The 72,089-nt window shown below is 32.4% G+C and overlaps 6 protein-coding genes and 3 long non-coding RNA genes across 21 annotated transcripts; 2 read left to right on the forward strand and 7 right to left on the reverse strand.

The window, feature by feature from the left end:
• Window positions 1-11,151: 11,151 nt before the first annotated feature.
• On the reverse strand, window positions 11,152-12,977 carry LOC121215910 (uncharacterized). The gene is made up of 2 exons (XR_005911898.1): window positions 11,975-12,977; window positions 11,152-11,875 (listed from the first exon to the last, which is right to left on the reverse strand). It is a non-coding gene; the product is annotated as an uncharacterized lncRNA (long non-coding RNA).
• Window positions 12,978-18,891: 5,914 nt separating this feature from the next.
• LOC107899605 (uncharacterized) lies at window positions 18,892-25,240 on the forward strand. Of its 4 annotated transcripts, XM_016825371.2 has the most exons (10): window positions 18,907-19,486; window positions 21,828-21,905; window positions 22,019-22,144; window positions 22,304-22,495; window positions 22,732-22,867; window positions 23,062-23,224; window positions 23,532-23,660; window positions 23,991-24,185; window positions 24,538-24,660; window positions 24,732-25,240. In XM_016825371.2, the coding sequence occupies exons 1-10, from the start codon at window positions 19,273-19,275 to the stop codon at window positions 24,855-24,857; spliced, it is 1,482 nt and encodes a 493-aa protein (XP_016680860.1). In that variant the 5' UTR covers window positions 18,907-19,272; the 3' UTR covers window positions 24,858-25,240. The 4 variants fall into 4 exon arrangements, with proteins under 4 accessions (XP_016680859.1, XP_016680860.1, XP_040946708.1 ...); XM_016825370.2 differs by having other exon boundaries at window positions 18,892-19,486; window positions 22,019-22,495; XM_041090774.1 differs by having other exon boundaries at window positions 18,929-19,486; window positions 22,019-22,495; window positions 24,576-24,660; window positions 24,732-24,970.
• An 817-nt stretch (window positions 25,241-26,057) lies between these two features.
• LOC121203005 (pentatricopeptide repeat-containing protein At2g16880) lies at window positions 26,058-31,308 on the forward strand. 7 transcript variants are annotated; one of them, XR_005911902.1, is made up of 5 exons: window positions 26,058-26,297; window positions 27,546-30,193; window positions 30,334-30,511; window positions 30,967-31,007; window positions 31,207-31,308. XR_005911902.1 is itself a non-coding variant. In XM_041090776.1 (2 exons), the coding sequence occupies exon 2, from the start codon at window positions 27,642-27,644 to the stop codon at window positions 29,931-29,933; it is 2,292 nt and encodes a 763-aa protein (XP_040946710.1). In that variant the 5' UTR covers window positions 26,058-26,703; window positions 27,546-27,641; the 3' UTR covers window positions 29,934-31,308. The 7 variants fall into 7 exon arrangements, 2 of the variants coding, with proteins under 2 accessions (XP_040946710.1, XP_040946709.1); XR_005911901.1 differs by having other exon boundaries at window positions 26,058-26,703; window positions 30,967-31,308; XR_005911900.1 differs by having other exon boundaries at window positions 30,967-31,308.
• Window positions 31,045-34,067, reverse strand: LOC121215911 (uncharacterized). Its single transcript, XR_005911905.1, has 3 exons — window positions 33,715-34,067; window positions 32,985-33,629; window positions 31,045-32,891 (listed from the first exon to the last, which is right to left on the reverse strand). It is a non-coding gene; the product is annotated as an uncharacterized lncRNA (long non-coding RNA).
• A 5,597-nt stretch (window positions 34,068-39,664) lies between these two features.
• On the reverse strand, window positions 39,665-41,915 carry LOC121216125 (uncharacterized). Its single transcript, XM_041091431.1, has 4 exons — window positions 41,801-41,915; window positions 41,239-41,680; window positions 40,815-41,121; window positions 39,665-40,477 (listed from the first exon to the last, which is right to left on the reverse strand). The coding sequence occupies exons 1-4, from the start codon at window positions 41,913-41,915 to the stop codon at window positions 39,665-39,667; spliced, it is 1,677 nt and encodes a 558-aa protein (XP_040947365.1).
• A 48-nt stretch (window positions 41,916-41,963) lies between these two features.
• LOC121216126 (uncharacterized) lies at window positions 41,964-43,793 on the reverse strand. Its single transcript, XM_041091432.1, has one exon. It carries the CDS (start codon window positions 43,791-43,793, stop codon window positions 41,964-41,966), a length of 1,830 nt encoding a protein of 609 aa, XP_040947366.1.
• Window positions 43,794-53,167: 9,374 nt separating this feature from the next.
• Window positions 53,168-54,313, reverse strand: LOC107899633 (glutathione S-transferase U17). Its single transcript, XM_016825399.2, has 2 exons — window positions 53,762-54,313; window positions 53,168-53,664 (listed from the first exon to the last, which is right to left on the reverse strand). Exons 1-2 carry the CDS (start codon window positions 54,083-54,085, stop codon window positions 53,284-53,286), a joined length of 705 nt encoding a protein of 234 aa, XP_016680888.1. The 5' UTR covers window positions 54,086-54,313; the 3' UTR covers window positions 53,168-53,283.
• Window positions 54,314-57,605: 3,292 nt separating this feature from the next.
• LOC107899632 (glutathione S-transferase U16) lies at window positions 57,606-58,775 on the reverse strand. The gene is made up of 2 exons (XM_016825398.2): window positions 58,235-58,775; window positions 57,606-58,147 (listed from the first exon to the last, which is right to left on the reverse strand). The coding sequence occupies exons 1-2, from the start codon at window positions 58,556-58,558 to the stop codon at window positions 57,767-57,769; spliced, it is 705 nt and encodes a 234-aa protein (XP_016680887.1). The 5' UTR covers window positions 58,559-58,775; the 3' UTR covers window positions 57,606-57,766.
• A 2,047-nt stretch (window positions 58,776-60,822) lies between these two features.
• On the reverse strand, window positions 60,823-62,759 carry LOC107899631 (uncharacterized). 4 transcript variants are annotated; one of them, XR_005911908.1, is made up of 4 exons: window positions 62,668-62,759; window positions 62,107-62,193; window positions 61,858-61,981; window positions 60,823-61,107 (listed from the first exon to the last, which is right to left on the reverse strand). It is a non-coding gene; the product is annotated as an uncharacterized lncRNA (long non-coding RNA). The 4 variants fall into 4 exon arrangements; XR_005911906.1 differs by having other exon boundaries at window positions 61,814-61,981; XR_005911909.1 differs by lacking the exon at window positions 61,858-61,981.
• Window positions 62,760-72,089: the final 9,330 nt, after the last annotated feature.

Raw genomic sequence — 72,089 nt, forward strand, 5'->3', positions numbered from 1 at the left:
AAAAATTTTAAAACATAATACATCAAAAAAACTAACAAAAATTAAAATAAATATTTTCCAACAAATTTAAAATAAATTTTTTAAAAAAAATCTTTATACTTAAATAAAACTAAGATAAGTGTAATTTAACAAGTAAATATTTTTAAAATAATAACAAAATTAAGTGGCAACATCATAGTGAAATGTTAGCAAAACAGTGGGAAAACAACAACAAAATAGTGGAAAAACAACAGTTTTTTTTTTACAAATTTAAACCGGGCCCTAACCAAAAAACCCTTACTTGAGGCCCGACTCTTTTTTTAAACGGGCCTCATTTTTTTTGCCCAAGTCTATTTTTTGAACTTATATTTTTTGTCCAAACTCTTTCTCTTTTCGAGTGGGCCATCAAACAAGTGACCCAGCCCATAGATAAATCTAGTCTAAATGAATTTAAATTCTTTTATCTTATCCTTGTTTTACAAAATTAGCCGGTAAAATATAAAGCACTGAAATATTTATTGGGTCATCAAGGTTCAAGAATTTATTGAAATTGAAATGATTGTTTAAATTGTTATGACTTGAATAAGAATGACATTATAACGTGTAACATGTAGTCTTGACCAAATTCTTAGTTCCAAGAAACCAAAATCTGCCAACCAGGTTAAGGGTAGGAAGTGGTCCTTCTCCTACTTTTGGGCTATCAAATATTGAAGTAGACAGTCCAATGATAAAAGCAATGTAGAATCCCATGTGTCTAAAAAGAATGTGATAAAACTTATGATTCTCATCTCTATCTTGCCATACTTTTGTCTCTCCTCATCAGGATATTATTGACCACAAAACCAAAAAAAACTTTCCATAATTGCTTACTTTCACCATTTTTACTTTCCTCGATAAAGTATATAACTCAAACAAAATCCATAAGCAAATCCCGTATTGATTAAGAAAAAGTAGGTATGGGGATGAAGTTGAACTTAAATATCTATAATTAGAATTTGATTGAGTTGATGTTACCTATTAATTAATATTATTTTGAAGTTACTTATAATTTTTTGTATATAATATTGGAGAAAGAAGATGGGGTCACACAGTTTGAACCATTGTCAAACACACTTTAACCATTATTCCATACAAATCAAGATATTTATACATTTTTTTTATATTTTGATAAATTTAAAGAAATATGTACATAATATGGAATTATATTACAAAGGAAGCTAGACTAAAGCCTAGCCATATAAACAACCAGGGGCCATGAGCTGCTTAAAATCATATCGCATCAATCGCGGAATTTGCGCCTCACACCACATATTGCACGTCCATCCGCCATTGTCGAGACAACAAGCCTCAAATATCATCAACTACAACGATTGAATCTCACCTAGTTGAAGACTTAAAAAGGTGAACAGTAACTCAGCTATCGCTCTCCACCACTAACCTACGAACGTTGACTTCCCAAGCTACTCTCAACCCAACATACATAGCCCACAACTCATCCATTAAAACCAAACAACAACCAATGTTATGGCTAAAGCTAGTAACTCGCCTCCAACCGCAACATCAGTTGTTTGGTTAACCCATCCATCCGTGTTTAGTTTGAACCACCTCTCCAACGGCTGACACCACTGCACACGCACAGTGGTCTAATTAGCAGTCAAATTTTTTGAAATTATTTTAGCCCAAGCAAAACTACTAAACACAATATTAGTAGGTTATGACTGGCTTTACAAAAAAAAATGATTACGAGATGTCCAAATCCTTCATACTTGAACACTAACATAATCTCCTCTCGAACCCCTCTAAACATATCATCCTTCAAGTTTTGAAGGTTCCTCGCTAACCAAGAATCAATAGGAACCAAATATAAAATATCCTACAAGCATACTAAGATTACCAATTGCCATATCATTCGTATAGATGGACAGTCCCTTAGAACATGAGCTATCGTTTCCGTATTGTGACCAAAATCGGCCAACAACTATCTTCGAACATATAATGCTTGCAACATTCTAAGTTAATCATCAGCCAATCATGTTGTTGGATCTAATGTCCTAAGTGTAATATTTTCGTTTATGTACACTTGTATTTTTTCAAACAAATTGGTTTAATAAAATTATTCATGAATTACATTAATACCCTTTGTATATTATCTTCAATGTTTTTTGCATGCAAAGAAAAATATAAGTAAATATTAGCTCACTGGTTATCTAATATTTAACTAATACTAAGTGGTATTACGTGGTCCAATCATAATACAGAAAGATAACTTATATTAGTAGATGAAGCTAAGCATGTCCTTAGTCTAATCAGAAATGAGTAAACTGATTGAAAAACTAATACGTCGTCTATCAAGTCCAATTGGAGAAATACTTTATCTTGAGCATCGGAGCGGATGACTTCCAGAAGATAAAGACATAGATGTGACCGATTGAACTGACAATACATCAAACAAGACCCGAGTAGAATAGATCCTGAATTCGTTTATGGATTTATTCACTTATGACGTTCATAGTGTGACATATCTCAATATTGAGTGGATGATGGATTATGTATGCGTGATTCATATACTTTGATGCAAGTAAAAGCTTGAGTTCAAATAGATAAAGAATTGAAAGCTGGTGCGTTGTGTATACGACTTTTGCAATATGCAGAACCATTCACAATAATGGAATTCATAGCCTAAGAAATAGGTAAATGATATCCTCTCATTGGTATTACATGACAGATGAAAAGCAAACATGGTCATGAGTCGTTTGTCTTTGTGATAAATGAATTAATTACTATTTGATAGTAATTGACTTTTTCATGAAAGAAGTTATAATGGTTACTATAAGATAAAATAGGATCATATTAGGAGAACGGATTTATCCTAAAGAGATTAAAGATATCTTATTAAGGTAACACACTTATGACAATGTCATTGGATAAGCACTAATCGAGTAGCTTTCGTAAAGTATGTAATTAGAGAGAGCTTAGCCATTATACTATAGTAGAATACCTTTGTGACTAAATAAGTTTATAATTAATAGGCGAAAAGCTAGAACTTAATTATAAATCATTTGAGCCCTAATCACGTATGTTTAATCAGTCCATCCGCTAGCTCATTGAAACCAAAAATGAATTGCATGTTGAATCAAATGAAAAGAAATAGATAAAATGATAAAGTTAGAGAAATGAGTTACATTCAGAAATGAATGTGGTTTCTTACTAAGTATGGAAATTACCTAAGAATTAATTTAAGTTTTTCGAATTATTATTTAAGTAAATAATTGAAGTTTGTAAATGGAATTAAATTAATTGGTCATTGAGAATCCGTTGAATGTAAAAATTAAATATATTTTCTCATAGATTCTTTTACAATAAAGCTGTCATGACTTTAATGATATTAGAATTGGGTTAAGAAAATTATTTAATTAGAAAATTAATTTATTTATATCAATTTAATAATATTTATTTTGGGAAATAGAAAAACATGTATCGAGTTAGATTAAGTTATAAAGTGCTAGGTTAAAAGTCCAGTAAGCACGTATAATTGGACCCAATACAAGAGAGACCCAAAACCCCTCATAATATTCTCTCCTAATTCAACTAGGGGATTGATTTTTCTATTAAATAAGTATTATTTGTATTCTACTAATTAAACTAGGATTCTTCTATTAAATAGATGGCACTGGTAGCGCTAAAGGCACACAACTTTGAGATATTGTTATTCTACCCAAAAATAGTGAAAATTTATTTTTAAGTATAAATTCTATTTTTTGAGAATAACAATTCTACCGATTTCTATAAGAGAGATTTACTTTCTTACTGAAAGTAAGAAAATTATTTATAGTTCTATGTTTGATTCGTGATTGTTCGAGCCCACACTTGAAGCGATTCGTGGTACGAGAATAACGGAGAATGTCGTTCAGCTGAAAGCTTGGAACGTCAAGGATCCGTCTCGCACAAAGCACATGTACTTTTTGGAAATAGTCCATTGCTATAAATATCACAAATCAACTCGGTTTTCAAATTTTTATTTTTTCTCTATGCAAGAAAACTGTTTTCGAACCGATTTTTTTCCAACAACTGGTATCATAGCTAGGTTGTGCTCTATTTATAGTATAAACAAATACCAAAAATTTCTCTCTTTATTATGTTTGGTTAATTTTTTATAAGATATTATCATGTTTTGAATTATGTATGTGAATTAATGTATTTTTATTATTTTATTATTTTTATGATAAATTAATTTTGCCAAAGTCGTGATTCCTAGAAACTATAATGGTTGTAATTATTATTTTATTAATTCTTCGAGATATGTAATTAGATCTTGAACTATCATCTCCACATAAGAACTATTTTATTTATTTTTAGAATAATTCATATGAGCTAGAAACAGACATAAGTGTTATGTAACCAAATTACTCGGCGAATCTCGAAGAATCATTCCTTATCTATTTGAACTCAGGCTTTTGCTTACATTAAAGTATACAAGACACACATACATAGTCCATCATCCAATCAAGATTAAGGTATGTCACATTATGAACGTCACAAGTAAATAAATTCATAAATGGATCTAGGATCTATTCTACTTGGATCTTGTCTGATGTACTGTTTGTCGCAACTATGTCTCTATCTTTTAGAAGTTATTTGCTCTGATGCCCAAGACAAAACATCTTTCTAATTGGTTTTGATAAGCAACATATTAGTCTTTCAATGGGTTTGCTCATTTTTTTTATTAGACTAAGGACATGTTTAGATTAATCTACTAATACAAGTTGTCCTTTCGTATAAAGATCTCACCACATAATATCACTTAGTATTAGTTAAAATTAGATAAGCAGTGAGTTAATATTTGCTTTCATTTTTTTTACGTGTAAAAACCATTGAGGACAATATACAAAAGGTATTAATGTAATTAAATGATATTATTAAACCAATTTGTTTGAAAAGAAAAAGTGTACATAGACGAAAATATTACACTTAGGGCACCAGATCCAACCCTATAATCAAGGAATGAAGATTAACTAGAAATCCCACTAAACCAAGAATTTCAACAAGGAAATCCTAATGAATACAATTATAAGCCTTTTCTAGGTATACCTTTAAAGTCGTCCATCTGTTTCAACCCTGATTGGTTCGCATGGTGTGAATCACCTCTTGAGCAATCATCACTTTTTTTGTGATCAAACGACTTGCAATAAAACTCATTTGATTTGGATAAATTATGCAAGACATTATAGATAATAGAACACATACTAATCAGTTTATATTGGGACAAAGTTTTAGGGTAAGGCTATAACAGCTCATTTTTAGTAAAATTGAAACAGTGGTTTTGAGACTACAAATTTGAGCCCGTAAGAAAAATTATTTTATGGTCTACCGTATGATAAGAATATCATATAAAAATTTCGTTAAGAAAATTTTACCGATTACATGTTTAATTGATAAAATGACCAAATTGTATGAAATGCAAAAGTTGAGATCTAATAGCTATAAGTACCAAATAGCTATGAAATTCAAAATTTGAGGCCCTTATATAGAAAATAGACCATTAAGAGGATTTAGTAGATAAGTATGATGATTCATCCATGAAAAATTAAATAAAGAAAAGGACTCAATTGGAAAGATGAAATAATAAAAGATGATATTTTAATTAAATAAAAAATATCATCATTTTATATCATCTTTCCCAAATTAAAGACGTGGAAACCCTAGTTATGGGTGCTAAACTCAAGCAAGCTATTTTGGCTTAATTAGGTATGTTTTCTTGTCCCGTTTTAATAATTTTCATATTTCCGATATCATAATAGCGTAATTTAGCTATCTCAGGGATTAATTTGTAAAGGTATCAAAGTGTTAGGATTTTTTCATGAATGAATATAGTTGAATTATGAAATTTTATAGTGGAAAATGAAAGGTTTTTGATAGATAAACAACTTTTGTAAAGTGAATTTTGATGAAATAGTAATTTAGGGACTAAATTGTAAAGATGTAAAATTCATGGAAAAATTCTAAATTTTATGAAATACATGGGCTGTTAATGTTACATGCAAAAATTGGCTAAGCTTGGAATAAGGATTAAATTACATGAATTTCATTTTCCGAGCCTAGGGATGAAATCGTAATTAAATAAAAGTATAGGGGCAAAATAGTAAATTTTGCCTAAGATGTGAATTGGATTGAATTGAATATGAATTGTATTGAATTGAGCTAAATTTACTTGTATAGATCCGGATAGACCAAATACAGAATTGGATCGAGGAAAATAAAAAGCACCGGATTAGTATATTACAATTCGCGAACACTTGTCAAGGTAAGTTCGTGTAACTAAATTGTGTATATTTATATGTTTGAATTGGATGTTGTATATGTAACACCCCCTACTCGTATCCGTCGCCGGAATAGGATACGAGGTATTACCAGATTTTACTGAATACAATTTTTTTAACTCAATATAACCCGTTTATAAATATCTACTCTTTCCTAAAATTTTAAAACCGAGACCAATCCAACACAACCAATCCATTTCAAAATATTTTCAAGATAGATTTACCGTATTCATAAGATAATCTTATCACATACCAAAACCAAAATTTGTTAGCCATATTAATGGCTAACCATACATTCATTCCACATTAACATCTACTTTACTAGCTTATACATGCTATTGATTTCCAAAATAAAGTTTCTTTATGTACCGAGATCTTGAGGTTGATAGTGTGATGTGTCTCTGACCAAATCCGACCTCCGAGCTCTTAACTCTACAAACAGGGGAAAAAGAAACAGGGTAAGCACTTTCTGCTTAGTAAGCTCATGTAACAGGAATTATACTTACCTAATATTTTTTTTATACAATGCAATAAACATTCATACATCCATTCAATACATTATTCCCCTATCATGCACAAACTCAACATTCAAATTAGTCCAATAATTTCCACGTATCCATAATATATATCATGATTGATGAGCTCATCAATTCCATGATTTCCATTTCCTTGTTATTTTTCCATATTTATCCCGTTGAACTACTTGGAATTTCGATGGATTTTCAGAGGTACACTTTAGTGTACAATTTCGGGTCCGTCAATTCATATTCATGTGCGCACATTTCCATTTCAGAGAGCACACTCCCGCGAACCTCATCCTTATAGCGAGATTACCAGTCCAGGCTAAATCCCCTGTAATATAAACTCATAGAGTATTGTCGGGATTACCAGTCCAGGCTAAATCCACTGCAATGGCAATTACTCTAATGAGCTTGGATCTGAATTACCAGTCCAGGCTAAATTCAGACCCTAATTCGGATTACACGTCCGAGCTAAATCCATTTTCCACATATTCTTCGGGAGGGCTATATCAGGATAGGATCACCCGTCCGGGCTAGATCCTTTTTACCGTCAATTCCTTTTCAGAGATCCATCGAATTTTCCTTCCATTCAACCGAGATTTATTTTCTCTTTTCATCAAGAATATCAATACTTCATCAATTATCATACAATAAACATCCAACTCATTTTCACATCAATAACAAACATTTCAAGCATTTAAGAATATAATTCAAGTTACACGAACTTACCTCGATACTTGTTCATAAACAAAAAATCTACTAATCCCGAACTTTTTCTTTTCCTTGATCTAGCTTCGTATTTGAACTTTCTGGATCTAAATAAATAAATTTAATCATTAATCTAATACATTTCATGTTCATGTGTAAGATTCTCTATAATTCCAGTATTATTTATAGTGCATTCAAATCTATCTCACTGAGTCACAGTCACTAAATTATTTATATCTTGAGATACGGAACTCCAAATCAAGATCCGTTAATTTTCCCTGAAACTAGACTCACATATCTTCTTATCATAAAATTTTAAAAATTTTTGATGTAGCCAATAAGTACAGTTTATTCTTTAAAGTTTCCCCTATTTCATTGTTTGACAGTTCCCACCCTCTTCACTAAAAATTAATTATCTCATTGTACAGAATTCGGATGATATTTCCACTTGTTTTTTTATGAAAATAGACTCATTAATGATTCTAACCATATAAATTATAACTCATAATCATTTTTTTACAATTTTTAATGATTTTCCAAAGTCAAAACAGGGGAACCCAAATTCATTCTGACCTTGTATCACAAAATCTATTATATCTCATGATTTACAATTCCATTGATTAAACCATTTCTTCTATAAGAAACTAGACTCAATAAGATTTAATGTCATATTTTATTCATCCTCTAATTCGATCTATACAATTTTTGGTGATTTTTTTAAAGTTGGACTACTGCTGCTGTCCAAAACTGTTTTAGTGTATGATGCTAATTACCATTTTTCCCTAAACTTTCAATAAATGATAATTTCATCCCTGCTCAATTAACCTCTCAATTGAGCTGATTTTTCTCAATAAACACTTTATCCCATCACTTTAAACTACTTTATAACCTTTGGAAATCATAATTTTAGCACTAGACTTTAATTCCAAACATTTTCACAATTAGGTCCTATAAATCAATTTCTATTGAAATTACCTAATAAAATCATTTCATAAACAAATTAAAGCTTCACTTTCATGATATTTCATCATGAAATTACAGCACTCAACCATAGTGACTTTCAATTTCATCCATGAAATCAAAAACTAATGAATTTAGTAATAGGACCTAGTTGTAAAAGTCTTAGAAACACAAAAATTATAAGAAAAAGGCAAGGATTAACTCACTTGGTGCAAAAATTATGAAAAACCAGCTTGAAGAAACCCTTAGGACGTTTTTGGCTGATGAGAGTGCAGAAAATATGAAGAGAATTCTAGATATTCCACTTTAGTCCTAACTTTTAAAGCAAATTTTTGCAATATTCCAATTTTACCCTTAATTCTTCAATTCTCCTGATTTTTCTCAAGCTATTGCCGCCCAAAATATCTCATTTTGGGGTTATTTTCAATTTATGTCCCTCCTCTTTTAACAATTGAGCTATTTAATCATTCTAGTAACTTTTACACCTTTTCAATTTAGTCCTTTTTACGTAATTGACTATCCAAACATTTAAATTTTCTAACGAAATTTTTATACCATATTACTAATATTTCATAATTATTTATAAAATTATTTTTGACTCGGTTTTACGAGATCAAAGTCTCAATCCTTATTTTTACCCAATTTCTTCAATAATTTCTTTTTCTAACTAACCATTAAATCGGTAAAATTTTTCTATCAATATTTTCATACGATTTTCCTATCATACCAATATTCATGCAAAAATATTAAAATAAATTTATCTTTAAATCAGATTTGTGGTTACGAAACCACTATTCCGATAACTTTGAATTTGGGCCATTACAGTATATGTGAATTATATAAATGCCATATATATGAAATTGATTACATATCCGACAAAGTCTGATAAATTTTAAGTCCCGTTTGAATAAATGAAATTCGATGGATACAGAATTTCCCGTATTGGCTGTGGTCTTGCATATGTTGCAGACGCACCACGGCTCGAAAGAGCGCCCCGTTATTAGCTCTCTCAAGCTTCCCGTTATATGGTTATTGCGAGTTTTTCGTTAATATCTTTTCGGAGCATCCCGATTGGTTGTGATTGTGCATGTGTTGTAGACACACCACAACTCTTATGAGTGTCCCGATATATGGCTTTTCATGAGCTTTCCGATTAAAGGCTCTTTGTGAACTTCCTAATTAATGGCTCTCCGGAGCTTCCCGATATGGCTCGCTTGAACTTTTCGATATATGGTTGTCTGAAGCTTCTCGATTAATGGCTTTTCGGAGCTACCCGTTATTGGCTCGTATGAGCTTCCTGATTATGGCTCTTATAAGCATCTCGTTATACAGCCCGAATAAGCTTTCCATTAAATGGCTTATATAAGCTTCTCATTATATGGCTCGAGAGATAGCTTCCGGTTTATGTGCTCACATGAACACTCCCGAATATGAATTGACGGATTACAGATTTGTACACTTTATTTGTACTACTCATGTATCCATCGATATTATAAATGATTCATCGGGTAAAGTTCTGACATGAGAAATTATGAAATTGAAACGAATTGTTACGAATATATATACTTGAAATACAAGATATGATATGTGCATGTTCATGGACATTTGATGTGAAAAGTATAAGTATATGGAAATTGATTATTGATGAGCTCACATACGTTTATTGATATTCATTTAAATTACATGACTAACGTACTTGATGAGGATATGTGTTTAGACAATTGGCCAAATTGCTTTGAGATGTATTTTATTTGCTTATCTTAAATGTGAATTAATTGGTAAGTTAAATTCCTGTTATATGAATTTACTAAGCTTTAAAGCTTACTCTGTTTATTTCTTCTATTTTATAGTCATTCGGAAGCTCAATTTTGTTGGAAGCTGGTCGGAGCAACATCACACTATCCATCGGTTCATTTTGGTGTAATTAGTAAATTACTTTCGGATATAATGACATGTATAGGTTGAATTGGGTCATTGTTGGCAAGTATGTATTTTGGTTGTAACTAACCATTGGAATGGCTTGTGATGGACATGTTTTGATGTGAATATAAGAGGTTATATCATGTTTGATATGTGTTTGTAATGGTTGATTGATAGAATCATATTGGTATAGTAATGATTAAAATTGAGTTAGCATATTTGGTAAAATATGCATATATGTGAATTTGGTAAGTTAGGTAAGTTTGTATACTTGGTTATAAGAAGTATTAAATCATGTATAAGACTTGATTTTGAATGGATTTGAACGTCTTGAATTGGCTTAAGAATATGTTTAAGTGTTTATATAGGTGGAAGGCAAATTTGGGTGAGAAATATGGCTTAGAAATGGCCTTATTTCGTCCACACGGGCAAGATGTGTGCTCTATTCTGAGTGCCCACACGGCCTGACCACACGGGCGTGTATCCCCTGAATCTTGGAAAATTTTTGAAGTTTCGCAAAAAATTCTCTGAGTTTCTAGTTTAGTCCTGACTTGTTTCTAAGGTATGTTTTAAGCCTCGTGAGCTTATATAAGGGACTTTATGAATAATTTTTGACATGAATGTTAAATAATATGAAATGTCTGTATTTAATCTGTATATTTTGGTAATGCTCTGTAACCCTGTTCCAACGACGGACACAGGTTAGGGGTGTTATAAAGGCACCTTTGGGATAAGCACAAGAAGAGTTTTGGAAATAACCAGGTCAATCGATTTACCACCAAAAGCATCCTTAACCAATTTACAAATAGACTCTCCAACTATATTCTATTAACTTTGAAAAAACTTAGTGTGAAGACTATCTATGCCAAGCACCTTCAAATGAGATATAGTATCTAAAGCTACCTTAATCTCCATGCTTGTCATATTAGTAGATAATTGATCTAAGTCTCCAAAAAAAGCCTAAATCTGGAAAACAAACAAGGGCTACTTCATCAATAGAGTAAATACACAAGAAGTAATTGATCGCAGCCCATTTAAGGGTGAGCTCATAACACCATCACATCCCAGTCTTCAATTTAAGCCCATTGATATAGGTAAGGCGGTACCTGTTCATGACTTTGTGATGGTAAAACTTAGTATTCTTATCACCATTCACCAACTAATCGATCATCTACTGTTTCTGCCACATGAGCTCATTCAAGTCCATAATCTTCTCCAACTCTACACCAAGCTTTCATTCAAGTTTTCTCGAATTCTTAGTTAACCTATTATCAATAACATGCTGCACACCTCAAATTATTGCAATCACCCTCCTCTTACAAACTCTCAAGTTACCAAAGACATCTTGATTCCAGACTTGAGCCGCCCTAGCAAAATTATCAATGGTAGTAGAAATATCCTTCGTTGATTGCCAATTAGCCTTGACCATATCCTTAAACGTTCCCATCACTGAACCAAGCCACACGAAATCTGAACGACAAAGCAAAAAAATTCATTGCTGCATTATCCAACCTTATTAACATAAGTCGATAATCATATTTAAGTCAATGAAAATTTTGAACCTTATACCTTAGGAAACATTGCACCGTTGAAGATTACAAATAGCCATATCTAGATGCTAAAAAACATCACCCCTATTCCACGTAAACCTTGGTCTTGTAAAGCCCATATCCATCAGATTATTTCGAAATAAAAATTCATCAAAGAAAGAGCACCATCTCGAATAAGACACCCGAGACCCCTTATACTCATTAACAAATAGATCACATTCCAGTCACCAACCAACAAGGCTTATCAGCACAATCCGCAAGCTTGTATAACTGTTATAGAGCTTTAGTTGTGGGCTATCATACACAACAACGAGCAAAAAAAAACCAATGGACTTAACTCAGACTCCTAAGTGAACATATTGAAAGTGATTAACCAGAACCTCAATGACCACCGCATTTGTCCATAGAACCCAAATACCACCAGTAAAACCTCTCGATTCAACCCTATGCGAAAACTGAAAACCAAGACGAGAGATAGATAAATCTACCACCATACCACTAACTCGTGTTTTAAGTAAAGCGAAAATGTCAAAATCAAACTCCTAGTTATACTCATTTATGAACCGATGAAACCGATGAAATCGATGGCTCCTATAGCCCTACAATTCTAAACAAAGAGACACCCATTCAAAAATAACAAAGCAATATGAGAAAAACTAACCAATCCATAAATAGGCTATTGGTTGCTTCTAACAGGCAAGTCACCCATCTTCATGCCATCTGTAACTTGAACATCTGCACCATCCATAGTCGATTCAATCACAACCATAATAGAATGAGCCACATCTACAACTCGCACCATAGGTTCCCCAAAATTATAGTCATGATTTTCTGGTGGTGGATAATCCCTCCGACCATCATCCAACCGCGTCTCAAATTTATCTAACAGAATTGACTTAGATGAGCCACCCTCAACAAGACCAAAATCATAAACAACAATAGAATCATCGTCATCTCCCAACATATTGGGATTACAGTTTTCATCGATAATGGCCATTGAGTGGAATTTTGGATCAAGTCGAACGGGCCTGTGAGCCTCAACAAAGTTCTACTTCTTAGTAGTTTTAGTTATAAGGTTAGCAACCTGCTGTGACAGTTCTCTAATAACTATCCCTTTCGAAACTCGCCCACTTTGGTTACCAATCCCTTTAGAGGCTAGTCAAATACCATTAACCTTTTTACCTTTGGATTTGGAAGCCATTAGCTTCAACCCATTAGAGGATCCTTCAACTATCGCTTGAACATTTTTCCCTGTTTCCTTTGTGGAGCCCAACCCAAGACCAGGCTGAAAAGAAATTTGATCATTTAAGTCAACAATTAAGTCAAATCTTGATCATGTATTCTTTAAGATTGAACCCTGATTCTTTCCAATTAGCTTCTGAGATGGTCGACGTGAATTTCGAGAAACAGCCGAAGCCGACTGTCAATTCTCATTCGTTTCTTTCATTGTCTGGCCAGTTAGATCATCACTATCCGACCTTTTGCCACCACCCGTTTTTGAGCAAATATCTCTCATGTGACCATATAAATCACACTCAAAACATACATTTAGTTTTTATAATTTTAATAAATAAATCTTTTTCAGCTAGATCAAAAGTGTGTAATAATCTAATATATTCAAATCCAATTCCTTCTAAAATGTAAGAAAATATTTTTCAACAAGCAATAAAGTCCTTCTTTTAACAAATAAAATATTAAAAAGCTTAAGATGTTGACTTTTGACCAAATCCGATCTCAATTTTAGCGTTAAAATTCTGGAAAAATAAATTAAAAAAAAAATCAATTAAGACAAGTGAATGGTGTATGTCTTGACATGAGAAGACAACTCTCCATCGCTCTCCGTCTTCCCTCTCAAGTTAATATTATTTTATTAAATTAAAATTTATAGCAAATGAGCGCACGAAAAATAAGGGCGGCGGTGAGACTCACTCACACCCGCATCAACATTACCAACTCTTACATGCTGTAAATCTGTAATTTTTGGTTTCATTTATTTTGGCAATATTTTGACCCATGCCTAAAGGTGATGTTGGGATTTTTTTTAGATTTTTTGAATTATTTTTATAATTTTTATATATTTATCTAAATAATTTAGTTTTTAATAATTAATTCATTGAATAAATATTCTAAAACATATTATGATTGTGTAAGAATACCTATCAACTATAAATGAAAGGAATACTTTCTTTTAAGATTATATATTAATAATTAAATTTTAATTTTGGTCTTTATATTACATTCAAATTTGATGTTATTTGGTACTTCAATTTTTATAATGACATTAGTTAGTGTAAATATTAGGTAAACTACACTAGTAATCATTAAACTATTAGGAAGTTTCTTTTTTGATCACCTAACTATGAGAAATTATAAAATGATCACACAACTATTTGACTTTTTTCTTTTTTGGTCACCCAACTATTTGAATTTTTCTTTTTTAGTTATCAGTCGTTGAATTATTAACGAAAAGATAACTTGGCAACTTTTGAAATTGGCATAACAATAACTTTGACGCTCAACATTTATAAATTATGTCAATTTAGCTTTTATTTAAAAAATTTAACCCTAAACATTTACACATTCTATAATTTGATCTCTTTTTTTTTCCCAGTTGTACTTTTACTTGTGACATTTTGGATTAAATTAAATATAATGAGAAAAAGATGAAAATCATTATCTTGGATTTTTGGGTGTTTCCATTTTGATATATTTCTAACCAAATTTAGTTATTATATTTTTAGGTGAAATGGTCAAAAAAGAAAGCAAAATTGAAAAAAAAGGGATCAAATTACACAATGTGTAAACGTTGAGGGTTAATTTTTTTTAGAATCAATACTAAATTGACATAATGTATAATGTTTAGGGTTAAATTTACTATTATGCAAATTTTAAAAGTTTTCAAGTCATCTTTCCATCAATTGTTTAACGGTTGATGACCAAAAAAAAACCTCAAACACTTAGATGACCATTTTATAATTTTTCATAATTGAGTAATAAAAAAAGATACTTAGTAATGGTTAGGCGATCGCAAATGTAGTTAACCCTTAAATATTTTATTTCGATTAAAATTCTCACCTCATTTTTTTTGTCAATACCGTTTTATTTTTATATATTTTAGGAAAATGGTGGAATCTCATTCTGGTTCCTCTACTATGTCTAAAATTAAGATTTAATCTTTATACATAATTTGATCCCTATATTTTATAATGTTATTAGTTAGTCCAAATAATTAACGATGTTAACTAATTTGATTAAATTTTTTACATGAATTTAAAAAAAACTATTTCAACATAAAAATTTAGTTTAATATTATGAGTTGGAATAAGTGGTTTCTATTAAAACCATGTCACCTACCGAAATTATTTAGGGTACTAATTATTTGAATTAACTCATGACACGGCTCATCTTTTTAATCATTATAAGATACTTGTAAATTTGTAATTTCGAACTATCTACTATGCTCACATTTAGAATCTAGTCTTTATATTTTAATTTGACATAATTTGGTCCCTACTTCTACAATAGCTTTAGTTATTCTAAATAATTGACATTCTTAACTAATCCGATTAAAATGAAAACACGAAATTTAAACATAGTAGATGGACTATAATCATAATTGATTGCACAATCATATGTCATTTGATTTAATAAAAAGTTTTATTTTTAAATAAATTGTTTCAATTTAATTTAATTGACCGATCTAATTATATGTTTACTCAAATTGAACTAGTGTTAATATTTAAACCTTAGTTTTTAAAATTTTAAAAAATAACTAAAATTTTTAAAATAAAAATACGAAAATTAAATTTTAAATATATAAAAAAATTAAAGTAACATTTATATAATTTATCCTACAAAATTTAACCTAATACAATATATTTATCAAATGGAGGGTCCTTATCAGTGCGAAAAGAGGCATCAATCATCCAACCTCACCATACTGCTATTTTTCTTAATTTATGGTGCAATTGAATAAAAAAGTTATAGCCCATATTAGTTGATGTCGCTTTATCTTATATTTTATTAATTATTTTAAGTTAATATTGTAAAGTGTAAACTATATCATTAGTCACTAAATTATGGGTAAATTTTTGTTTAGTTATTGAATTAAAAAAAGTTATAATTTGATCATTGAACTATATAAAAGTTTTCATTTAAGTCACTAGACTGATAAAAGTGATGTTATATGGTTTTCTTTGTTCGCACTGCCTGCACCAATTGAAAACTCTCTTTTTCCTTCTCATCTAAAGTTCAGTTATTCTTTCATGAAATAACCATAGACGTCACGAATATGCGAATCAAAATTCAAACAATTTTTTTCTTCGGTCTTGCTTAGAGCTCATTGACGGAACTTTTTTAAAAAATACTTAATAACCCAATGACTTAAATAAAAATTTTTGACTTAAATGAAAACTTTCGAATAATTTAATGACCAAATTGTAATTTTTTTAGTTAAGTGACCAATACATAAACTCATTCATAAATTAGTGACTAAAAGTGTTGTTTACCCTATTGTAAAATATATTAGGATCTGCTTATAAAATATAATTTTAGTATAAAATACTAAAAATAGACATTGCCGACAAGGAGCGAAATAAATAGTCCAGCAGAACCCAGGCTTTGGTGTGCCAGACTTTTTCCCCACACGTTTGCCTAATCAGAAAATGGCACGTGTTATCATGGTGGGCCCTAACTCCAAAAATACAAAAGCAGATGAGAGAAAGAGATGGCTTATGATTAGCGCTACCCAAGCTGCGGCTACTAACCCCACAACTTCCTTTTCTTTCTCTTTACATATTTTAAAATGTCTCCCATAAGTTACTATTAATATTGAAAATGAAATCCCACGAAAAAAACATTTTTAATTTTGGATACTATTAATGCAAATAAAAAAAATTACTAATTTAAGAAATAGATTTCACTCAACTATGGATTTTTTTTCTTTTTTGATTCTCTTATAAAATAGTCACCTAATTATTTCTTTTTTTTTTTGTCATCAATTGACTAATGTAAAAAATGAAAATATTCAGAAACTCAAGACAGTTGAGTGACCAAAAAAGTCAAAATTGAATGGTTCAATGACCATTTTATAACTTTTCATAATTGAGTGATAAAAAAATCATAACTAAATGAGTAAAAATGTAATTTTTATTAATTAGGACACCTATTATTATTCTTTAAAAATATTATGCCTAAAACAATGTACTAGTTTTTTAAGTAAAATATTACATTATATCTAGAATTCACATGTTGATTCATTACATAGGTGAAATTTTTAGAAAATAGGAAAATAATTGAAAAATGAAATTATTTTTTTACTTCTCAATATATTTATCGGAGCAAGCCTAATAATTAATTCTCCGCATTTTGTAGTACTCTAAATGTCAAAGTGAAAAAGAAATTATTTTGAGGTTAGTATTTTGTAAGTGTTCGTTTTAATTTTAAAAATAATAAAAACACACAATAATCTATCTATAATCTATATCTATGATATATAAAAGTACGAGTTGAAAAAAATTTTGAATTGACAAAATTATCCTTTAATGTTCATTTAGTTACTAAACTGACATTAAATAAATAAGCTTTTTTTCCCAATAATAAAGTTTTTAATGTTTTGAAACTATATTATACTAATAGATAAAATCTTCTATAAAAATTAATAGATAAAAGCATATCAATAATTTTTTTTGTATAATAAAATTTTTATTGGTTTGAACTGCACAATTGAATATATTAATTATTAATAATATTTTATTATACTAATTAAAATTGAGATTTATCATTATAAATAACATTCAACGAATGAAGATTATTACCATTAATAAGTTTGAAGTGTCTCGAAAATAATGAAGAGAAATTTTCAAGACATAATCAAATAAGAATGGCACCATAAAGTGATGAAAGAACATTTTAAATAATGACGAGATAAATTATAATACTCATGATTCTTCATCATACATTTTATTTCGTTTATAATACATATTATGTTGAATTCATTATAAACTCACCCCCTATCATCGCCTAATATAAAAGTTTCACTTTATGATTGCTTGTTATTAATTTTCAATTTTATTTTATACTATTTTTCGAATTAGTATTACAATTATAATTTCATATAAACCTTTAAATTGTTATTATTGTTTAAGTAATTTGCATCAGAAGCCCAATGTTGATCGAAGATGAACATACAAATTAAATCAAACTTCTAAGCAATTCCAATAGGGATAAACGTAATCAATTTTACCAACAAGTGATTAGGTGCAGTGGTAAGACATATTATTAAGAGGGACAACCACGAATTCTGGACATAGACTCTGTTATATAAATTATTCAACTATTTACTCCATTTAAAAAAATATTGAAAAATTCATTCAACTATTATTTTCATTTTAAAATTCAATACATTCCAATATAAATCCCTAAGCTATAACATTTATTCTAATTACATCCTCAAACTATCAAGGTTATATCAATAAGGTATTTCGATTACTAAAACCATTAATTTAACTCTTAAATAAGACATAAGATATTATGTGACATAGTTTAAAATGAAAAATTAAAAGAAATATGTATTTTTTTGAGGTTTTCAAAACTTTTACAAAAGCTTTATGATTCATGTCTTTTTTTTTTAGTTTTAACTTTTAAAAATTATGCGTAACATTTTACTCTTCTTTAAAAATTTTAATTTAAATATACCACATAAGATTTGGCATGTCATTTAACAATTAAATTAAAATTTTTAATAATAGAAGGACCAGATTGATATAACATCGATAGTTTGAGGATGTAATTGAAACATTCTGAAGTTTAGGACTAATTTAAAATGAGAATCATAGTGTAGGGATGTCATGTGCAATTAACTATAAATAATTTAAATTTTTTTAGGAAAACTGAAAACCACGTTACCTTTTTCTTCTCTCTTTTTCAGCAACCATTACATTAAATTATACAATTTCTTCACATTCATCAATAAAAGAAGTGTTTTTTTTTCCTTATTATTATTATTTTTATCTTCACCCTTAAAGTGGTATGTTGTAAATTGTAATCCAGTGGATAATATCTCCACAAGATATAGACAATTAACAATTAATTCAACAATGAATATATCGTTAATAAATAAAAATGGTAGTTTTTCTTCGCCGTTGTTAATGATATTGATGGTGCTGTTCCTGTTTGTTTAATTCCTTTTTCTCTCTCTTAAAAGACTCCGCCGTCTCTCTCTCTCTCCCTCTCACTCTCTCTCTCTGTGTCGCTATATGTTTGTGTGGGGGATTCCCTTTGCCATTTTCTGGAGATGGTGATATCATAGGGGAGGTGATGAATAGATCTCTGCTTAGAAACGAAGGATCAATAGAGATGGGTTCTTGTGTGTCTAGACCTGAAGGCTGTGTTGGCCAAAGGTCGAGGTCTTCTAAGAAGAAGAGTCGTAAAAGAAGGAAAACCTTTAAGAAAAGGGCGCCTTCTCGTCTTTCCGAGGGTTCCTCTGATAATGTCGATCGTCGCTCTTCCTTCACCAACCCAGCTTTTCAAGGTTTCTCCTCTCTCTCTCTCTCTCACACACATCAAAACTTGGTCTTTTTTTTTTTTTTCTTTTGATGGGTTTTGGTGTTACGTTATATCAGGAAATGCATTTCTGTATTATATGGGTTGAAAGACTTTGTGATAACTGCTATTTCTTTTTTGAAAAGGTGAAATTTTTGTTGTGAATTATGTATTTGTGGAGACCTAGTCTTTAGATGATCAATTGGTATCTATTTTTCTTTTTCATAGTTCGAGAAATCCCAACATTGGGATTTTGATACTGGTTGTTCCTCTTCGTGTTTGTTGATAATCAGAGGGAATATAGATTGATATAGGGGAATTTTGACCATAATCAAAATTCAAAAGTAGGATTCTTGTGAAACTTAATTCCCCCTATGTGCCAGTGCAACACGGTGTAAAAAGTTCCCATAGAAAAGCAGAACTAGAATTCTTAACTCTAGAGTACGTAGTTTAATCCACTAAAGGGTGCTCCTCGGTGCACATTCCTCCTTGCAAAAGCAAGGGTTGGGGTAGTGTAGTTTATCATGCGCAGCCTTCCCATGCATTATGCAAAGAGGCTTTTCCTGCTGTCGAACAAGTAACCTTCAGGCTGCAAAGGAGATACCTTTCCCTTACTACCAAGGATCACCATCACGTTTTCGTCCAAAAAAAGGATTACCATCATGAAGTTTGACTCATTAAAGATGTTAATTTACCTCTATTAAGTTTTAGCAAATTGGAATTAAAGATGTAGTAGATGCATTTGAGCTGGTTGGGGTTTGATTTGAGTTGGAGCTAGCTGCTGCAGTGTTCTCATTGTTGGTCTCAAGTTTGAGATGGTTGTTTCTATGATTATTATTTTAATCTTTATAAGCATTCAGCTAGTCTTGATCAGTTTTATTCTACGGACAAAGTTGGTATGAAGATTTGATAAAAGAATTTCTCTCAAAGGAGGGGTAAACCACAAGCCTTTGGATAAACTATAGGCTTATCAAGACAATTAGTGGTACTGTTTGTATTTTATATTGACTTGTTTAGTTATCAGCATGGGTTTTATGGATTTTATTATGCGAGTTAAGATTTAAATATCAGTGTTTGAAGCTTAATGCATAGTTTTCTATACATCACTTGAAGAGAGAGAAACTTTAAGGTGGGAATTGTTAACCATGGAATAAAGAAGACAATTTAAAGATTCAAGGCCATTTTCCTTCCCGTCTTTCATCTTCTTTTCTTCATTGCTTTACTTCAATCCAGTTTCTGTATTATTCCATTGTTGCTCTTATGGTATGCTGTATCATCCACATTGGGATTGTCTAAAAAAATCTATCATATGTGCCCCCCAATATGTTACTGGACTTCTGTTCTCTGGAATTTGATATATGGTTATGCATATAGAATTTACAGTTTTTGGTGCCTGCTTTATCTTTATGTTATATCTTTATTTTCTAAATTTGAGATCCTACATGTTCAAGTGTAATGAATGTTGATCAAGGTTTTCAAAACCAGATTGGTGGTTGAACTAGTCAGGCCACTGGTTCCCAAGCCGACTGGTTTGTCCAGTTTGATCAAATAAATTATTAAAAAATCCATTAAATAAAAAATAGAGAAAACCGGTTCAACTGCTGGTTCGCAGGTCAACCAGTTCAATCCCTCTCTTTGGACCGGTACCCTGACAGGTTCCTGGTCCAACTGCCGGTCCGGTCCAGTTCTAAAAACAGTGATGTTGATCATATTTGCTTATTTTTCTTATTGTTATATGTATTAAAATAAAATCTGGGTGTCTGTGTATTAGTTGTTAAATTAGTTAAAATTTAAAAGAATGTTTCCTTTGGTCAATAAATTTATTATAGTGGTTCATTGTTTACTTTCTGTGATTTATCATTTTCTCCCAGCTGGTTTTCTTTTTATAATTTATTTCCTAATATTAGTGCTCTTCTTCTGTTTGATTATATAACTGACAAACAATCTATTTACAATTTCTTTCTCCAGGTTCTTGTTTTTTTATATTTGGCATTTGCTATTTGGAACATGGGAGCTAAAAGAGTGCTCTAGAACATCCCTCCTGGACCCAATTTTGATGGGATCATGATAGGATTATGACCCTGTTTTTTATATATTGGGACAATAATTATCACTGTTATTATTATTTTACTTGTTCACTATGTCATGTTTAAATATGGGCAACTTTACTGAATTGCAGCTGAAACAGTTTTATTTAGTTACAGGCTTATAGCAGAATAGCTGAAGTTTCAAGTTATGTGATAATATGGCTATTATAGCATTTCAGTTAGAACAGGTTTTATTTTAGTTATAGCAGAAGAGCTAATGTTTTGATGATGCCACCTTGGCAGGAAGCCAAGAGTTGTGGTTTGATCCAGTTTCAGTATTTGACTCCGACTGCGAAGAGGAGTTTGAAAGTGTTCAGGAGGGTATGTTATTTAGGGATATTTCTTAGAAATTTCTTATTTAAACTCACTCTCTCTTTTTCTCAAAGATCATATGAAATAGTCACCACTGACTACATACACATCCATATCTGCAGATACGTTGTCTTTAAATGGTCTTGAAGGTGTAGCTTCATCCAATATTTCATCTCTAAGAGATGCTAATTATGGAGAACATTCTTCTTTAGTTGACCAGATGCAGAAACCAGGGGGTCTGTCAACTGGTAATTCTGCACGCAACTCTGCTAGTGAGGCTGCTAGAATTTCAAATAGTCAAATCTTATGTTCAAAGGATGTTAATCCCCAATTAAAGTATGATGGGGCTTCAAATGAAGTAAAGCAACCTGTTTTTCTTGATGATATTGCCTCCTCTGCTGGTGAAGGTCCCGGGAAGGAGGTCGGATTGTTGGATAACTGTGGCATTCTTCCAAGCAATTGTCTACCTTGTCTTGCATCTACTGTTTCATCTGTTGAAAAGAGAAGATCGCTCAGCTCTAGCCCACCAAGTGCAAGGAAAAAGAATGCCTTAAAACTTCCATTTAAATGGAAAGAAGGGCATCCCAATGCTGCCCTATGTGAGTATCTATGTTATCCATTGAATGGAAATTAGTTGAACTGTCTTATCAAGAGCCCGCTGGATCCATGTGAAATGATTTTCCATGAATCTGGGATGAGTTTTGATGATGAGTCTCCTCTGATTAGATTTTCTCTTCCGTTAAAGTTGGTGCTTTCTCAGAAAGCAGCAATGTTTCCCAATAAATAGGACTGGTGGATTTTTTTAAAATTTTATTATTTTTCTTTCTTAACTCAGTTTCGTCGAAGAGGCTTCTTCAGAGACCAAAAGCAGGGTCTCAAGTACCATTTTGCCCTACAGAAAAGAGAATGTTTGATTGTTGGTCTCATATTGAGCCAGGTACTTTCAAGGTTCGATCAGAAAATTATTTTAGGTATGTAAAACTTTCCTTGGTTCTGTACTTTAATATTTATGCAAATAATTGTTTTTATGGAATTTTATTGATTTTTATGAAGCAATAGTATGCATGAGACTTCTAGAAGTTTTTAGATTTAGACTTCACATGGTTGGATCTTGTTTTACTACGACTCTTTCTTACTTAACCAGGTAACTATCTATTAATGGCAGGGATAAGAAGAAGGATTTTGCACATAACCATGCTGCATATTATCCTTTTGGCGTTGATGTATTCTTATCTCCACGAAAAATAGATCACATAGCTAGATTTGTTGAACTACCTGTTGTTGGCCATTCAGGGAAACTACCATCTATCCTTGTTGTAAATGTTCAGGTATCTCTCTTGTACAGCTGCCTTTCTGAGTGGATAAGTTTTTACTACATCTTGTTCTACTTTCCTTGGGATGGAAGTACCACATAATGTTGTCTTATGCCTTCTTACTCACTTCTTACTGCAACTAATGACTGCCAGCTCAGTACAAAATCATCTTGGTTCTTGTGGCTTCCTGAAATTTTTGTTTCCACTTCTACCTTATTCCAAAACTGTGCTACATTTTGCCGCATGCCACATGAGGAGAACTTTTAACTGTAAAACATTTCTTTTTCTGTCGAGTTTAATGCTAACCTTGAATTCTATGCAGATTCCCTTGTATCCTCCTGCACTTTTTCATAGTGAAATTGATGGGGAAGGGATGAATTTTGTTCTGTACTTTAAGCTTTCCGACAGTTACTTGAAGGTGCTTCCACCTCACTTTCAAGAAAACATCAGGGTAAGGTGGATACTGCTAAATTTTAAATGTACTATATTCCTTTTAATTTGTAAACAAACATTTACCTAATTAATTATGCTACTACAACATAAATTCTATTACAATAGTTATCTCCACTCATAATGTTTTGATAACTCTCTTACTTGTCATGCCATAAGGTTTTAGTTTTTATGAATTTTTTTCCCAACATGCATATATATATGAAGCGTTTGTCTTACTTGTTCATGCATATATATATGAATTTTGTTCTTCATGCATTCATTACCACTTCATTACCTGATCTACAACCAAGTTAACTTTATTGAATCTATTTTGTTTTCATTAAAACAGAGAATAATTGATGATGGAGTTGAAAAGGTTAAAGGATTTCCTGTAGATACAAATGTCCCATTTCGAGAAAGATTGAAAATATTAGGCCGTGTTGCAAATGTGGAAGATCTTCACATGAGTGCAGCAGAGAGGAAGCTTATGCAGGCATATAATGAAAAGCCTGTTCTTTCACGTCCACAGCATGAATTCTACTCAGTAAGTCTCTCCTTTATTTTCTTATGAATGCATGTAGCATCATTTTGATATATATATGTTGAATGAATTTAGGATGCACCTAATAGTACTTCATTCATAAACGCAATTTCCTACATGTGATTTTGTGAACATTACAGCTCAAGCTGCAATAAGAAATTTGGTTTGTATTTCTGGGTTGTGTGTGATATGCGGTTGATGTTGTTTGGAATCCCCATTAACATCGATCAAGACCATTGTTTCCCTATAGCTTCTGAAAATATCGAATGACAAGTAGCAAAGGAATTGTAAAGAAACATTGTTTCATTATGATTTCTTTCTGAGGCTCACAAGTCACTTCAATGAAATTTCATAGGGAGAAAATTATTTCGAGATTGATATCGATATGCACAGATTCAGTTACATCTCCAGGAAAGGTTTCGATGCATTCCTAGATAGGTTAAAGTTCTGCATCTTAGACGTTGGCCTCACAATTCAGGTAAATTTCGCTCCCTCCTCCCAAGGTTGTCAGATTTTTAAAGGATGCTAATTTCATTTACTTACAAACAGGGTAATAAACCTGAAGAGTTGCCCGAGCAGATCTTATGTTGTGTACGGTTAAGCGGCATCGACTATATGAACTATCACCAACTCAGTCTAAATCAAGAGCCCTCAGACACAAGTGCTGAAACTTAAATGTTTATAGCTATTGTTTAATAAGAAAAGGATTGTGCGCTTTCTTCGTTGGTACTCGAATTTCCAAGCTCATTCGCCTCGACCAGGAGACGAGTAGACCTCTTCATCTGCTTATCTCCCTAACCTTTAGAGCCTCACATCCATGGCTGCTGGTTCTCAAGTGTGTTTAACAAATGTAATTCAACTGGTTTTTTTTTTATTATCGAAATTCGTCTGCTAGGATCGCAATAATTGTGATCAGATATGAACAAATAACTGGTTAGGCCAGCTCCGTATTTGGCATATAGTATTTGCTGATTCAGCATTACTATATGACAGAATATTATATAGCCTTGTAATGGCTATGAGGAATCTTTAAAGAAAATTCATATTGTAGAAACAAACTTCCTCTCTTTTTTAATTCTCTCCTTTCCTTAGAAAAACCAACTGTGGAAAATTTCCATTTTCTTTTAAGAAAAAAAAATACAGCAGCATTTTAGAAAAAAAAAAAGTTAACTGCATTATACATGTTCAAACATTCTCAAATTCTGAAACTCATTTTAAATTGGTTTTCAAACTTCAAAATGTTTTAATTATTTTTAAACTATCGATATTATATTGATCAAGTCTTTTCATTATTGAAACCGTTAATTTGATCATCACCATTAAAACTTTCTCTTTAAAATCATCACATAATATTTGACATCCAATTTAATTGTTAATAATTTTTTATTAATATAACATCGAAATATAATTAGAATGTTTTAAAGTTTGAAGATCAATTTAAAATAAGAGCTATAATTTGGGGATGTTTGGTGCAATTAACTAACAAAAGGGTAAATTATCAAAATAGTTATTTTTGTTTGCCTCAGGTTATATTTTAATCACTTATGTTTGAAATGTTATGTTTTAGTCACTTACGATATCGCATTGTAACATTTTAGTCATTCGTTAATGGTGTAACGGTAAAATGACTAGGCATGTTTAATCATCATTTCAAATGAAAATTTTAGGTTAAATTTTACAATTAGTCTATATTTTTTATTTTATTTTGAGTAATTTAATTTTTTCTTTTATATTATTTTAACTTCCCTTTTTTCATTTTCTTTTGCTTCTCCTTTTGTTTTACTCCCTTCGTCATTTGTTTAACTTAGTTTTTATGTTATAACGCGATAATATAATCCACTAAAAAGTAATATTTTAAACCGAAGGGATTAAAATGTATGGTGAGAGAAATAAAAGAAAATCAAAGATATTGGCAATAATGAAATAAAAACCTCACTTTTCTCCGGCTAGTTCAAAAATGTCACTCACTCTGAGTCTCCGAGTCGGAACAGCTTTACCCAATTAGCTTTCTTTGACTTGCAAAGGTGTTCTCTTAACTCAACTAGCCAAAAAAAAAAAAAAACAACCAGGATTTCTGGGTTTTCACCTTTGGCTTGCACGACTTGATTTCATAAGGTTTGATTCTCACTTTCGGTTTCTCTTCTTACTTCCTTTTTTGTTCTCCTTATATCAATTAGTAGATTTGCTAATATGTTTTCTTTTTCCTCGTTTCTGGATTATCCTGAATCGGAGGTTGCTTTTTTTATGACGAATTTTCTATTTTGTTGTTACAAACTTATGTTCGTTTGCCCAGTAACATAAAATGTAGTATCATTACGAATTGCCAATATAATAAATTAAAAAATGTATAAAATGTAGTGTTTTTTACTGGGTTCTTGCGTTTGTGTTGAAAAGAAACAAAAAAAAAAAAGAAAAAGGAAAAAGGAATATTCCCCCTTATGAATACCTTAGCCGCCCTTTGCGCTTGGAAGGCAAAGGTCAATCACACCAACAACTACGCATCTCTCAATTTTACCTGCTGGTAAATATTTCTTGCTGTACCATTTCGAGCATCTCATTAACTATATTTTTTTACATGAATCTTAAATTAATTTTTGTTGGTTATTTGAATTTATCACAATTACGATATGAATCTGAATTTGGTGGTTGATCTTTGGTTGGTTATGTTTAGTTCAGTCTCTTATGAACTGTGGATGTTCTTAAAATTTTGGGTTAGTGATCTAATTATAAGAGTAGCATATGAAATCAACTTTTTCCCCTTATTTCTATGTGATTGTATGGATATCTAAATATGAGCTGGGTTGTGTTCAAAAGATTTAAATGGGGAGGCAGTTAAGTTGAGGGATTAGATGAAGAATTCAAAGGAGTTACCGGATATTGTTATGTATAATACAACGATTGATGGATATTTTAAGAGAAATACTATAAATTATTAAACCTTCTCCGTAGAGATTAATTCACTAATTTAAATTTTGTGTTGATTTTTCTACGCCTTTGAGCATTGTATTTGTATGCATGCATCATGATGTATGTAGTATGTACTGGTAAATAATCAAAGATATGAATGCAGAGAATTCTGAGTGGAGAAACTATCTACTAATTTTAATTATTAACTACCATTACCAGCCAATCTTCTCAAAGATTTGATGCTTAATTATTTTTGTTTTTCTATTTCCTTTGAGAATGGTTATTTGACTTATTTGCATGGTTTTAAAACAATTAAAATTGTAGTTACCTAAATCGTTCAATTTGATGTTCAAGAACTAAATAATGCAAACAAAAGTATAGGTCAGTCCTCAAAATATTTGTCATTTTGTTTTGTTCATGTGTCTAACCAAACTAAACGTTTCTATTCAATCTCAGGTTGAATTTCAGGCTTCTACCATTGCCAAAGCATAAAAAAGGCTGCTTGAGAACATAGTGCAGACGGAGAGAAACCAAAAGCAAAAAGAAGCAGACATGAATCAAATACAATCAGAGTTGCTAAATGCCTTAACCAAAATCTTACAAACCTCAAAAAACCCAATAGATTCATTAACTCCTTACATTTCTTTCCTAACTCCATCCCTTCTACACTCCCTGATTTCCTCTCCTTCCCTTTCCGCCCAACCTTCCACCCTCCTTTCTCTCCACAAACTCTCCCTTTCCCTCTTCCCTTGTCTTTCTTCTTCACCTTCTTTCCTTCTTGCCCTCCTCCCTCGCCTACTTTCCCACCACAAATTCTCCGAATCCAAATCCCTCCTCCTCTCCTTCCTTTCCTCTGACCCGCAAAATACCTTCTTCAACTCCCTCATTCACCACCCATCTCTTTCTAAATTAAAACCCCTCCTTGAAATCTCCGTTTCCAGCTATGTCCAATCAGGGAGGCCCCATTTAGGATTTGAGCTTTTTTGCCTCTTGAAAAGGCTTAAAAAGAAACCCAACTTGCTCACTTGCAATACTCTTATCAACGGGTTGATAAAATTCCCATCCTTGCATTCGATCCAGTTAGGTAAGCAAGTTTTCTATGATTCTATTAAGCTTGGTGTTATTCCCCAAACAAGTACTTTCAATATTATGATTTTAGGGTGTTGTTTAGAAGGTAAGTTCAATGAGGCGATTTCATTTATTGAGAAAATGAAGGAATTTGGTTGTTTTCCTGATAATGTTACTTATAATACGATCCTTGGGTTTTTCTGTAAGAAAGGAAGGTTAAAGGAAGCTGGGAATTTATTGCAAGATATGAAAGAAAAAGGGTTGATGCCAAATAGGTATACATTCAATATACTTGTTTCTGGATATTGTAAGGTTGGGTGGTTGAAAGAAGCTAGGAAAGTTATTGACTTGATGGTGCAAAATGATGTTTTGCCTGATATTTGGACGTATAATATGTTGATTAATGGGTTGTGTGGTGAAGGGAGAATTGAAGAGGCGGTTAAGTTGAAGGATGAGATGGAGAATTCAAAAGTGTTACCAGATGTTGTTACTTATAATACATTGATTGATGGATATTTTAAACATGGGAGTAGTGAGGAGGGCTTTAGGTTGGTTGAGGAAATGAGGGAGAAAGGGATGGAGCTGAATGCAGTTACTAACAATATTTTGGTTAAATGGTACTGCAAAGAAGGGAAGATGGATGAAGCGAGTGAAAGAGTTAGGATGATGGAGGAAAGTGGGTTTCCACCGGATAAGGTTACCTACAATACTTTGATTAATGGATATTGCAAGGCTGGGAAATTGGGTGAAGCTTTTGAGATGATGGATTTGATGGGAAGGAAAGGTTTTAAGATGGATACTATCACACTTAATACCATTCTTCATACTCTATGCAAGGAGAAAAAGCTGAAGGAAGCATCTGAGTTACTAAGTAGTGCTAGTAACAGAGGTTATTTGCTCGATGAGGTCAGCTATGGTACTTTGTTAGCGGGATACTTTAAGGATGGTATGGCAGACAAAGCATTACAGCTTTGGAGTGAGATGAGGAAGAAGGAAATTATTCCTAGTATCATAACCTATAACACCATAATTGGAGGGCTTTGCCAATTGGGAAAAACTGAGCAAGCAATTTCCAAGTTTAAGGAGTTACTTCGGAATGGTTTAGTCCCAGATGCAACTACTTACAATACTATTATTCATGTTTACTGCAAGGAGGGGAAAGTTGAGAAAGCATTTGAGTTACACAACAAAATGGTTGAAAAGTCTCTCAAACCAGATGTCTTCACCTGTAATATTCTGCTTTCTGGTCTTTGCAGCAATGGTATGCTGGAAAAAGCTCTTAAGCTCTTCAATACTTGGATTTCAGAAGGGAAAGCAATTGACCAAGTTACTTACAACACGATGATATCAGGTCTATGCAAGGAAGGAAGATTGGAGGATGCATTTCATCTTGTCTCCGAAATGAAAGAAAGGAGTCTAGGCCCCGATCCTTATACATATAGTTCCATTCTTGGTGCTCTCGCAAGTGCAGGGAGGATGAATGAAGCAGAGGAGTTCATGTCAAAAATGGTTGAAGTGGAAAATTTTGGAGAACAATCCTTACAGTTGAAGGAGCAGAATGTCAAGACAAGTGAGATCACCGAGGCATATGATCCAGATTCCAATGCTTGCTCAGAACAGATCATTGAACTGTGCAATCAGGGAAGATATAAGGATGCTATGCGCATTTTTGAAGCATCAAATCAGAAGGGAGTTACTTTAAATAAGTCCACCTATATTGTTTTAATGGAAGGGCTTATCAAGAGGCGAAAACGCTTATCAAAAGCTGTCCAATAGAAGAAATATTTCCTGGCAGGTTCAAAAGGCAAACGTTATCACTGTGTTTGACTTAGATCAAGCTGATAGGAAAGTTACCTCTTTTTTCACTTGGCCACACATGAAGATACTTCGAATAAGTCTGCCTGCGTTGCTTTAATGGAATCACTTACCAATAGGCGGAAAAGCATATTCAAAGCTGTCCATTAGTAGAAAGCAGTGCTCAATTGGCCGACAATATCACCATGTTATTGACTTGGATTCAGCTTATAGAACCTCAGGTAAATTATTTCATTCTTCACTTGGTTATTAATTAGAAAAGTCCAAGAAATTGCTTGGTTTTTGTACCTTCTGCTGTCTAAGTTACCAATGTTAACAAATACTTGGTCATTATTTGGTACATAATTTTTTTTTTTGCTAGTGGTTTTTCTGAGTGGCACTTTTGTTGATTGCCTTGCCTCAAAACTTTCTGTTGCCGCACACTGCTTGCGTTGTTTGAGGTTCCTGAAGTCAAATTGATGGCAACGATTCCACATGGGTGTATAAGGCAAACATGTAGGCATGTTGGTGTGCATATAATAAAGACATGCAGGCATAAGGTGAAGCATAAACTGTAATTGGCTGTGATTTGTTGGGATAACTATTCTGTTATTATGAAAAGATCATTATATATTAGTGTTGTACATCTGCACTAGGAGTTCATTTCGAAAAACATATTATTCTTGACCGAGATACTGCAAGCCGCAATTTGATAGGAACTATGAGGAGAATACATTTAGTGAATGACAAGTAAAGAGCTGCTACGTATTATAGGTAGACTTCCTAGGTTATCATATACTAAGAAGTGATGCAAAAGATAATCCTTCATCCTTGAGTATGATGTTGGTTATGTTATCAGACACTTCTAGAAGCTTTAATGGAATTATTGGCTGTAAATTTAACAAAAGCAGAAGTGTACTGTAGTAAGAGACCATGTACTGTAATTGGTTTCATTTGTTGTTTATTTCGTAAGTTTGTAAATCTAAAACGCATCCCCTTGTTTGCGGTCTTTCAGGGAGGATATTTTATGGGTGAAAGTTGGTGGAAGCTGGAGAAGTATGCTGACCTCATCCCATATATTTGCTTTTCTATTAAATACCTCAATTTTTTTCGAAGCTTTTTGACATTCATAATAAGACTTGGGTATTAGTAACTAAGGCTCCTTTGACTAATGCCTTGGTTTTTTTTTTTTTTATAGTACACCCTTAGTTGTAAATTTGCTATAACCAATGAATGTCTATAATGATTTTTGCAGTGAACCACTGCCCAAAAGAGCAGGACAATATCAATTTTAATGGTAAGAACTAACATTGATTCTGGGATTTATGATTGAGATACAATTTTCTTTTTGATTTAATTCCATTTGTTTAACAAATTTAAAAGGGTCATTGATGATGATTTTGCTTCTTTTTTTACCATCCTCATATTTCTCCATTGCCATTGAAGATGAAAGATAGCCTATTCTTTTGTTTTTTTGTTTCTTTGGTACAACAATGATTCCAATTCAAGCTATTCCTGAAGAAGGAAAACACTTCATCAATAGATCGCAAGTTGAAGTTTAAAAATAGCATATTCTTTAAAACGTGACTAGAGTGATTATCTTATTATTTTTCTAATAAATGTTGTAATGTTATTTTCGTCGTCCACTCCATAAATGTAGATCATACCATGATTGTAAGTAGATGTACAAAACATTATTCTGTGTGCTCAAACTCTACAAACTTACTAATATAATTACGTTTTGCATACAATTTGGAAGTTATTTATTTTTAAATTTTGTTAATAGATAAAAGGGGTAAGAGTTGTTCAAGTACCTATCTCGAGGCATGTATCAATTGAAGACATTCAAATCTTTTTTTGTCAATTTTCCTATGGTTTGCCCTAATATATACATACAAAATAATGTTGTTTAGTAGTACCTTGTAGCCACTTCTAACCGTGTATAAACCTGAATTATCCATGTGCCACCACACCAATCAGTCTTCTTGTGCATAATTGGATAAAGGAATATTGAGCACTTTGTCTGCTTCATCTTCATTGAGAGACGTACGTATAAGTTTTTTCTTAACCATGCCTACTCCAACTTATTATGATGACCTAGATTTTTTTTAAGAGTATTAACATTTTAATTGCAATAATTAAAGATATTAACTATTTGAACTAACTTATCATTTTGACAAAACATGTAAGCATTAATTACCAAATTTATCATTAAGCCTATTTTAAAACCTCACCTTTGACAACTTGACCTGACTTTATTTGAGCTTGGGCTTAGTTTTTTAATCTAGAGTTATCTTATTTTAATATTTTGTAATAAAAGTTAATTAGTCTTACGAATAGTTTATTGAGTCTTAACTCGATTAGTATGGGTATTGTTATCAATACAAAAGGATACAGATTCAAGTATGCTGAAGCGCATTATCCTCCTTTAAATTATCTATTTAGTTTATTTCCTTTTAACTACATTCGAATTTTTAGAAAAAAAAGTTATAATAATCATTTTAATTTACTTTTTTAGATTAAATTTAAATCAAATAACTTTTATTTTCTTTCTTAATGTTGTTTATAAAAGTAAATTAATATAATCACAATTGAATATCTAATCCTAATAATTTCAATACCAACATTTTAATTCATATTTCAACTTTAATTTAACCGTTCTTAAACCATTTATTTAAAAAAATAAATAAATAATATGGTTTTGAGAAAAGTATAATCTAAATAAATATATATTTTTATCTCTAACTCCCAATTAAATTAAACCGGATTATCTAAACCTTTTAAATATATTTAAAATAAATAGGTATATTCTCAATTCTTTCTTTCAATTAATTACATTTTAAGTACTATATATGTTATTTTTTTAATTATAAGTTTTAAGTTGGCTGGAACCCGAATTTCAATCTGGAATGATGTGTGCCAGGATTGGAAGATGGTAGGCTGCATGGATATGGTTTGAGACAACATTATAATCTGGTTTCTGAATTGTTAGATCAACATTCGAGGCAATGGAAGGGAGAGATAATTACTCACATAATGTCTTGAATATTCCTGTCTCGTCTTTGGTAGGAGGATAAACAAGTCTGGAGAGGTAAGCCGTGTGGAGAGCATTCGGTACGAAGTGGGTACAGGTTATTGTTGGAAGAGTCTGCTGAAGTGGAGCCTACCTTACAACAGCCAACATCTAAGCAGGTATACAAAAAAATATGGCTTACAGAGCTTGCAGAAAAAATTATTTTTTCCCTATCTACATAAATTTATAGAAAAGAATGTTGCTGCTTGTCCCAGGCGTACACAGGAAGATGAGTCTCTTGAACATGCCTTCCGCGACTGTCAGGCTGTCAAGGAGATTTGGAGTATGTTAGATATCTCATGGCCTACAGAAATGTCTTGAGCAAGTTACAAGCAATGGATGGATTGGTTATTCATGAATTCTTCATCAGATTTATGCAGAATAATTATCTGTGCCATTTGGGTGATTTGGAGTGATAAGAACAAACTAAGTGCATGAAAGAAAAATCAGACAGAACATAGATACGGTTCGATTCATAGTATCGTATCAAAAAGAACTGGAGGAGCAAAAGCCACTTATCAGCTAGATGTGTCCAACAGACGAGATGACGGCTTCCTGAACGGTCGTTTGTAAAGATCAATTTTGACGCCACTTTTCAAGGACATCTGTTAAAATCATGCTCGAGGTTAGAGGGAAGGGATTCAGAAGGTCAGATAGTGGGGATGAGAATGATATTGAACGACTATGTACCTTCTTCTTTTGCGGGAGAAGCGATTGCATGCCTCCAAGGAGTTCAAATGGGCCTGGATATTGGCTTCCAGAGGGTGATTGTGGAAGGGGATAGTCTCCTACCTGATGGAGAGAATCCCTGAAACAGTAAGGAAAGTAGTGGAGGATGATAATCGATGGGCTGAGATAGTGGAGGATGATAATCGATAGGCTGAGATAGGGCATCTGCATCGTTCTGGTTCTCTTGGGGGAACTCTTTTCTGGACTTGAAGGTTTTCTGTGCGTGAAGGCTTTATCTACTTTTTCAAATATGAGAGTAAAGTAATGACATAAATTAGCTGTTCTTTTATTTTAATTATGCCTTTAATGAGTGGTCTCTTTTTAAGTTGGGGCTTCGGGCTTGTCACTCTTTATTGTTTTTCTTAATTAATAAAAGTATGGCCCAGCCTATTTATTTCAAAAAAAAAAAGTTTTAAGTTGGCTTTAATTAAATGTCTAGGAAATAATATGCGGCATTGTGGCCCATTTTCGAAATTATTTACGAAAACAGATCGTTTCTAAAAATAATTACAGGTATAAATCGAAAATCTAAAAACGTGTTGACATGGACACGTTTTCAAGGGATAATCTAGGAAAATACTTCCACATCAGCATCTTTTTAAAATATTATAAAAATATATCGATTTTTTAAAAATTTATAAGAATAAGCCTTTATAAAAACCCAAAGTGACAACACAATATTCTTTTTTTTTTTTAGTGCCACCAATTAATATGGAAATAAAACTTACAAAACAAATCTTTATATAGACCCAAAGTCTCATTTCCCTTGCTTTCTTAAGCAATGTAAGATGTGAGATTCATGAATAGGTTTACAATTTGTTTCTAGACAATATGGTTTGTGGGATTCCTTCCTCTTTTAACTAACAACATAAGATTAAAGACTATTCTATATTTTATAATTTTTTTACAAAACAATTTCTATTTTTTATATTTTGTTAACATTTTCTCATATTATAAAATTATCTTTTGAGATCTTTAATCTTGTTGCATTTTAAAATTGTTATCATATACAAAAGGACCATTAAAAAAAAAGAACAAATTGTACATATGAAACTTGTATATGTAGTAATCTTCTATTCAATTTTAAATCTTTGAAGTTAATATCCATGCAATTCTAATTTTTAAAATAATTTTCTATTATTTCAATTTAAAAGTTATACTTTTAATTTTTTCCTAATGAGTCGTTTACCGAATCGTTGCAATTGATGTTCGATCCTGAAGAGAAGGAAGAGATCTTCAAAAAGTGAGTTTTTATGATAAAATAAATAATCAAACCTATTTCAATGTTCCCGCCATTCTCTATTTCCTTGAAAAGGGAGCTCAACCACAGCAATGAATGTTTGATTAATAAATAAATGGTGAGCATTTAGTATTCAAATAGTATTTTTTTTTGTAATTTTAAAAAATTGATATAATTTTTTTAATATTTACTATACTCATTAATTTTTTAATCCTAATTTTAATTTAATTTTCATCACCTAATGAATGCTGATAAATTTATTTCATATGTATTTTGACTAGATAGATAATCTATTTAAACATAGTATATAATTATATTAAATAAGTTTTTTATAGAAATATATAATATACATAAAATATAATAATTATTTTTTATATTTTTATATCTAGATTAAACTACATTAGTAGTCACTTAACTATGATTTTTTGGCTATCGAATTATAAAAATTTACAAAATGACCACTCAACTATTAGTAATTTTTTAAATATATATTTTTTAATATTTTACTATACTCACATTATATTTTATAATTTTTTTACTTATAGAGTTTAAAATTTTTATTTATAATGTAACAAATGTTAACTTTTTTTGTAAAAAAAATTAAACTCTAAAATAAAAAATATATAAAATATAGTGTAGCTTTTCATCTTATGTTGTTAGTTAAAAGAGGAAGGAATTCCACATTGTCTAGGAACAAGCTGCAAACATATTAATGAGTCTATATATACACATATCTCACATCCTACATTACTTAAGAAAATAAGAGAAATGAGACTTTGGATTTATATAAATATCTGTTTTGTAAGTTTTATTTTCACATTAATTAGCGACAAAAAAAATGGTTTTATAATATTTTAAAAAAATGACCATTTTTGAAAATTTAATCCGAGCACGGATAAAAATACATCCACATCAGCCCGCTTTTGCCAGACACAAGGAAAAAAACACTCTGTAAATAATTTCAGAAATGAGCCTTTATTGATACTATACCTGATATAACCGTTACATTGAAAATTAAAATACCATAAAATCGACATTTAAGCCTTAATTAACAACCATTTTTAATATTTTTAACTTTTATAATAATACTTCATTATCTCTAATCGTTAATAAAGTTTAATCTTTGTATAAACCTACCATATGCTTCACCAAAATCTCATTAATTATCGTTTTGCAATCTCATCACAAAATTAGGCAAAACTTTCAAGCTTTTTCATCAAATATCATCACAAGTTTTTCTTCTAGTCCTGACAATACTGTTGTTCACCCATGCACGACCATTAGAAACCTTGAAATTAACCCTTGAATCTCGGTTGACAGTTAGTGATTTTTTTAATTTTTAAAATTTATTATTACATTTTTAATTATTATTTCATGTATAAATAATTTATATTTTATATACTTATATACAGAATATATATAATATATCTTCAACTCATTTCAGAGTGAAATATAGTTTTTCCCAAGTTTAGGATATATTTTTTAAAAATTTTCATCACCTAAACTTTAAATTCGTCTCTAATTTTATCTTTGGTTTCTCCTTAATAAATTGATTAAGGTAAGTGCATCTATCAATTAAATAGTATAGTGATGGTGAGCACAGATATTGTTCCCTCGAGGACTACAATTACTAGTAATTATCCTAATAATTTAAGATCTTAATTAAAATTAAATTAACTAATGAATGCACTGATGGGTGTCGAATCCACCAATATAAACCTACGCCTTAGTTTGCAAATTATGCAATATAGGGAGTAGGGTCGATCCCTCAGAGACTGGTTTACTGTAAATTGTTGCTCGCTTGACCAGATTTATGTCGAGGCAGCTGTCGTGCCCAAGACGTTCGGGGGGATAAAAATTTGAAAACCTGAAATTAATAGAAAAATAACGTCAAAAGTAAAGGTTGAAAATAGAATAATAAAAACTGTGAAATAAATATTAAGAAAAATTAATTAGAATGAGCTCAGCTTTAGGCGCGAATTTTCCTCGTCTTTGAACCGATCCTCTAAATTGGATGAACTCCTCTTTTCCAATAAGCTAGTTATAGCTACCAAGGACGCCTCGGACACCAACTCTTCCTTGTGTAAATTAGTTATGGAACATCCAATAACTAACTCTTACCGATCGAACAACCACGAAACGTTCGTGATTTAGAACTCCGGCAGCTTTGCGTTCTAGAAGAGCCTAGCTCGAACCAATGCCCTCAACCGCGTGGGACATTTAAATCCGGTTACTACTTCCCTTGACGGAACCAAACAGCAATCTCCACTTGGCACGCCAATGTGTTCACAGAAAACCGATTAGAAACGTTCTTTTCGAAATTCCAACTGTACGTCTAACCACACTAAATCAAACGACGTCTTTTTTTGACTTAGTGTTGATCTGACTTTGTAAGCTGACAAAATCATACTCTTAATCCGAAGAAGTAATAAGTACTGGAATTTTTAGGAGTTAAATGGCTCGGGTTCGTAACTCACGAGTTTTGACGAGGCTAATTTCAGCCTAAAGCTGAAAATGGGTTTAGTTGGCTAAGGGTTGGGACATGTTGCTATTTGATAAATTAATTAAGGTAAATAGGTGAAAAGGTGGGTGATGTGATTGAGTATGGGGTTTGGAATATATTAAAGTGGGGTGGTTGACTAATTGGAAAAAGGTTGAAAATGGAGTTGTAAATGAAAAGTAGTAAAAAGCTTGAAGTTTTAGGAATTGAAAGTTAAAGAAACTAAAGACAATAAATAAATTTGTGAAAAGTTGAAAATAAAGGTGAAATGGATGGTAGGCTACTGGAACTAATAAATTGAAGGAAGACAAACTAAGAAATAACAAAGGCTGCGTGAGAAAGGAGAGAATTTGAAAGATAAAAGCTAAATGTTTTTTGATTGATGAATTAATGAACAATACAAGCTCTATTTATACTAGGGAGTTTACTAAATTAGGAGTCAACTAGTCATAGGAAATTAAGAAAAAAAATATCCCATAATAAAATAAATCCCAAAATAATCTCCCCCACTAAGTCAACACAATTTTCAGCTAATTAATATTGGAAAAATTCTACTTTGGCCCTCCTTCTTTGCTTCTTTCTTCAATTTGCCCCAATTGTTTCCTTTTTCTTCTATTTAGTCCCAAATTACATTCCTGCACAAAATTCAATAAATATGGCAAAATTAGTGGTGCATTCTCATAAATTAACCAATTTAGTTACATAAAATATGTAACTTTAGCTTCTAATCAAATCCCCCTACTTAGCTTATGCTAGTCTTCGAGCATTTTGTATGTATTTGCAAAAGGAAAAATTTTCTCTGAAATAGGACTTGATACTCATGGTTTGCATAATTCAACAATTTAATCCTAGCACATTAGCATCTCAAATAACCTAACCTAAGAAGTAAGTAAATATATTTCAGAATTTATTAGGACTTGATACTCATGGTTTGCATAATTCAACAATTTAATCCTAGCACATTAGCATCTCAAATAACCTAACCTAATAAGTAAGTAAATATATTTCAGAATTTATTAGAGCTTGATAGACTTACCTTTCATTTTATTATTTTATTTATTTATTTTTGTACTTAGGACATTATCGAAATTTTTTGACGCGAGACATGATGACAACCCAAGCACTATGTTCCGGTTACTCAATTCGGATGTCTCTAAGCGGGTTATTTCGCCCTACTCATGATAACTTGTTAGCGGAGTGAGTGCAAAGAAATTGGACAGCCACACGAACCTTTTTACGCGAGATGTGATGACAACCCAAGCACCACGTTCCGGTTACTCAGCCCGATGCGCAACCCCAATTTTTCACTCTTAACATTCGTATCAGAGGAGTATTATTATTTTTTTCCCTTTTTTTTTTGAAAGATATGACATATGATAAAAGGTAGGCAATCAAGCAAACTCATAATTCCCAAAAAATTTCTTACCCACTAAGTCTAAGTTATTGAAAAGTTTCATGTGTAAAGAATTAAATAGCTAAATCGGTCAAACCATTAGTGTACCATCCCCAATTTATCAAAAGAAAAATTTTACCTTTTACCGAAAACATGCAGAAATAGCGATGACAGATAAGCAAATTAGAACCAATTTATATTTCTCTCCCCCTGCTTATTTTACATTGTCCCAATGTAATTTAAAAAATAAAAGTAAAGATAAGTAGGAGCAAGAAAGAAAAAGAAACTCCCCATGTATTTCAACGTCGTGGAGGGTGGTCTCGTAGATAGAGTGGGCCTTGGCTGAAATAAAAAGAATTTTGTGGGTTGACATGTGGAATTTAATTTTGTCTTGGAATATTTTCCTGCAAAAATAAAAATGAAATAAAATAAAATAGTAAAAATAAATAATAATAATAATAATAATAGGAAAATTAAAATGTTTTTTTTTTCAAATTTATTAGCTAAGCTATAAACTCAAGAAATAAATTATTAAAAACCAAGATTACGAGATTTGGTAAAACAGTCGTGATAAATGCACCAAGTAAGTTCCCAGGAAAGAGAGGTGAGTCATAATGGACATACTTAAGTACCAAGTCTTTCCTTAAACAGAACTAATCCTTGACATGCATTTTCATTTTCCATTTTACCAAAAATTTTATTTTCATAAAGGAAAAGAAAATTTGGGTTGCCTCCCAACAGCGCTTTGTTTAACGTCGTTAGCTTGACGACCTGTTATTCAAATTCTGGGCTCCTCGAGAATAATCTCCTCAATCGTGTGTGTTTGAAAATTCTCATAGAAGGGTTTCAATCGTTGACCATTCACCTTAAAACACTTCCGGGTTTCTTCGCTTTGAATTTCCACTGCACCATTTGAGAATAAATTAGTGATAGTAAATGGACCTATCCATTTGGATCGAAGCTTACCAGCGAAAATTTTTAAGGTGGAGTCGTATAGGAGAACTTTTTGTCCTATTGAAAACTGCTTCGTAGTGATCATCTTATCATGGAACGCCTTCGTCTTTTCTTTATAAACTTGAACATTTTCATATGCATCGTTTCTAATTTCCTCGAGTTCCTGAATGTCCAACTTTCGAGCTCTTCCTGCGGTCTCCATCTCTATATTACACTGCTTAACTGTCCAAAATGTTTTGTGCTCTAATTCGACCGGGAGATGGCACGGTTTACCAAAAACAAGTCGATAAGGTGACATGTCTATTGGTCCCTTGTAAGCTGTCCTATAAGCCCAAAGTGCGTCATTTAGTCTCAAGCTCCAATCTTTTCTGTTAGGTTTAACAGTCTTCTCTAATATGGACTTGATTTTTCGATTTGACACTTCAGCTTGTCCGTTTGTTTGTGGATGGTAGGCAGTGGCAATTCGTTGAGTCACTCCATATTTTTCCATAAGTGCACTTACGAGTTTATTGCAGAAATGAGTTCCTCTGTCGCTGATTAATGCTCGTGGGGTGCCATACCTGGAAAAGATAGAACTTTTAAGAAAGTCAACCACAATCTTAGCATTATCATTGCGAGTAGCCTTTGCTTCTATCCACTAATAAACGTAATCAACAGCTAAGAGTATATAGAAATTACCAAAAGAATAAATAAAAAGGACCCATAAAATCGATGTCCCACACATAAAAAATTTCACAAATATGGATAGGAGTAAGGGGCATCTCATTTCGTCGACTAAGGTTATCGACTTTTTGGCATCTTTCACAGGTTTTACAGAATAAGAAGCCATCACGAAATATGTTTGGCCAAAATAGTCCACACTCTAGAATTTTATGTGCGGTGCGTTTGAGTCCAAAGTGTCCTCCACATGCATAAGAATGACAAAAAGTTAAGATAGACTGTACCTCTGTTTCTGATACACACCGTCGGATTACCTGATCGGAGCAATGCTTCCATAGGTAAGGATCATCCCAAATGTAATATCGAGCGTCCTTTTTAATCTTATCTTTTTTAGACCTTGGTAATTCTGAAGGTATAGTACCTGTGACGAGATAGTTTACTATATCTGTGTACCAAGGATGAAACGCATTTGCTGAAAACAGGTTTTCATCTGGGAAGTTGTCTTTCAATGGTGTGTCATTTGCTGGAATCGGTAATCGACTCAGATGGTCAGCTACTAAGTTTTCGCATCCCTTCTTATCCCGGATTTCAAAATCAAATTCTTGCAGGAGTAGAATCCACCTAATCAGTCAAGGTTTTGCCTCCTTCTTCCCTATCAAATATTTCAAAGCTGCATCATCAGAAAAAATAATCACTTTAGTTCTCAATAGGTAAGATCTAAATTTATCTAAAGCAAACACAACAGCTAATAATTCTTTCTCAGTGGTTGTGTAATTGCTTTGGGTAGCATCCAAGGTTTTCGAAGCGTAGTAGATAACATGAGGCTCTTTCCCTATTCTTTGGCCAAGAACAGCTCCCACACTTCGATCACTTGCATCACACATGATTTCGAACGGGAAGTTCCAATTTGGTGGTTGCACTATAGGGGCGGAGACCAATTTCTGCTTCAGTACGTCAAATGCATCTTTACAAGTCTGGTCTAAATTAAATTCTTTATCCTTCTGTAACAAACTGCAAAGCGGTTGCGCGATATTCGAGAAATCTTTTATGAATCGTCTGTAAAATCTTGCATGTCCAAGAAACAAACGAATTTCCCTCTCAAATGTGGGGTAAGGTAATGAGTTAATAATATCCATTTTTGCTTTATCGACCTCAATACCTTCTGAGGAAACTATATGACCTAAAATTAATCCTTTGTCAACCATGAAATGACATTTTTCATAATTTAAAACAAGATTAAATTCTAGGCATCTTTGTAATATCTTAGCAAGATTATCGAGACATTCATTAAAAGAGTTACCGTACACCGTAAAGTCATCCATGAAGACTTCAATAATTTTCTCCACGTAATCGGAGAATATGCTTACCATGCATCTTTGAAAAGTGGCTGGAGCATTACAGAGTCCAAACGGCATTCGTCTATACGCAAACGTTCCAAAGGGGCACGTGAAAGTCGTTTTGTCTTAATCTTCAGGCGCTACCGAAATTTGGAAAAATCCTGAATATCCATCGAGACAACAATAATGAGTCTTACCAACTAATCGCTCGAGCATTTGATCGATGAAAGAAAGTGAAAAATGGTCTTTTCGGGTAGCTGCATTTAACTTTCTGTAATCGATGCAAACCCTCCATCCATTCTGGACTCGGGTAGGAACTAGCTCTCCAGACGAATTTTTCACCACTGTCACGCCAGTTTTCTTGGGCACGACATGAACCGGGCTAACCCAATCACTATCGGAGATTGGGTATATCATTCTAGCATCCAACAATTTTTGAATTTCCTTCTTCACTACCTCCATCATGGGTGGATTAAGGCGCCTCTGAGCATCTCTTTTTGGTTTCGTGTTATCTTCGATGGAAATTCTGTGCATACAGGTGGATGGACTTAGCCCTTTTATGTCGGCTATTGTCCAACCAATAGCCTCTTTATAATCTCTTAGAACTCGAACTAGACTTTCCTCCTCGTCTTTGGTTAGTTTGTTTGACACTATTACTGGTAAGGTGTCTTTCTCTCCCCAAAACACGTACTTGAGGTGGTCCGGTAATGCTTTAAGCTTCAAGGTTGGTGGCTGCAAAATCGAAGGCAACATTTTAGTTTGGGAAGGTAACAGTTCAAATTGGTTACCTTGATTTGTCAACGATGGTTGCGTCTCCAAGTGTTTGATAATTTCGCGCAACGGATCTTCTATAACTGCTAACTCCTCCAAACGACTTAAAACATCCATGCCAATGCTTCTGTAAAAGACAGTTTCCAATTCATCAAAGTCATGATATTCAGAATAATTTTGAGTTAAACAATCTATACTATCGATACTGGAAATATTTGATAACGAGTTAGGATGATTCATGGCTTCGTAGACATTGAATTTCATGATGTCGCCATCAAACTCCATTGTCAACATTCCACTCTGAACATCAATTTTTGCGCTTGCGGTACTTAGGAACAGTCTTTCAAGTAAGATGTCAGACGAATTAGTTGTGTTATCATCCTCCATATTAATAATGTAGAAATCTGCAGGGAAAACTAATTCGTTAACTTTAACAATGACGTCTTCAAGCAACCCTTCGGGATAAATGACTGACCTGTCCGCCAACTGGATAATAACTCCTGTCATTTTCAAAGGACCCGCGTTAATCATCTTATATATAGGATAAGGCATAACATTAATGGAAGCCCCTAAATCACACATGGCTTTCTTAATGCCTACATTACCTATCTTACAAGAAATAGCAAACATACCTTGGTCCTTATATTTGGGCGGAACTTTCTTTTGCAGTACTGCGGAGACATTTTCTCCTACATTTACTCTTTCGTTACCTATAAACCTTCTCTTGCTAGTGCACAATTCCTTGAGAAATTTCGCATAACGAGGGATTTGTTTGATAGCGTCGAGTAAAGGGATATTTACCTCCACCTTCCTGAACGTTTCGAGGATTTCTTTTTCCTCCTTCTCTTTCTTATCCTTTGCGAGTCTCCTTGGAAAAGGAGGTGGCACCACAATTGGTTTCTGAATTTCTGAGTCTGGTTTGGCTTTTGGATCAGAGATATGCTTTTCCTGTTCCTTGTCTTGCCCATGACTTTTGTCGGGAACTGGTTCCAGAACTTTTCCGCTACGAAGAGTTATTGCACTTGCATTTTGCCGAGGATTCGGCTCTGTCTGGGAAGGTAATTTACCTTGAGATTCCAAACGATTAACCGCCATCGAGAGTTTACTAACTTGATTAGTTAACTCTTGAATTGATGCGTCTGTCCTCTGTTGGTACTTCGCAACATCGACGGCAAGTCTTTCCATAACAACTTCTAGAGATGTGCTCGGCTTGGGTGGCGGTTCCGGAGGTCTTGGTTGGTACGATGGATTATATCGAGGGTTACCTCCGTAATTTAAGTTGGGATGATCCTTCCACCTGGGTTGTAACTATTGGAGAAAGGATCATAACATCTTTGTGAATGTCCCAGAAATCCTCCGACAGTGTCGACATGTGCCGTTGAATTTTCATTAAGGATTGGGCACAAATCCGTCGGATGTTCAGACGTAGTACAAATTCCACACAGTTGGGTCCGATTCTTCTTTTCTGTAAGCATAGATTGAACAACATTAGTGAGCTTATCCAATTTATCTTCTAAGGATGAAATGTTTACCCCATTAACCCGTCTTGTAGGTTCTGAATTTGGCCGATACTGTTGAGAATTTGCCGCCATGGTGGATATCAGTTCTTTTGCCCCTTGAGGAGTCATATTGACAAGCGCCCCTCCACTAGCAGCGTCAATCATTTTCATTTCCATAGGGAGCAAACTCTCGTAGAAATACTGAAGAAGTGATTGTTCGGTCAACCCGTGTTGAGGACAACTTGCACACAGTTTTTTGTACCGCTCCCAATAGTCATAGAGCGATTCACTTTCCATTTGGCGAATTCCCACTATGTCTCTCCTAAGTTCAGCTGCTCGCGATGCTGGGAAAAATCTGTCAAGAAAAACACGAGATAAGTCATCCCATGTTGTAATAGAACCTGGAGGTAAGTAAAATAACCATTCTTTTGCTGTATCAACTAAAGAGAAAGGAAAGGCCCGAAGTTTAATTTCATCTTCGGTTACTCCTTGAGGTTTCATGCTTGAGCAAACCATGTGGAATTCTCTCAAGTGAGTGTGTGGATTTTCGTTCTTCAAGCCTCGAAAAGTGGGCAAAAGATGGATTATGCCTGACTTCAACTCGAACGGGGTTTCTCCAATTGGATAGTTGATGCATAACGGTGTTTGCTCGTTGGGAGCAGCGGCTAGTTGACGAATGGTTCGGTTCGCCATCCTTTCTGGTTCACCGAGGTTGTCTTCTACTTCTTTTGTTTCAGGAAGTGGTTCGGTCTCAGGATCAACCACTTCGACTTGTTTTCCACGTCGAATTGCCTCTGCACGAATTGCTAGTCTCAACTTTTCAATGTCAGTTTCTAAGAGCCCTTGTCCTAGCTCAACTTCTTCTTTACTTGCACATTTAAGAGCTTCTGTCTCTTTTCATCGTGCTCGTGCTGATTTTTCAATCTCTGGGTCGTATTCGAGATCTTCGGATGAAGATCTGGTCATGAAGATAATTTAAATAATTGTAGTGCTGCTAGTCTCCGGCAACGGCGCCAAAAATGATGGGTGTTGAATCCACCAATATAAACCTACGCCTTAGTTTGCAAATTATGCAGTATAGGGAGTAGGGTCGATCCCTCAGAGACTGGTTTACTGTAAATTGTTGCTCGCTTGACCAGATTTATGTCGAGGCAGTTGTCGTGCCCAAGACGTTCGGGGGGATAAAAATTTGAAAACCTGAAATTAATAGAAAAATAACGTCAAAAGTAAAAGTTGAAAACATAATAATAAAAACCGTGAAATAAATATTAAGAAAAATTAATTAGAATGAGCTCAGCTTTAGGCGCGAATTTTCCTCGTCTTTGAACCGATCCTCTAAATTGGATAAATTCCTCTTTTCCAATAAGCTAGTTATAGCTACCAAGGACGCCTCGGACACCAACTCTTCCTTGTGTAAATTAGTTATGGAACATCCAATAACTAACTCTTACCGATCGAACAACCACGAAACGTTCGTGATTTAGAACTCCGGCAGCTTTGCGTTCTAGAAGAGCTTAGCTCGAACCAATGCCCTCAACCGCATGGGACATTTAAATCTGGTTACTACTTCCCTTGACGGATCCAAACAACAATCTCCACTTGGCACGCCAATGTGTTCACAGAAAACCGATTAGAAACGTTCTTTTTGAAATTCTAACTGTACGTCTAACAACACTAAATCAAACGACGTCTTTTTTTGACTTAGTGTTGATCTGACTTTGTGAGCTGACAAAATCATACTCTTAATCCGGAGAAGTAATAAGTACTGGAATTTTTAGGAGTTAAATAGCTCGGGTTCGTAACTCACGAGTTTTGACGAGGCTAATTTCGGCCTAAAGCTGAAAATGGTTTAGTTGGTTAAGGGTTGGGACATGTTGGTATTTGATAAATTAATTAAGGTAAATAGATGAAAAGGTGGGTGATGTGATTGAGTATGGGGTTTGGAATATATTAAAGTGGGGTGGTTGACTAATTGGAAAAAAAATTGAAAAAGGAGTTGTAAATGAAAAGTAGTAAAAAGTTGGAAGTTTTAGGAATTGAAAGTTAAAGAAACTAAAGACAATAAATAAATTTGTGAAAAGTTGAAAATAAATGTGAAATGGATGGTAGGCTACTGGAACTAATAAATTGAAGGAAGACAAACTAAGAAATAACAAAGGCTGCGTGAGAAAGGAGAAAATTTGAAAGATAAAAGCTAAATGTTTTTTGATTGATGAATTAATGAACAATACAAGCTCTATTTATACTAGGAAGTTTACTAAATTAGAAGTCAACTAGTCATAGGAAATTAAGGAAAAAAATATCCCATAATAAAATAAATCCCAAAATAATCTCCCCCACTAAGTCAACATAATTTTCAGCTAATTAATATTGGAAAAATTCTACTTTGGCCCTCCTTCTTTGCTTCTTTCTTCATTTTGCCCCAATTGTTTCATTTTTCTTCTATTTAGCCCCAAATTACATTCCTGCACAAAATTCAATAAATATGGCAAAATTAGTGGTGCATTCTCATAAATTAACCAATTTAGTTACATAAAATATGTAACTTTAGCTTCTAATCATGCACCGAAGAATAAAACACAAAATCAGTCAAATATCAACAAAGTGACAAAAACAATACCTAGGTAAGAATCCACCTAGATTTCATCTATAATTCTCAATCTAATTTATGCAATTTCTTTTCTTAGTTATTTGATACATAGGAATCCTTAATTTATGTTAATATCTCTTTCGAGTATAAGAAGAACTAACTCTAGGTTGAGTAATTGAAATTTCTTTCTAATTAAAACTCCTATTATTGCATTAATTCACTATATGGATACCCTTATTAGATTTTACTCTAATCCAATAGATATATGTCGTCCTATTTTTAGGATTGCATGCAACTCCATTCAATTATACTAGATCTAATCACAAGAAGAGTCTATTCAACCTCGAACTTGTGCACATCAAACATGGATGAACACTCTAGAATTATCGACCATGAATAATTAAGCATTCATAGTTGAAAACAAAGAAACTAAGGTCCATCTCCCCTAGGTATTAGGAGAATTAGTTCATAATTGCAAGAATAAAAACCAAAAATACAATATAACCACTAAAATAAAAGAAATCCATGATAACTCCCTCGGAAATCAAGTTTGTAACACCCCCAACCCGTATCCCTCGTCGGAACCGAGTTACGGAGCATTACTGGAGTTTATAGATCAAACAGACAGAAATTTCAAACATTTCATATCATCAAAACAAGTCATCAAAGCATCATTTTAATCCAAATTATAAACATACCAATTCCAAATCAATTTGCCTAGTTCATGAGCACTTAAACATAGAATTAAATTCACATGCACCTATCTAGATTTAGTTCAATTTATCATGCCATAATATGGCTTTAAAAACAAACACATATTTATATGTATAAAACCAGCCAAAATTAAACTTATAACCTCATTTACAATCAAACCACAAAATAACTATTATTTAGACACCCTAGGTACATGCCGACACAAAGGATAAACATCACCACATTTGAGTTCGAGATCGTTGTTGGATGCTGAACCGGCGATCAAAAGTTAAGTACCTAACCTTCGCACGGAAACAAAACCGTACGTTGAGTATAAACTCAGTGATATTTCTATAATCTGAATATTTAAAGATAAGAAATTACAAATATACAGTTGAAATATAAACACATATTAATATTTAATTATTACAACAACCATATCATATTTCATTTGTTTCTCAAATATCTCAATTCTCATACTTGCTATATAAATAGCTTTTCACAATTTATTTCTCATTTCATTATACAATTGCAATATTCATTCCATAGTCATTTCATGAGTATATAACTCATATATTCCATATATTTGTAATATATTTCACATTCTATTTTCAATTCACTATTTCACTTCAATTTCTCATACCATACCATTTCAATATCAATTATAAAAATTTATTATTCATTTACCCCTATTAACACGACTCGGACTCAGACGGATACACAGATTCTACCAAAACACACCAGTTTTGCACCCAATGCCTCATCAGATACTTCAAAGTAATAATTTGACACCCAGTGTCTCATTGGTTAAACCGAAGTAAATTGGCACCCAGTACCTTATTGAATTAATCCGAAGTAGTAAATTGACATCCAATGTCTCATCGACTCGAAGTCGAAGAAATCCCTGAACTCTTCCAATCCTATGGCATGCCATCTATATCCGACTCAGCCCAATACAATAAATAGGGTTTTAATTCACTTTTCAAATACAACCAATATTTATTTTAATTCAAATAATCAATATATTCAATATATATACCAATTCAATCAATATAAATTCAATAAATTCATCACATACTAAATCAATCCATTTCAATTGCAAAACACAATAATTCTCACCTCAACACTTACCATATACATTAAATTGAATTATAGAAATACAAATCAGAAATTCTTAGCTATTCCTTGTCGACTTTATCTTTCCCCTTTTTAGTCGAGGATTCCAGTACGACGTTAGCTACGAAATTAAAACAATTAAAATTCATCAGTACAATACAATTCAATTCCATAATGCATATTTCAATTTTTACTCAATATTTGTCTAAATTCCAACTTAGTCCCTAAACCGAGGCTAATTTTATTTATTCACAATCAATTCTATATTTACATTCAATTTCCACTTTAAACTAGATTTAACTCTCTAATTTCACTTAAATTCCTAAATTTCAAAATTTTCACAATTTAGTCCCTATTACTCAAAATTTACAATTTATTCTACAATTCAATCCTTTTTCACTTCTAACTTAAAAATCTATCAATTTAATCCCTAATACTAAAATTATTCAACATTAACAACACCTAAAAACTCAATGATTTCTAAAATTTTAACATGGATCGGATAGTATTTAATACCGGAATTTCAAAAAATAAAAATTACAAGAAAAAGGACTAAATTGACTAACCAATTGAACTTGAAACTTTGAAACCCTAATTTTCTCCTTTCTTTCCTTTTCTCCTACTTCGTTTTTGCAGCTCTGTCTCTTTATTTATTTCTTTTTCTTTTATTTCTTTGTTTTATTATTATATAATATAATATATAATATATAATATATAATATATATACTTAAAAATTAAGATATAATATTATAATATTATAATATATATTTTAACTTTAAATTTTTTAATAATAAACACTTATGCCGCCTCATTTATAAGCAATGACATAATTGCTTCTTTAGTCCTTTTACTTTTTCTTTAATCTATAATTCAACTTTTACTCTATATACAATTTAGTCCTCATACCTAATTACTTTTAATTCAAGCAAATTCACTTAATCGAAACCTAATTAACTGCACAACTAGCTTTGTAAATATTTATATAAATATTTACGAGTCCCGATTTACAGGAACGGAGTCTTGGGAATGCACTTTTTTTAAAAAATTTGATCCTTTTTAATTAATTAACCATCAAAACGTTAATATTTCTTAACGAAACTTTAATACCACCTTAATGACACTTTGTAAATACTTATAAAAATATTTACGGCTCAATTTATAAAAACAAGATCCCGATACCTTATTTTCTAAAACCACTTGAACTTAATAAAACACTTATATAACATAAATTATCAAATAAAAAACCTTTTTAAAAATCACATTTGGCTCGTAAATATTAAATAATAATATTTACGAACTTACTCGCCGGATTTGGTATCCTCGAAATCACTATTTTCGACACCACTAAAAAAACGGGTTGTTACGAGGTTGGACTCTTGAATCTTGTTGGAAATTGGCTTCAATGGTGTTCTTTAGGTAATTTTCGTGAAATCCCTTGATGACTGCTTATTATTATTTTTATTTCCTTATTTATACCTTCTTAAAGTGCCACCCCCTAAAAATTGTGACTTCCAGTTGTTAATGTACATGGTTTACGAAATTGACACGCTCTGGGCACATGGCCGTGTGGATTGCCCATGTGAAAGTCTATCGCATGTGTACAGGTTCCAAAAAGTTCCAATGTTCTAATTTCCATCATTTTTCACTCATATTACTCCCAAGTGTCATATTAAGCATCAAAACATGAATATAAATGATTAGGAGTAATGATTCACAATTAATGTCACATAATCAACTAAAAATGCATCTAAAATATGTTACTTTTGACACTTATCGTTTCTTTTTGACTCTCTTTCAAAAACCTCTAATTTTGCTAGTAAATTTATTTTGCCTTTATGGATAAAAAAATTATCATATTAGGATTTTATGGGAGTTATTTTTATTATAGTAAAATTTTTATTGATTTAAATTTGAAATTTTCTTTTATGTAATGGATTTAGTTTTTTTTTCTTCCACTATTTGATTCAATCTTATTTGAGAATTTAAAAGTTGAGTTTTCCTTTATGCACTTATTGTTTTTCTTCCACTACTAGAAATTATTATAGTTTTTTTGAATTATATGTGGACAAATATTTTGAATGCAATTGAAAAAATTATTTATATTTTAAAAGTGTTATTAAGATAATATTTTCACTGTTGAACAAAATATAGAACTTTCCTTTTATAACTATGAAAATATAAACATGTTTTCATTTTTATCAATAATTTAAAGAAAGTTTTTTTTAAATATTTAATAGATTTATAAATTTGTAGTTTGTATATCATGTACTCAATTGATTTGACAAAATAGCACTTGCTACAACAATTCTCTCCATATAATATAAATTAAATTAAGTGCTAAATTAACAAAATAATAATTATAAAAGTAATTGATTAAATATACAAGGTTAATTATTATAAAAAGAGAACAAAAGAATTATATATATTATTATGAGAATCAAAGAAAAATAATATATTTGTATTATAATAATTAGTTAAATGGGTTTGCCTTTTGACATTAGGAATTGTTAAAACTCACAATTATCAATAAATTTTAAAAGCATATTTTGGACACATAAATATATATATATATATATATATATATATTTATTCAAGCTATTTTCAATGATTACTCAAATCTAATAATTAAAATTAAAATTTGAATGTAGCATTTTTAAAATCTCAATTGGTTAGCAAATGTTTATTTTAATTTGAGCATATGTATTATTGGATATACAAACAAAATTTGTTCACGATCGGGCTCGCTTGAAAAATGAGAGGGTTTGAGTAAAAATATAGGCCTGAAAAATGGGTTTGAGCCAAAAAATAAGGTCCATTTAAAAAACAGGTCAGGCCTCATGTAAGGTACTTTTTGATTCAAGTCCGACCCGAACTGAAATTGTAAAAAAAAACATTGTTGTTTTGTTGCTATTTCTCCATTTTTTATTGTTTTTCACTGTTTTGCTGTCATTTCACTATTATGTTGTTATTATTTTATTGTTATTGTTTGGATATTATATAACTCTTGTTTTATTATTAATTTTTTTATTATTTTAGAGGCACTTGTTGTTAAATTGTACCTATGTAGTGTTATTTAAGTATAATTTTTTTTAAATTTATTTTCAATTTGTTGGGAAATATTTATTTTAATGTTTTTAGTATTTTTGGTGCATTATAATTTTAATTTTTTATATAAAAATAAAGTTAAAAAATCTTAATACAGACGAGCCGGTTTAGGCTTGGAAAAAAATTTAAGTCCATTTTTTAGGCCGAGCCGATCCTAGACATATCAATAGAGCCTAGATTTTTGTTAGGGCCCAACCCGAACTCGACTCGGTCATAGACAACTCTAATTCAAACTACTTTCAATGGTTATTCAAATCCAGTAATTAAAATTAAAATTAAAATCTGAATGTAGCTTTTGAATTCTCTATTGTTTATCATATATTTATTTTACATGAATATTTTAATTCGAATTAATAATTTTAGACTAATAATTGCAAAATGAAATAATATTTTGAAATTTCTTGTTAAGTCCTATTTGATAATGTGTTTAAAATTTTAATCAATTAAAAATTAATATTCTCAACAACTTTTTTTTTTAAATAGGTTTGATAGCCCATAATGAAATCTAATAGATAATTTTTTTTCTACAAAAAGAAATGTAGAAAATGATAAGTATAGACTTATCTATGGGTTGGATCGGACCCTAACAAAATTTTAGGTCTGGTTGATAGGTTCGGGCTCGGTTGACGCGAAAAGTAAGCTTAAATCTTTGTACAAGCTTAGTTCGGATTATAGATGCTAAACTCGAGCCCGACCTATATTAATTTTTCATTAGTTCGGATTATAGATGATAACAAAGTAGTTGGAAAATAATAGAAAAATAGCAGAATTATTTTTTTTTGTAAATTCGGGTTGGGCCTGGGCCAAAAAACATTACTCGAGGCCCAAAAAACGAGCCTATATTTTTGGTCAAACCCTCCCTGTGACCGATCTATGAACAAATCTAGATAAATAGATAAGAACTTACAGAAAACAAGTTTAAATATTTTTTATTTCATTTCATATTTTACTTTTACCATTTTTCTGTTAACTAATTTTTTGAATTTTACGTTTTAATAATCTTTTAATGTGGATTGATTAGATTTAATATTTTAACTTTTGGTATATAATTCTAACACATAGCGTGAGCCATAAATATATAAATTGGTGGCTCCAAAGGTCGACTTCGGAGATTTATGGCTCCTCTTTAACTTTTCAATTAATGTGCGTGGCTTTCACTTTCGATGTCGGACGTGTTGTCTTTCTCTGCCTATCTGTTCATGTCGATGACTTTGGGAATTTCGACCACCTAAAACACAAAGTTAATAGTCCATAATAAATATTATCAACATCGAAATACATACATAAAACAATTATTTCTTTGCTAATATAAATAATTTATTTTAAATATCTAAAATATAAATTTATAAAAATTAGATGATTGTTTTTCTAATTTACACTTACTAAAATTATCTCCAAATAATATTTTTAGCATTCCATTTATATAAATTTTATAAATTATATTTATATTTTAGAGCTCAATTTTTTATTTCTAAATTTATAATTAATTGAAAATTGAGCTTTAAAATATAAATTTTCAGTTGAAGCACATGACATTTGTCATAAAAAAGTTAACATGGAAGAAGGCAATTATGGAAATTATTATTGATCATAAGACCCAAGACACGAGTCTCTCAATGACGAAAGTACAAATTAAGGAGAAAGAAAGTAAAACACTGTCCAAACATCGATTTCAATTAGTGAGAGCCAAAGCTTTCAAGATCTTAGCTCTAAGCTTCAACCCAAAATCAGCCAGTTTGTCAACATCGGGTAAAACATCCTTCACCGCCTCATGGGCGGAGAAGCAATCCGCCCACTGCACCAACCTAGGCGTTTTGGCCTCCGAAACCAGCTTCGTCTCACACTGTTTCCCGATCACTTCAATCCACCCCAACAAACTACCGAGTGCTATGTCTACAAACCCAATATTATCCCCACCAAAGAAAGCTTTCCCTTTGCTCAACTCTCCAAACGCTCCCTCCAACACCACCGTCCCTCCCACCACTTCCGCCAACGCTGCCTTTTTATCTTCCTCCGTTGCACCTATCAACAGTCTTCTTAAGGCAGGGAAAAACTACGCATGTAAAAACAAACAAACAAAAAAATAAAAATAAATTAGAGGACATAACGAGATATTATCACTAATCAAACAGTTTCGTTATATAACGAACCTTATCGTCGACATAGGCAGCCCAAAATCGGGATTGGGAACGTTCATAGGGATCGGAAGGGAGGATGGAAGAAGCAGAGGTGGTCCAAACCTCATCGATGTACTGAAGGATGATTAGGGACTCGCAGATAGGGTTATGAGCATGGAAGAAGACCGGGATTTTCTTGTAAACAGGGTTAGATTTAAGAAGAAGCTCGCTTTTGGGTGCCAACAAATCTTCCTCCACGTCCTCGTAGCGGACAGATTTGAGGTGAAGGGCAATTTTCACCCTCATCACGAACGGGCTTGCCCATGTACCCAATACCTTCACGTTACTCTCAGCCATATCTCCTTTCCTCTCACAACCAGAAATCTGCGCTGTTTTTATGTATATGTTGTGTTGTGAAGTGCCGGCCTCACTGGCGGATATAAATATAAAGACAGCATCTTAACGAGGCTTCTCACTGATTGCCTGAGTGCTTACGGCTGCTTGCGTCAAAGGATATCTCTGTTACTTGTTTTTTCCTCCTCAACGTGAATAGAATTATGTTTAAGTCTTTGATTGAGTTAAATTTAGGTGAGAAATAACTAATAAATTATAAGATTTTTTTATATAAAATTTAAAAAATAAAGTTGAATAAAAAAATTGTTTATATATTATTTTTATGAAAAAATATTTTTACATTTTTAAATGATTTATTTGACTACATTATTGTCTGATTATTTAGTGATATTGAAACAATATCTTGGTCAATAATGTAGGGCAAGAACATTAAATAAGAATATTAAATTAGGCTTTTATAGTCAAGATAGAAGTATCTTTTTTATTAGAAAAGAAAAAAATATATTAATTGAGTTTTAATTTAGTTGGTATTGATATTATTATTAGTGTAAAAAATATAAATTTAAACGCATTTTATCATCTATTTAAAGATTAGAGAAGAGAATGATTGAGAAAAGAATTCGTGCTTGTGGGATAAGAAATTTGTTGAGCAAGAGAAAGTGTTATTGTGAGTTAAATAAGGAAGAATCAAATTACGGAATTTATATCTATTGTCTAATGAACATTTTCTTCATGTCAAGTTCATGGCCAAAGAGTCTTATGTTTGGTAGGATGAAAGAGAAAGGAAAGAGGAGGGATGGAAAATGGAAAAGAAGAAAGAAATTTAGGGGTAAAGTTGAAAATAAAATTATTAATTTAAGTGAAATGAAAGAGTGGTTTGTGAGATTCATATAGATAGAGGCAAGGTGAAAGAGGAAGTAGGGAAATAATTGAATCCTTATTGTTCATGTTATGGTGGATGGTTCTACTAATTAGTGGATTAAAGCGGTATAAAGTTGTAGGTTTGGGGATCACCTTGGAGAAATAAATTGATTATTGAGAGCAACAAATTTAGGGTGAGTTTGGATGGGCGGTGCGTTTACCTGCGGTTAGTGTAAAAACAGCGGTGGCGGTGAGATTAGATACTGTAGCAACACTATAGCATGAGACAAAAAGGAGGCTAAACGCACCGCACCGCACCCAATCGCCCATCCAAACCCACCCTTAATCAATTGAATACAAAATTTAAAATTTAAAATTTTTCATTAAATTTGGGTTTAATTATAATAGCCTTGCTAGTCTAATTGAAATAGGAAATTGGAGTCAAAACAATAATTTTGTACAAATTATGAGTAGATATAACTAGATCTGTTCAAGGGTTGGGCTACCCGTTTAGGCCCGAATGTCCTTTCGAAATTTGAAAGGGTTTCGGTAAAAAATTAGGCTCGAAAAATGGGGTTGGGCAAAAAAAATTAAGCCCATTTAAAATATAGACTGAGCTAAGGCTTGAAGATTCAAGGCCCGAGACCAACTTGACCCGTTTTTAAGTTTATAATACTTTATATTATGTTCTTTTTATATATTATGTAATTTAGAATACATTAAAAGAAATAAACGTATACTAAATATATAATACTACTCTAATATAAACATTAAAATAATGTTAAGAAGACTATATAAAAAATTTCAATAAATAAAAAAATATTCAATATCAAAATAAGATAATATAATTGTTTTGAAAAAAAATTAAAAATAATATGAGCGGACCTAAAATGGGCTTAGGTGTAACATCCCTGATATTTTTCGAGAAGTGAACAATGTCAATTCGAGTTGACACTTGTTCGAAATTTTTAGAAAAGACAGAAATAGAAATATTAATATTAGTGGAGAGGAGAATTAGATATTATTGGAAATTAGAAAGAGTTTTGAATTTAGAGAAATTAAATTAAGGAATGGACTAAACTATAATAGTGTGAGAAGTATTGGGCTATAGTATAAAATCTAAAAGTAAGATATGATAAAATTAAATGGTTGAGAAAAGAGTAAGGTCTTGGAGTGTAAATTGACCATGAAGTAGATGGTGATGTGATGGTAATGTAAATAGTATGGCAAAAAAGAGATAAAGATGATGGATATTTTCATTGGAAAGTTGTAGAAAAAAAGGACCCAAGGCTTGTTCCCCACGTCTCTCCATACTCGATTTCGAGTGTAGGGTGCTATACTCGCCATTCATAATTAATACAGTTACTATTAAAACATAGTAATCCAATTTACCTAACACCTTCATTAATACAATCTAAGAATTTATTTCAATCATTTCATCAAATAACTTTAACCTATTAGTATTGAAGTTGTATTCTGACCACTTAATCACAACTCTATAAGGGTACTCTAAGTAGGATATTTTTCTATTTAAAACAAACATCTATAACTTTATAAGTGTTTTACCTTCTCTTTTTATAAATAGGTGGAATTGGTAGAGCTATTAACACAACTTTTGAGAGATTGTTATTCTATTGAAAAATAGAGAGAATTTATTCTTAACTTATAGATATATTTTTCAAAATAACAATTCTATCAATTTATATTAAAGAAGAGAGAATTTTCGTTTTCACCTCAAAAGGAATATTTTTTCTAGTTCTGTGTTTTGATTCAATTGGTTTGAGTCCACACTTAAAGTAGTTCGTAGTATAAGAATAACAGAGAAGATCGTTTGGTTGAAAGGCAACAAAATCAAAGATCCGCTTATCCAAAACCACACATATGAATTCGGTTAAGGTTTATTGTTATAAATATTGCAAACTGGTCAAATTTCAAATTTTAATTTTTTAATGTGCAAAAATTGAGAGTCTAATTTTGAGATAACAAGAAAAGTCTCTTAAATTTTTTTTTGAAATACTTTAATCTTTTATAATTTTAAAACTACTTGCTTATGAATCTAAACAAATATGTTATGAAATTGTACATCCATTTTTCTATATTTAGGGTGAGTTTAGATGGACGATGCATTTATCTGTGATTAGTGTAAAAGCAACAATGACAGTGAGATTAGATACTGTAGCGTGAGACCAAAAATAGGTTAAACGTACCACACCATCCAATCGCTCATCTAAACTCACTCTCAATTATGTATCTGAATTTTTAACTTTTTTTAATTTTTTTTAATATGGATCATCACATTGACATTTTGACGAATTGATTCAATGATCATTAATAATCGCATCAACGCAATAATGATCAACAATGAAAATCATTACTCAAATGAAATAATTGATGCGTTTTTAAGATCTTATAGTTTAATTGAAGGTGATTTTCAACTTTAATTTTTTTTAAGTTTAGGATATTCTTACAACTTTTAACTAAAAAATTAGTAATTTAAAAGAATTGAGATTATCTACAAATTATATGACAAAAAAAAACCAAAAATCATGAATGAATTGAGTTGAGTAGCCAGCAACCATCCACTAAATTTAAAATAAAAAATAAAAGAAAATTAATTTTATCAAATAATATGAAAAAAGTAATGATGTCATACACATATATCTGTAAAAACTCACCATTTTATTCATAAAAGGACTTAGAAGCATAAAATTGTTTTCTTTATAAAAATAAAAATATTTTATTTTCTAAATGATAATAACAATTCTCACCCAAGTTTCACTCAATGACAAAAGAAGAAAGTAACACATACTCCAAACTTCGATTTCAATTGGTGGCTGCCGTAGCTTTCAAGACCCTGGCCCCAAGCTTCAACGCATATTCCACAAGCTTGTCGACGTCGGGTGAAACATCCTTCACCGCCTCATGGGCGGAGAAGCAATCCGCCCACTGCACCAACCCGGGCGTTTTGGCTTCGGAAATCAGCTTCATCTCACTCAATTTCTCGATCACTTCAATCCACGCCAACAAGCTACCGAACACTATGTCCACGAACCCAATATTTTCCCCACCAAAGAAAGCTTTCCCTTTGCTCAATTTCACAAAGACTTCCTCCAACAGCACCATCCCTTCTGAGACTTCGGCCATTGCTGCCCTTTTATCTTCCTCTGTAGCACCAAACAACACTCTTCTTAAGGCAGTGGAAAACTACATCACAGGCAAAAAAACATAAAGAAACGTCATGTTTATCACGGATGTAATGAAATGTTATCAAAACAGTCGTTTATTACGAACCTTATCTTCGACATAGGCCGCCCAAAATCGGGACTGGGCGCGTTCATAGGCATCAGAAGGGAGGATGGAAGAAGCAGAGGTGGTCCAAACCTCGTCGATGTACTCAACGATGATTAGAGACTCACAGATGGGATTATGACCATGGATGAGGACTGGGACTTTCTTATAAACAGGGTTAGATTTGAGAAGAAGGTCGCTTTTGGATTCCGGCAAATTTTCCTCATGGTTCTCGTAGTTGACAGATTTGAGGTGAAGTGCAATCTTCACCCTCAGCACGAACGGGCTTGCCCAGGTGCCCAATACCAAAACGTTACTCTCTGCCATATCTTCTTTCTTCTCTGAACCACAAATAAATATGCACGGTCTCACACTGATATGAATGAGACTTGTCGGAGATATTGCCCTATTGGTGACGGCTATTGGTGAGATTTGGGGCTCACGCAAGATGTGAACCAGAGATTCCCTTTTTTCTTGTTTTTAACTTTCCAAAACTGACGTATTATCAAACGTCGATATACGCGAGACTTCTTAAAGAATAAAATAATCATAAAAACTTTGTGTATATCCGTATAAAAGAATTATTTGTTTATTTCTTCGTCCATTAAAAAATATTGTTACCAATACAGGAGAAAGTAAATTTGAGTAAGTTAAAAACATATTATCCTTTTAGTTATTTATAGGTTAGAAGGAGTTATGAGTAATATTAGGCATACTGTAAAAAAAAAATATGATTAGAACTTATAATAAAATTATTAAAAAAATAAATTACAATTTTTTCTTTTAAAAATATAAATAATTTTATATATATATTTTTTTAATTAATATATTTTTAAAAAAATGTAAATTCTCCCATGGTCAATCATTTCAACATATCCCTAAATTTCAAAGGAAAAAGTTTATTGCATTCAAAGCTTATTCTATATTTTAGGTAAAATATTAAGAATAAATGAGACGTTCCTTCTTTTAACTCGCGGCCATACCTGTCTTTTTCCCTACATCATTAACAAAATGATAAATTTGTAATTTTGATCCCTCTATTTTTGTAAATTATATAAAAATAGCTAAAATTTAATTTCAATCTCTATACTACATTCAGATTTGAGATTTAATCTTTATGATTTAATTTTTTTACTTGTTTATAATGTCATTAGATAGCCTAAACACTTTATTCTAACTAGAAATTTTATCACACATCAGGGGCGAAATGACCCCCTAAAATGGGAAATTTTCTATTTAAATCCTTTAAAATTTTTAAAAATTTAAATTGATAAAGGTAAAATTGCACTTTGGCACCCCTAAAAATATAAAAATTTGATTTAATCTTTTAAAAATTGTAAAAATATAGGTTATTAAACTGGTGAAATTACATTTTTGCTATCATAAAAATTAAAATTTAATTTTGGCTCCCTAAAAAAATTTTCTGGTTTCACCCTTATCACACGCGTATACGTGTGAAAACCACGTATTTTAAATACATAGGTGTATTTGAAAATAACATACAATGAATAATGAAACTATAACACCCCTAATCCGTATCCATCGTCGAATAAGGGTTACGAGGCATTACCGACCAAAATACAGCTCAGAGCAGTCATTCATTTCTAAACATACAATAAGTAATATTAACTAACCTACATCAAAGTCATATTTTACTATCATGTACCGAATTATCAAGATACAATTATAACATTACTAAACTCGAATGTCCACATATCATTTATACTAAATTCGAACATATGAATCATAAAGCCAATCCAAATCAATCATACTTTAATAATCATGTATCACAAATAAAGCATATCTCAAAATTCAACCAATTTCAATCCGATTACCAAATCAAATTTTTCATCAAGCTAACTTACAAAAAACCAAATTGAACTAGTTCCATAATTACCAAATTCAAACCATATGGTTATCAATTTATAACAATCATACATGTGTACCACTTAACCAACTAACCAAACATATTTTACTATTATAAAACATCATATCATAATACATATACATTATAATTCTATTAGCCAAATCTTATGACTATATAATAAGGCATTTAGATAACTAAATAAGTATCAATCATATGTCACTTTCATATACTTAGCTTACAACAATATATCCATTCTATAAGCTTTCCCACGTGTGCATATTTAAGCCACAACTAGCCATATCAATTCATAATATTAACTAATATCAAATATATTAGTTATGAGCTTTGTACATGCACATACTAACTTAAGTTGAACTATACTATGCTGCAAAATGGGCAAAATTATACAAATCCCTACAAGCATTACCCAAATGATCGAATCTCAATTGTAAGTATAACCAATCCATACACTACTTACTCAACTAACTTTAGTAATTTTCTAAGTAAAATAATCGAATTTAAACATGTCAATTTCATATACTATGTACCATGCCAAAATTTCATATACACAACCGAATCATTTAATCCTATAATCGGTCATCAAATTAGCCTCCAAAAATTCATTCCATTTCCATCATGAACCGTACCTAAAAACTCACTCAAACAAGCATACCATATGTGCATACTTAACCATTCCAACCCAAATCACAAGACCAATCACAAATACAAATTAAATCATGTATCAAGCTTACTAAATGAGATATTTATAAGTCATTCAAATCATTACTTAACCAAGACATATAACCAAAACCCCATTCATACATGTCATGGGACATACTTAAAACATGCCAAACCATATGGACAAATACACTTTCCATAGTAAACCAAAATAACCATAGCCTATACATGCCATATAACCAAGTCACAAAGTATATAAATATCGAAATTATTAGCTGGATAGTGTGATGCAATCTCCGTCGACTTTCAACCCGAGCGAACGTCCCAAACACTGTAAAACATAAAAAAAATAACACCAAGTAAGCTATAAAGCTTAGTAAGCTCGTAATATAATAACTCATATTACTAAATAATCACATTACAAACAATTGCATCAAGTCATAATATAGCTCATTTGATTTCACAATTCTACCTCATATTCATGCACATGATTAAATAAGATTTCCACGAGTTTATTCATTTCAAAGCTCGTATGCCTCTTAAACTTCTTATCACTTCATTCTCATTTACAAAAACATAAGCAACAATATATAGCTTTATTTGATCCATTATTCATCACATTTCTATAGCCGAAAGAATCATGTAAATTATCGTTAAATAATTGTAATTCTCACTCAATGTGCCATATTCATATCATTAACACAATCATTGCTCATATCACACATATCATTCAATTCATACCTCATTATAGCCAAATAAACACATAGGTTCTGAACGTACCTGTGTTGCTTAATTCAATTGAACTTTCATTCTTATCTTAACTTTGCGTGATGAACCATTCAGAATCGTTAAAGATACTCGGAAGTCTTGTATATCACATACAATGTCATATCTCAGATATGGTATTACATGTTATCGCATATCGATGTCAATAGCCCAGCTATGGTCTTACATGAATCATATATTGATGCTAATGTCCCATACATGGTCTTACACGAAATCACATAACGATGCCAATGTCCTAGACATGGTCTTACATGTAATCACATATATCGATGCTATATCCCATATATGGTCTTACACAAAGTCTCATACATCGATGCCATAGCTCAGCTATGGTCTTATACGAAATCATGTAATGCCATGGTCCAACCACGGTCTTTTCCGCCAATTCGTCTTTCGTTACGAAACGATTGTGTTCGATCCTGCATTTTTACTTATTTCAAACATTTAATTTAAGCTCCACAATTAAATCGATTATATGAATACATTCATATTATCATTCATCAATTACATAAATATACACTGAAGTTTGATTATATGAACTTACCTCGATTGCTAAAACGACAGAACGAATCGACTGGTCCGATACTTTATCTTTTTTTCCAATCTAGATCCGTATTTCACTTTTCTCGATCTAAATATAATCAAAATCAGATTATTTAATTATCTCTCTATTCAATTTAATCCAAAATTTACCTTAAATCATATTTACACTTTTGCCTCTATAATTTCACATTTTTACAGTTTAGTCATTATCACATAAAATAACAATTTCATGAAATTAAACACAAATCCAAGCTAGCCGAATTTTCCATATATCACTAGCAGCCCATATTTTCAATTTATTTCACATTTTAACCACTAAATTTCCACATTTCATACTTTAATCCATAATTGACATTTTTATCAAAAATCACTTTATAAAAGATAAAAATCTAACATCAAATATTCATATTTCATCAAAAACTATCAAAGAGCTCAATTATTCAACAATGAAAATTTACAAAATCTTTAACAGTTTTAGAAATGGAGGTACGAGTTAGCTAGATTACGAAGCAACGATATTAAAAACGTAAAAATTATTAAAAACCAAGCAAAAACCACTCACCAATTTGTCTTCAAAGTTTGGCCAAATAACAAGCTCTCCCATGGCTGATTTTAGGTTGAAATTTCGGTGAAGATGGATAGTGGAAGAAGATGACACAATTTGTTTTATTTAATTTAACATATAATGCCTTTTTACTTATTTAACCTTTAATAACCTTAATAACTACACCAAATGCCACTCCACTAAAATCCAATATCTCAATAATGGGTTATTTATCACATAAGGACCTTCAATTTAAAATTATATAGATATTAGACACCTTTAGCATATAGAACACAACTTTTGCACTTTACGCGATTTAATCTTTTTTATCAAATTAAGCACCCAATTGATAAAATTTCTTCACTAAATTTTTACACAATCATAATATCATACTTTATATATTAAAATAATAATAAAATAAAATTTTCAACTTCGGATTTATGGTCCCGAAACCACTGTTCCGACTAGACCCATAAATCGGGCTGTTACAAAAACGTATTGTTTGAAACTAATTAAGAATAATACATGAAATATCTATGGTAATAAAATGATAAAAAAATATATTAAATTGTGATTAAAATGAAGTTTAAACACATAAATACATCATATTAAGAATATTAAATGAGTACAATTATTTATTATGGTACTATCATCAATCATGAGTTGGCGTTGAGTTAACTTGTGGCACTAACTCAATCAGCAATATTATTAATAATAAATTCTATTATATGCGTATGCATGTAAAAATCACGTATTTTAAATATAGAGGTATTTTTGAAAATAACATAAAATAAATAATGAAATGTATTGAAACTAAATAATAATAACACATTAAATATCTATGGTAATAAAATCGAAAAATTAGATTAAATTGTGAGTAAAATAAAATTTAAAAATATAAATGCATCATATTAAAAATACTAAATGAGTATAATAACTTGTGCATATTAAAATAAAAATGTATAAAAAATATTAAAATAATGCTTTGGTTAAGTGGTAAAATTAATGTTTTACTAATTCAATTTGCATGTGTTCAAATTCCATTATAAGCATATTCAAAAAATATAACTTATTTTAATTATGAAAAGACATTTTCATAATTTTCCTACTGAGTTGGTGTCTGGTTGGCACTCATGACATCATTCAGGCTTCTTAATTTAACAAAGAACACTGACGAGTTAAATTTAACAAAAAAACTTTAATGATGTTAACAACTAGACTTAAATTTTTAAATTTGAAATATAAATGGACAAAACTCTAGAAAATAAAAGTATAGGGACTGAATTTCAATGTATGCAAAGAATAAAAAAAAACTAGGAGTATATTGTAACATTTATATTTTAAACCTATAATTTAATAAAAAATAATTAACTCAAAAATAATTTATGCTTATTGGAAAATATGCTCTTTTAGACACCATGTTTAGAACTATTTATAGTCTCTCCTCCCCAACCCAAAAATAAGAAGATAATACATTTCAGCACACTCAAACCCACACCCTCCTACATTAACAACAATGTATTTGTCAATCGAGCTAAGACTCAATTACCTTGGTTGGATTTTTTTTCTTTTCTTTTTTCCTTCTAAATAAAATGGTTAATTTGAATTTAGTCTCTTTACTATAATTTGATTTTTATAGTTTTTTATTCTTCGAAATATATCTATACTATTAATAATTTTTTTATTAAGTTAGTGTCACGGGTTAATTGAATATCTACTGGGTTAGGAAAGTATGGAAATATTCTTTGATGATATTTTAGTTTTTTCATTTTAACAAAAACTAATAAAAATATACATACAATGAGATTTGAACTCACATCAATTAAAGTAATAAAACTTTAAATATATCATTCAACCAAAGTTTTATTTTAATTTTTTTAATACATTTTTAAAAATATGGAAAATTTGCTATCTTCACCGGTGTTATATATTAATAATGTTATTAATTGAGTTAGTATCACAAGTTAACTTGACTCTAACTCATAACTAATGATAAAACCATGATAAATAATTGGTATGCATTTAATATTGTTTATCTGATGTATTTGTGTTTAAATGTCGTTTTACTCATGATTTAATCTAAATTTTTTTTATTTTAATATCCTGCATATTTCATGTGTTATTATGACTAATTAGTTTCAAATTATACGTTTCATTATTTATTGTAAATAATTTTTAAACAAATATATGTGTTCTAAATTTGTGGTTTCTATATAAATACGCATGTGATAAGATTTCTAATAATTATTTATTGTATGTTATTTTTAAACATATTTTTATTCTAAATTTATGGTTTTTTACATGCACACGTGTGTCACCATTCTATATGTAGAGAAAAATCCCATATTTGAAAAGGAAAAGAAAATAGTAGGGCAAAATACCCAAAAAGACCAATTTTTTTAAATTTACCGAAATGGGCCCGGTATTTTATTATTTACCGGAATAGGCCTTTTTCCCCTAAATCGCGTCCACGTCAGTGCGATGTCAGGGTACGTGTCAGCAAATCACGTCTACATCAGCGCGGTTTGTTGACGTGGACGTGATTTGCTACCATATAGAGCTCCCCTGTGGACGCGATTTCGTCGTGTTTCCCAGGTTAGGATTTTTAGGGGTTTTGGAGAAAAATAATCAAATAAGGGATTAGGGTTTCGTAATTAAATTAATTAAAATTTATTTAAAATTGGATTATGTTTCGTGTTTATGGGTTTTTAAGATAAAATCAAAGCAGGATGATTTATCAAAAGGCTTTTTGAAGTGGCGCCCACGTGTACGCGCTTTTGCTACAGTAGATCCTGGAAAAATAATTTCGAGTTGACGTTTCTGAGCAAATAGTTTAAAAAATGCTTCAAGCAGGATGCTTTATGAGAAGAGCTTGTGAAATCGCGTCCTCGTGGACGCGCTTTTGCTACAGTTGGTCCTGGAAGAAATAATTTCGAGTTGACGTTTCTGAACAAATAGTTTAAAAAAACGCTTCAAGCAGGACACTTTATGAGAAGAATTTATGAAATCGCGCCCACATGAACGCGCTTTTGCTACAGTAGGTCCTGAAAAAATAATTTCGAGTTGACGTTTCTGAGCAAATAGTGTAAAACAATGCTGCAAGCAGGATGCTATTTAAGAAGAATTTGTGAAATCGCGCCCTCGTGGACGCGTTTTTGCTACAATAGGTCTTGGAAAAATAATTTTGACTTGACGTTTCTGAGCAAATAGTATAAAATCTCTTCTAGTAGGATATTTTATGAGAAGAATTTGTGAAATCGCGCCCACGTGGAGCGATTTTGCTACAGTAGCATGTTTGGGCTGATGCTATAAATGAGACAAAAATGTTCTCAGAATGCATAAGTCATAGCAGAAACAATTTAGAGAGGCTAAGAAGGTTAGAGTTTCAAATATGAGTGAACGTATTAGTGCTGTTATTTACTACGATGGTGAGGTTTGCCACAACGAGAATGGTGTTATTTTATTGTTGGAGAATACGGTGCGACTAGTTTTTAACTAGAACATAGATTTGACAGAACTTCGTAAAAGATTTAGGCGTAAAATTTTCGGAACGACTCTAATGAAAGTTCTGTCTATTACGTATCGATTTTGTTCTTCTGTTGATCCGGTGACATATGACTCGTTCGACATAAAATGTGCTCGTAGCTTGGAGGCAATGGTGCAGACTCATCTTGCTAGTGGAGCACATTATATTGAGTTATATGTACAATTTACATCGCCAAATGATGTACTTATGACTGGTGTTCGAGATGTATACACGATTCTTGGCTGACATTCGGTTAGTGGGTTACAAAATACGGAACAACCAATGTTTGGTAGTGGTGTTGAATGTACATCCCCCGCAAGACACTCTGTCGGTGGATGAGACATATACGTCGATGGCTCGATGTTTGATGCTGGAAATACGTACTGGGGAACGACATTAAGTTCTAGTGGTTGGCAATCTACATCCAATTGGGGACGTTATGAAATGCCCAGAAGAAGGGATGATGTACTCCCTACGACGTCAACCGGTGAGGGGACCTCGTACGTTGTAGATGATTGTGGGTTAGAAGATAACTCCGATGTGGATCCACCTCGAGAGCCCAGGCCCGATGGTGCAGAAGTTGGCTTATTTTCTGAACCGGAGCCTATTCCAACAGAACTTGAAGATGCTAAAAGGAGTTCAGATGAAGAAGAAAATCCACGATTCAGAGCATACTCATCTCCAGCCCATGTCGATCTGTCTGCAGATGATGCGTTAGAGTTTCCTGATCTACCACACAGATTGCGTGATCGTACAAGCTAAGGGCTAGATTCGGGTGAATTTGAAGTTGGTAATCAGTTTACCAACAATGATAGTTTTATTGGTGCTTTGAAACAACATAGCATTAAAAATGATGTTAACTACCACGTTTTAAATCCAAATCTAATAAGTTTGAGGCGAAGTGCGCGGTGCAAGACGGCACATGTTCATGGAAAATCTACGTCTCATTAAGGAAAAGGACAGGGTTATGGGAGATTAAAAAGTACAAAGGTCTACATACATGTGCTGCAGGTACAGTATTGACGGTTTCTGAATAGTACTTTTATTATGTAATGTTGCATTATTTAATGTACTCCGTTTATAGGTGTTTTACAAGATCATCCCAAGATGGATTCAGCTATGTTAGCTAGCTTGATACTGCCCACGGTAAAAGCAGATCCGAGGACTTCAGTACCGGTGTTAATTGCCAATATCCATAGCCAAATGGGCTACACGCCCTCTTACCGCAAGGCTTGGATAGCTAAGCAAAAGGCGTTGGAGAAGATGCACAGTGGGTGGGACGCCTCATATAATGAAATATGGTAGTAGTGTCAAGTGCTAGAGAGATACGTCTCTGGTGCCATCATAGACCTTGAAACGGAACATACGTACTACAACGGCCGATTGCTACATGGATGCCAAGTGTTCAAAAGCTTGTTTTAGACCTTTAAGTAATACCGAGACTCATTTCCATACTGCAAGCCATTGGTACAAATTAACGATACCTTTATGTTGGGTAGGTATACTCATCAGCTATTGCTTGCAGTGGCACAGGATGGCGGTGGGAGAATTCTTCCAATTGCATTTACAATAACACCGGGGGAGTCGTCTGATGACTGAGATTTCTTTCTCTCCAGGTTAAGGAGGCATGTATGCCCCCAACTTGATATCTGTGTTATTTCAGATCAGGGCGCCGGTATACTAGCTACATTTGATAGGCAGGGAAGCTTATGGCAGCGCACACACCATCGATATTGCATAAGACACGTTGCTTCCAACTACTACAAGTAATATCCATCTAAGAGCGAACGACGACAAGTGACCAACATAGGTATTTAGTCTATATCTGTGTTATTTCGTTTGTCAATTTGAATTAGTTTTATTGGTAGAAGTGATATGTAATTTTCGCTATGAACTTATATTGGCAGGGTATGAAATAAATAAAGACCGTTTTCACGAGATGTTGGCAATTTTATGTTCAACTAACGGAGAAGGGGTGGATTACCTTTGTAACATGCGTTTCAAACAGTGGGCACAAGCATACGACAGCGGCCTACGATATGGCCATATGATGTCAAACCTGGCTGAATGCATAAATTATGTTATTAAAAGAACGCGTCATCTACCGATAACATCGGTTATGCGAGAGATATTTTTTCATTTGGCGGCGCTATTTCTAAAGCGAGCAACAAGTTATGCAGGCCAGATGCAGAGAGGTCATGTATGGTATAGTAAGGTAGCTCAAGAAATTAACAAGGCCAAGGTGCGGGCAAACACCATGCACACAGTGTGTCACGATCGAGACAACTTATGGTTTCGCGTGACAGAGTTTAACAGACCGTACCAAGGTGTTATTGGCGGGCAATATCGTGTACACTTGCGAAATAAGACTTGCGACTGTGGGATGTTTGATGCACTTCGTTATCCATGCTCTCATATTATTGCAGCTTGTCAAAATCTCCGTCTAGATTCGATGAGCTATGTGGACGAAGTGTACAAATTAGAAAACATGTACAATGTTTGGAGACACGTTTTCTCATCGGTCCCAGATGAACGTAAGTGGCCGCCCGTATCTCTTGCTCATTTTAAGCTGTTACCGGATAGAGAATTGCGTTGCAAACCAAAGGGTCGACCTTGCTCGACTAGAATACGTAACAATATGGATATCCGAGAAGCAGCTAGTCAACAGAAGTTGTGCTGATGGTGTAAAAATCCAGGCCATACAAGTCGATCATGCCCTAATTGCAATAGTTGAATGTAATAGTAAAAAAATTATATTTGTTCAATTATTAATTGATAATTGTATTAATTGTTAGTAAAATTATCAAATTATATCAAATTATTAATTGTTAGTACTAGTAAAAACATTTTTCCAAATCTAACATTACGTGAATGTAAAATTATTAACTGATAATTGTATTAATGGTTAGTAAAATTATCAAATTATATTTAAGTTAAGGGTTAGGGTTTTTAAGTTAAGTGTTAGGTTTTTTATTTAATGGTTATGGTTTTAAAGTTAAGGGTTTAGGGTTTTTAATTTAAGGATTACATTTATTAAGTTAAGGGTTTAGGGTTTTTAATTTAAGTGTTAGGGTTTTTAATTTAAGGATTAAGGTTTTTAAGGTTTTAGGGTTTAAGGTTTTTAATTTAAGGGTTTAGGGTTTTTAAGTTAAGAGTTTAAGATTTTAGGATTTTATGGTTTAGGGTTATTAATTTAAGGATTTAGTGTTTTAAGTTAATGGTTTAGGGTTTTAGGGTTTAGAGTTTAGGGTTTTAGGGTTTAGAGTTAAAGGTTTAGGGTTTAGGGTTAAGATTTGTAGGTTAAGGGTTTATGTGTTTAGGGTTTTAAAGTTTTAGGGTTTAGGGTTAAGGTTTGTAGGTTAAGGGTTTATGTGTTAAGGGTTTATGGTTTTTAGGGTTTAGGATTTAGGATTTAAATTTTTAAGTTAAGGGTTTAGGGTTTATAGTTTTATGATTTAGGATTTTTAAGTTAAGGGTTTAAGGTTTTAAGTTAAGGGTTAGGGTTTTTAAATTAAGGATTTATGGGTTTTAAGGTTTAAGGTTTAAAGTTTTTAAGTTAAGGGTTTAGGGTTTTAAGTTAAGGGTTTGGGTTTGTAGGTTAAGAGTTTATGGTTTTTAAATTAAAGGTTTAGGGTTTTTAATTTAAGGGTTATGGTTTTAAGTTAAGGGTTTAGGGTTAGGGTTAGGGTTTTTAGGTTTAGGGTTTAAGGTTTGTCAATTAAATTATGCATTTAATTATAAATTATAAATTTATAAATTTTTAATAAATTAGTTTAGGGCTTTTAAGTAATATTGGTAAAAAAAATTCAATTTTATTATATCAAATAATATAAAAATATTCAAAATATTTGTACAAATAAATTTAAATACAAAAATCAATGTTTGTGCCTGCTGGATTCAGTGCCACATGGTGGCCGTCGATGGTTACGCACTGGATTCCTCTTTTGTCCAGCTTCCGGCGGCAGTTGTGATTCTTTCAGCGGGGATTCTGGTTCTTCCGGTAGGACATCTGGTTGTCGGAGTTGGGACGATGAGCCATCTTGATAGAATAGTGAATGTGGAGGTGTTTGCATCACCAACGGCGACGGTGTTTGAAACACATATGGTGGTGGGGATTGGAAAAAAGAAGAGCTCCCTGACGGCCCTTCTGGCGATCCCTCGTGCGTCGCTGGCCTATACATCGGCAGTCCACTCAGCGTAACAGGAAATGGAGCTGAACTGGGCCATTGGCTCCAACCTGCCATAGGACTCGGAAAAGGAAACATATAAGGGTTAGGATACATAAAAGGGCTAGGAAAAGCACTTGGCATCATCTGAAAAGGCAGTTGCGTGGGTATCATCGGTTGAATTGCTGGGTCGGGTGATTATGTTGGTGCTATCGTTGGATTTGGTGATTGAATGGCCTCTGATGATGGGCCAGGTGAATGTCTGGGCCTAGTTGAGGGGCCAGCATCGTCGTCTTATCGTCTTGATTTAAAGGCTCTCGTCTTTCCCTTTGGACACGTAATTGCCACTGCCTCTCCTCTGGCAACAGTAAATACGGCTTGCCATGGATCCTAAACCATGGCATGTATTCCGGCATGCACGCTAACTCCGGAACGATGATCGGTTCCCTAGTAGGTATATAATCATACCGATCTTCCCACATTTAGATGTACTCAGACCAGAATCTCGGCCAATCCGTATTCAATTGTCGAAGGTCAATTTTGTGGTGATCGTCAAACACCTCATGTTCCACGGGAATCGGTTGTCTATATCCAAATTGCCATAACACCCTGTCTAACTGGTGCATCTCCACGGTCGCGTAGTTGATCAACGCGATTTTTGCGTGCCAAGCATTTGGATTTTGTAAGAATTCATCCGGAATTACTGCCCAAATTGCCGGATCCTCGTATGGTGTCCATTGAAACTATACGAACATGATAGAAATATTAGATACTAAATACTAAATACCAATCGACTAGCGAATGATGGAAATATCAATTTTATTTAATACTTACCGGATGGTTCCACCTAATTAAATAAATTTTTAGCATACTTTTGTTTTTTTAAAATCTAAATAATAATTGTAAAATCTAATATAAAATTTACCTCGTTATGAGTGGGAATGTATATGGGTGGTCCACTCGAGAACGCAGAAATGGAAAGTGAAACCGTGCCCATGACTGCAGTAGTGACAGGCAACCTCCGATTTTTTCTTTCTTCGATCGCGTCCCCCTCGCACATCTCCCGATATAACGTTGCCAAGACGGCAGACCCCCAACTTAATTCACCGGCTGCTCTAAAATCAACGAGTTTCAACAGCCATCTTAGATGTACGCGGCTCCGTGACAAGTCCGGCATCAGATAACCTCCAATTAACTGAAGAATGTATGTCCGAGCATATCGAATTCTTTCTATCTCGGTTGAATCTTCATCCGGATCCGGGAATGTGTCTCATAACCAGCCCATCTCGATCTTACCTCTGTCCATTTTCTCCGGAATAGCTCCCAAAGGCTCATAGCACACCGCTCCCCAATCGCTAGATTGGGCAGACTCGATGACTGGGTACCCGTCCACCGGCAATCCTAATTGCAGACTGACATCTTTTAAAGTGATAGTGCACTCTCCACATGAAAGATGGAATGTGTGCGTCTCGGGTCTCCACCTCTCAATCAACGCACTGATTAGTTTCGGTTCCACCTTACATCTTCGGCCTACCGTCGCCACGTGCCAAAAACCCGCTTCCCACAGGTAGTTCTCTACCAACGGTAATGGAGGAGCATGCATATTCTGGATATTTCAGTCCAATATCCGATCTACAGACTTTTATAATAAATAATAAATTAATAATTATCTAAAAATGCATAAATAAAAAATTCTTAAATAATATTTAAAAATTAAATTTAACGTTTACCATTTTCATTTGTTCCAC

The sequence above is a fragment of the Gossypium hirsutum genome, chromosome D04 (assembly GCF_007990345.1).
Source record: "Gossypium hirsutum isolate 1008001.06 chromosome D04, Gossypium_hirsutum_v2.1, whole genome shotgun sequence".
Taxonomy (NCBI): Eukaryota; Viridiplantae; Streptophyta; class Magnoliopsida; order Malvales; family Malvaceae; genus Gossypium; species Gossypium hirsutum.

Coding starts and splice junctions, on each gene's coding strand:
- LOC107899605 (XM_016825370.2), top strand. CDS start 19,273: ATGAATAGATCTCTGCTTAGAAACGAAGGATCAATAGAGATGGGTTCT. Junction 21,906..22,018: donor GTTTGAAAGTGTTCAGGAGG/GTATGTTATTTA, acceptor CCATATCTGCAG/ATACGTTGTCTTTAAATGGT. Junction 23,661..23,990: donor ACTTTCAAGAAAACATCAGG/GTAAGGTGGATA, acceptor TCATTAAAACAG/AGAATAATTGATGATGGAGT.
- LOC121203005 (XM_041090776.1), top strand. CDS start 27,642: ATGAATCAAATACAATCAGAGTTGCTAAATGCCTTAACCAAAATCTTA.
- LOC121216125 (XM_041091431.1), bottom strand. CDS start 41,915: ATGCCGTTTGGACTCTGTAATGCTCCAGCCACTTTTCAAAGATGCATG. Junction 41,681..41,800: donor GGATGACTTTACGGTGTACG/GTAACTCTTTTA, acceptor GATTAATTTTAG/GTCATATAGTTTCCTCAGAA. Junction 41,122..41,238: donor AAAGAATTATTAGCTGTTGT/GTTTGCTTTAGA, acceptor TTGACTGATTAG/GTGGATTCTACTCCTGCAAG.
- LOC121216126 (XM_041091432.1), bottom strand. CDS start 43,793: ATGGAAAGACTTGCCGTCGATGTTGCGAAGTACCAACAGAGGACAGAC.
- LOC107899633 (XM_016825399.2), bottom strand. CDS start 54,085: ATGGCTGAGAGTAACGTGAAGGTATTGGGTACATGGGCAAGCCCGTTC. Junction 53,665..53,761: donor CTGCCTATGTCGACGATAAG/GTTCGTTATATA, acceptor TTACATGCGTAG/TTTTTCCCTGCCTTAAGAAG.
- LOC107899632 (XM_016825398.2), bottom strand. CDS start 58,558: ATGGCAGAGAGTAACGTTTTGGTATTGGGCACCTGGGCAAGCCCGTTC. Junction 58,148..58,234: donor CGGCCTATGTCGAAGATAAG/GTTCGTAATAAA, acceptor CCTGTGATGTAG/TTTTCCACTGCCTTAAGAAG.